General features: G+C 39.9%; 2 protein-coding genes across 2 annotated transcripts in view; one reads left to right on the top strand and one right to left on the bottom strand.

The window, feature by feature from the left end:
• The first annotated feature begins 26363 nt into the window (after window positions 1-26363).
• Window positions 26364-29288, top strand: LOC148591456 (T-cell activation Rho GTPase-activating protein-like). The gene is made up of 7 exons (XM_088537544.1): window positions 26364-26382; window positions 26662-26828; window positions 26951-27112; window positions 27281-27390; window positions 27857-28052; window positions 28289-28406; window positions 28750-29288. Exons 1-7 carry the CDS (start codon window positions 26364-26366, stop codon window positions 29286-29288), a joined length of 1311 nt encoding a protein of 436 aa, XP_088393670.1.
• A 36456-nt stretch (window positions 29289-65744) lies between these two features.
• CD109 (CD109 molecule) overlaps window positions 65745-72089 on the bottom strand; it is a gene marked incomplete at its 5' end in the record, with an annotated part of 20853 nt that continues 14508 nt past the window's right edge. Inside the window, 4 exons of the mRNA XM_088537545.1 lie at window positions 65745-66063; window positions 67326-67428; window positions 67823-67979; window positions 71449-71585. Of these exons, the coding sequence (XP_088393671.1) occupies window positions 65873-66063; window positions 67326-67428; window positions 67823-67979; window positions 71449-71585 (588 nt within the window). The remainder of the gene's footprint in view (window positions 66064-67325; window positions 67429-67822; window positions 67980-71448; window positions 71586-72089) is intronic.

A 72089-nucleotide genomic window follows, 5' to 3' on the forward strand; every position in this document is an offset into this window, starting at 1 on the left:
CAGCCTGGATTTCAAAATACCCAACACATTCATTTGGTAGCAAGAAAAGTGCTGAGAGCCATCCTTACAGTCTGGTAACTCACCCACTCGCCTTTCCCAGACATCAGCCTGTGTTTTGCCACCTAATCAGTGACCTCCTCCTAATCAGCCTCAGCTGGAGGCCAGCACTGAGCCAATGCTGCCCACCCTGCCGTCCCTTCTCTGTATTGCAAGACTTTGACCAGGCCTCTGAAGTCACCATAATGCTGGGATGTTTGTCTAGTGTTCACAGGAGAACTGCTGTGAATGTCTCTAGTAGAGGCTTCAGATAAGCCTCAGAAGAGCCTAATTCAGTCTGACATATCATCTGAACTGGGTGGTCAATTATTTTGTTTTGGATGACCCATCACTTTCCCACCCTTTGCTAATGAGATCAGATCAGCTTGAGAGCTGCCAAGTCTGTGATGGGCCAGAATTACAGGGTCCCAAGCAAGCAATTAGTTTCCTTAATGGAGGAGAGTTCTGGTCTATCTTTATTTGGCATCAGGTCAGTGATTCACAGTAAAACCATTCATAGCCTTTCTTTATGGTCGTTGTAGCAGGCTGGGAGGAAATGCTGAAAAATAGAAGGTGCTGCTTGCTGTCCCTGCAAGCTGTCAACTTTATGAGTTGACCAAAACTGCAGAAATGGTGCCAGTTTGCGAAGTTACAACCGGCCGTTCTTCAATGTATTCTCTTAAGAAGTAGGAAATTCCTTACAAGAGACTACTTTCACTACCCAGTCCTCCATCAGTCGTGGCCTATAAATAAGTCATGCAAGGAAGTGCTTTAGCAATTGCAGATAATGAACCCATTGAGATCTGCTGCGTCATCTTTGCCAGGCAGTGTGCGATGCTCCGGGGGCTTAAGGGAAGCTCTGCTTGTGCTGGTTGGAGGCAGCCCTGAGCTGGGCTCAGAGTTATGGGCCTGAGCATCACACTGAAACAGAGCTAAGCTGCAGAACTAACAGTATATCTGCAGAGCAAAATCAGCACAGTGGCTGCTGCAGAGGCAAGCAACAACCACAAGACTTTTTGTTCCACTGAGGAAAGGAAATTAAAACAGACAGACTTCGGTAGTGCCCTGTTGCATGAGTCCAAGACACTCTCAAGAAGAAATGTAAGATTGTAAACATCACTTTGCCAGGTGCTTTATTACACAGTTTATGCCCTATCACTAATATATTTTAGAATCCTTCCAAGTAAACCCAGGTAATCTCCTCCTCTCCTGGCTGCCATGTATGCCTACATTGCTCACACTCCCCCGCACAGGAACTTAGTGTAGGCAGTTTTAATGTACAGGATGAAACTTAGTGCATTTTAATGGTATTGGAATTACCATTAAATTCACTGAGAAAAATTGGGAACAAGAAGTCTGTTTTTCAAAAGCAAAGTTAGCAACCACTTAAAACTTATACATTAATGGTATTTAAAGATATTTAAAAATCATTTGATAGCAGACATTTTACAGTTCTTCTGTGGAAACGTAACATGAACTTATAATTTGAAATCTGTGTTCATCAGGCACAAGATATCAACTTCTTTTTGAAATTGCAGTTTCAAAGTGTCTGGATGATTATTAACTACTGATTCCTCCATAAACACCATTTAGAATCCAGTCTTCTGTAGTTTATGATAATCAAAGTAATTGCACTGACTCATTTTTTATATGTGGCCATTTATCTGGATGGTAAACTGAACAGTTTATCAAAGAAATTGAGTAGGCAAAGGCTAATAAATGTTAAGATTCTTTTATGTTCATTTTTACTGATATGTGGGAGCCAAAATGCTATATTCAGAAAATAATGAATTTTCAAAAGTCAAAAAGGAAGGTAATAGTTAAGAATGCATGTATTTAATGGCTGGAGGGAATAGAAAAGATACCAAAGATGTACAATACATTATAAATAAAAAATGATGGCCCTGACAGTATTCGTTGATCTTCACAGAAATGCTTTTTTTAAAACATGCTATTGTTTGCATTTGTTACACCTACAAGTATTTGTAATGCATAATATTCCCAGATCAAGATCTCATTTCCTGCAGCACAGTGGAGTACAGCTCCAGATTTGAACACGTAAATTCAGATGGAGTTATCCACATGTGAGCCATGTGTCTAGGCTTCTCACAGACAACAGCACTCTGGTCAGCACAGTCCTTGGAGCCTGGGCCTCTGTTCATCTCAGGCCAACCTACATATCAAGAGCTTGATTCATTTGCCTAGGCGTAGGTATCTACTGTCATATGGATAATATCAAGTAGGCTATCCTGCTTCACCCGAATCTGCCACTCCAGAAGAATCCAGGTCTTCCGTAGGTCTGTTATCCTGTGGTGGTCCTGTGTGGATGTCTCGCATATCATGAGGCACCTCAGAGAGAGCAGGCACCCTATGCTTAGGCAGCCAAATTGAGCCGGTCTTTCAGCTCCATTGACTTACTTGCCAATGACCATAATGGGAAATCTCAGTACACATGGAGACACCTACATTTACATAGCTAAATTTAGGTGTGCAAATATCAAATGAATCCTGTCTTGAGGACTTGATCAGTCTCTTTACCTTTTGCTAACATCCTTAACCTTTTCTACTACATGCTAATACTGTAATTCAATAAATTATTATACACTCCTGGTAGAATAGATACATCAATATCATAACAGTGTATTTTATGTAGTTGAAGAGTAGAAGGAGGTGCTGCATTTTGCAAAGAAATTCCATAGTTATTTTGTAATAATAGTATTATAATATCCGAATTACGCTATTTCAGAATATCAGGTCAGAACGTGTCCAGATCATCAGACTATAATTATGTTGTGGTTCTACAAATGGGAGCAGATGATGAATACATCATGTGGGAGCAAGCAGGATGTGACTGTGACAGAGAGAAACTTCTTTAATAATTCTATCAGTAACTATGTTTTTAAGAATGCTGCTAACTAGAGTCCATGTGAAAGCAAAAGGTTCAGTCATAAGGGAATTTATAAAGAGATTATAGTGGCTTTTCAATTTCCATTAAAATTCACAAGCATACTCACATTCCTGCCAGAAATAAACATGAAATACATGGAATTTCTAAATCCATGAAAGACTAGTTAATATATCTAATCCAAGAAAAAAAAATCATATTAGTTAAATTAAAAGCTCTAAAAAGTTAATGCATTTAGGCAACTGGGTAGAGATCAGCATGCAATACCCACTGGAACTGATATAATGGAACAGTAATCACTGAATCTCCCGACTGTCCAAAACATGCAGTAAAGGCCTTGAAAGAGCAGCTTTATTACATCAAAGCTCTCAGTCCAAGCACTTAGCCAACATTCCCTCTGCCAATTCCATTACCAAATTAGTCACTCATATCGTTCCCAAAAAAGAAAGTTTGGATAACACTCTCTCAAATTATTCAGCACAGGTTCTAACGAATGATTAAGTGATCTTCTATATGCTTTGCCATGTGTGCCTGTATAAGCCATTCTTTCCTATCTAAGTTAAACAGTCTCACTACTGGTAAAGGCAAAAAAAAAGGGTCACTGTGGCTTGTGAACAGAACAATCTTTATGCTTTTGCCACAACTCATGCCACTTTTTCTCTAATGCCTCTCACAAATGTATTTAGCAACTAACAAAATACCAATTTTCTTTTGGGATCATAGGCCTGTGAATGCCTTCCTGCCCTATTCCACAACAGAATATTGGAATGTATTATAAATTGTGTCTCCTTTCAAGGTATTACCTGAAGACCTTTCAAGGAACAGTTGCCTGATGAGTGGAAGGAAAAAGCCTATGACAACATTGAGATGTTCAAGGGAATAACACTATTACTGCTAGTGAGGAGAAAGGAAGAATCCAGTCTAGGACAGGGACATAACAGATGAAAGAACTCATAAAAAATAAGCATTTTCAGATTCCCTTGATTTGACGAAATTCACTGTGACACCATTTCAAAGCCATCACCTTGGCAGCTTAGGGAGGGCCAGTGAGGTTTAGGAAGGCAGATAGAAGCAAAGCCAGGGCCTGCCTGTAGAAAACAAAGGGAATGAGACTCAGAGGATTATAGTCCAGTCAGCCTAACCTCAGTTCAGCACTAGAAAAAAAAAACATGCTATCTATAAACATTTAGAAAATATCAAGAAGATGAGTATCTTTCAATACAGTTCTGCCAAAGCCATCTGTGGAAGGGAACATCTCCACAATAAGGCAGCCACATGTAAGGTAGCCTGTTGATTGTCATGAGAGATGCCCATGTTGCTCCACTCAAGCTCTGGTTGAGAAAGTGTTAACTGGCTTGAACAAAAAAAAAAAAAAAGGTAACTCTTTGCATAGTTTATAAATGCTACAAATGATGGCTTCCCAGATCCCCAGCCCATTTCATGGAACTACTTCAACCATTGACAAATATGTGCATTGAAAATAATTGTCAGTTGTTTATTGCCAAACTGGAAATCTCAAAAGGAGTTCCAGAGGAATCTCTTCTAAATCCAGAGCTAGTTCCCTTATGATCTGAGTGTCTATGTAGGGAACACTCCCACTGGAAGAAACTGAAGATGATGTTGGAGTGGGGAAGAGTTGACAAGGCATAAGAATGTTTGCAAAGGGGTTGTAATGGGTAGAAGGGAAATTCTGAATAATCTGCACAAAATGAAGAAATAACCTTAAAAATAGAATGAGACTCAGTAAGAACACTGTTCTGCTCCTACCGAGGCATAATCAACTGCACAGGAACTAGGTTAGGCAGCATTTATACAGAAAAGAAACTGAGGGCTAAAATGACTCAGTAATTGTCTAGTTTTGCACTCCTTGTCTGTCAACTGGGTCAGGATTTTTGAGGATGATATCTGATTCTCCAAAAGGAGGCAGTGATAACCCAGAAGTTGTTAAAATTATTCTACAAATAATATTTCTATAGTAGAAATTTGCAGGAATTTCCCTGTTATTTGTTAGTAACCACTCAAATTTAGCAAAATTCAACATAAAAAAATGTCATTCAATCACCTTTCAGCAAGCTTCACCCCCAACAGGATGCCTCAGTTAGGCATCCTAAAAATTATACTGAGACATCTCATAGGTCCATGCTGTGTTTTATAAAGCAGTAAAAGGATTTTCGAACATGAAAAAATGTAAGATCTATGAATAACCTTATATTCTGAAGTCCATTCATCCTTTTCATCAAGTCATTTACCACATAAGCCATGGAGTAATCCTATGAATAAACGAACTAACTATTGCAAGAATAACCGTCTAAATTTTAATGATACCTGTTCTACTTGAAATGGCCCTGATTATATATTCAGTTAGTGAAAAAAACTCCGCTTATGTTTAATTGCCTATCAAGACTTCTATTAATATTCCCTTACTTGCAAAGTGTCGCTTCCCATGGAAAGAACTAACAGGTGGAAGAAAGCATGGAAAATATCATCAGTGACTGGCATGGACTGTAGCAATATCCTTTGAAACTCTTTTGGATTAAAATTGTTTCTGTTTTATGGAATTTGATGTTTTCTGTCTCTTTTTAAGATGGGACTGTATTTTACATCAAATCAGAAACATATGTTCTCGGTTTTATAAAAAGAATATTTTTCTTATGACTACTAATAATCCATATTCATGTAATTCATACAATTTCTAGTAAACATACAGCTTTTAAATATCTTCAGCTTCAATCATGGTCATTCAGAAAAAGCAGCACAATATTTTACAGGTATCTTGGAGATGTCTACTAAGAATATTTCTACTCTTTGGAAAATAAATAGCCAGGAAAAAAAAAAGAAAAAAAAAATAGATTCAGACAAAATAGGAATTAGCATTTGTTCAACTCTTTGATGCAGATGTCTCATCCAGCATATCAGATGCTTTTATAGTGCTTGAGAAATCTGTTGGAGAGGAATTCACTGATTCAGTTAATTATTTCTTTCCATAGATGGAGTTCACAGACTGAGGGCTCTGACCCATGTACATTTTGATTTTGAAAGCCTAGGAACATTTCTAGCTAGATTCATCTTTTTGCTTTTTATTGCTAGAAAAAGGGATAAAATTGCCACAGCCCTTTTGCAATAGCAGCAGGACAGTCTGTTCTGAGCAAGACAGGAGGTCTCCAGGTACTAGGAATGGAAAATGCCTCAACAGCAGATCTGCCAGCAATATTGATCAATACCTCGCAGAATTAAAAAAAAAAAAAAAAAAAAAAAAAAAAAAAAAAGAAGTCTAGAGTCTGAACATCCTTTAGGATATGAAGGACTTTCAGCAGTGTAAAAATCAGCTTTTATATTAATTGACTTTTCTGCTTGATATTTCCACTGCTCGCAGTGGGTAATAAAACTTTCCAATGATCTACTTGAGAATCTAAAACCAATGTAAATGCAGTGCTCAGGGTCTGCTGCATCACATTCAATTTGCTTTTGAACAAAGTCTGAAAAATCATGCCTAGATATGAACATACCCAGAATTTAAAGAAAACTGGTGCTGATTCAACTTCTGCAAATTCTGCAGTTGTCTGCAGAAGTTCTGCAGTTCTGCAAATTCTCAGGTTGTCTCATTAGTCAGATGATTACATGTAAGAAGCAAGTAATATCTAAATTATGACTTTCAAGAAGGCTTTTTACAAAGACAGTACAATATAGAACACTACCAGTAAAAAGACTCCCCATACCTGAGCCCTTTTAAAAGTGGGTATCCTTTGTGACACACCATTAAAACTCATAGCATAAAGCACAAGTATTTATCCTTTACAAATATATGTTTAATCCATGGAGTCAACATGCAAAGATAATACCCATCTGAGGAAAAAAAAGTGCTGCAATATATATATATATATATATATATATATATATGCTGAAAAATAAAATGCGACTGAATTTTTTGGTCTTGCATGCAAAACTTGACAGTAAGCACTAATTAGATCACTTAATCTCTGTAAGAGTCCTTTTAAGTGGTTCAAATCAGCAACACCATAGTCACGGAGTCAGATCTGTAGCAGCTAAAATTTCAGAGGACTGGCTGTGTAATGCCTCCACCAAAAACTGGTGCAAATAGGAGTTTTAGAAACACTGTGGTGGAGCTGACAGCAATTTTTAGCTTTATTTCAAAATGTGGTTTAGTCCCCTTAGATTCCTGTTACAGTTGTGTACACAGTTACACTGAACAAATCTCTGTACCTGGCTTTGGATTATGGATGGCTCAGATGAAGTAACCACTGGAAGGGCCTCACTCTCCAGCAACAATAAAAAGAGTCTGAGCAACTAATTTTGAGGGGATAATTTTTAGATGACTGGAAATAGTGAGATGAATCCCACCTCTTGGATATTTCTGGCACTGAAGAACTCACAGTAAGGCTAATCTTACTCATCAAGGCTATGCAGGAGAGGTCTAGGAGAAAGAGCTCAGGAGTGTCAAGGGGATCATGTCCCAAATTCAGGATTAAAATGAAAGTGATGTGGAAAGGGCAATGGCATACATGAAAGAGAGGTGAAACTGGAAGAACAATTAAGAAATTCATTCCCTTCTCCCAATTACTTGTTCCAAAGCTGAAATACAACTCAAGAGCATCACCAAGTGACTGCAGAATAAAAGTATATTTTAAAAATAGCTGCAGTGTATACTCAAAGATTTCCCTTTACTTACTTTCAGACATCTCTACCCATTCTCACTGTCTTCCTGATGCTTTGTGTTCATACCACTAGTCACTGGTTTCCAGATGACCTTTTGCTGGCTTCATTCCTCAAGTAATGTTTACGGTCTAGACTTAAGACAAAAGCATAGAAAATTGGAAGAGTTCTACTACACATCAAAAGATAAATTTCCTTCATAATGCAAGACATTTTGTGTACAACACTAGAGCAGATCTCAGTTTGTCTGGTTTAGCTGAAAAATTTTTAAAAAAGAAAAAAAAAACAAGGAGAAATTCATTAGGTTTGGCTGCCTAAAACATATAAACTTCAGCAAATCTACAGAATATTTAATGGAAAATCTGTGAAAAACTTCCTTATGCTTGTGAGCAGTTCAGTTTCCTCTCTGCTAATGCTGCCTGTGAGAATTAGCTAACTGTTTATTATACTTCAACCTCACTGAATTCTCATGTATTAATGTGGTAAAAGCCTAAAAATTTTAATTGTTTTCTTAATGGGAGTGGTTTGCACTACATGTTTCTTATGAATATGCAAAAGCTAATGTTATCAGAGAACTATATTACTTCAATATATATCTAGTGGCAAAACCAACAAATTTCAGTTTTGCAAAGTTGTTTTTGAATCTTACTATCTCAGCTAATTCAGTCTAATGCATTCTTCATTGCTTCATCATTTCATTTTGATACAATAAGATTCACTAAATAAAGTCACTGAAAATGTTAGCACCTGACAGGAAAAAAAAGTATTAATTCTGATTGTGTTTCCAATTTGCCACAACACACACTTTTTCAAAAACCCAGATTAAATTTAAGTTTTTTATATTCAAACTCTATTATCCTGGTACAAAACAAACAGCTCAGCCTTTCTCGGTTTTGTAAATAGCCTGTGTGAAACATATCATCTTTCAACAATTCCTAGAGGGAAAAATGATTTTAGTAAAAAAAAAAAAAAAAAAAAAAAAAAAAGTCGCATGGTTATTTTCAGAATGAACTAGAAGCAGAAAAGAGGACTGCATGAAAGTAAAAACTGGATTATCCTCTTCTCTGTGCAAAAAAAAAAAAATTAAAAAATCCACCACCAACAATAAAATAAACACACTTTGAAGCATCCTGTTGAGGAAACTAGAGCTAGCTATTTTGTCCTTCACATCTCTATCATATTTATATAGCCCTCGTGCAAACTCTCATTGTATTTCTATTGTAAATCTCTCAGGAAAGTAAATATAAAAGATATCTCTTAATTTTGGTTTGTTTCATTTCTCTTTCTTAGCCTGCAATGAAAGAGGTTTAAGCTATATTGCAGTAAATTAATGGCTGCCACATGCTTAAAACACACATGCAGAGTTTCTGCGGCCCAGCTGACATGCAAGAGCTTGTTAAGCTCCACCAACCTGGTTATTTGTCTGAACCTGAGGGCTACTTTCCTCTGAACTCTCAAGTCAGGCACAAGCCTATAGGGAGCCGCCACACCTCTCCTGACAAAGATGGCACAGCTGGAAGTACAGTACTCATCATGCATACTAAAAAGGAGAGAATGAACAAAAGCATTTTCATTTTTTCTCTAGGCTCCAAACAGAGCATACTGAGAAAATATACTGCTTAAAATACACACTTGACATGCTCTATGAAATCACTTGACATACTGCTCAGTTCTGATTTAATTAATTCAGTGGACTTTGCCATCTAAATAAGAAAAATGTTGACTTTAATGCATTGGAAAGTGAGGAAGGAGTAGTGTCGATGAAAATTCAGCAGCAAGCAGACATTGTCCACACTTTCCTCCACTGTCCCAGCAACCCTGACTTGTAACAATTTGCCCTGAGGCTGCCAATAATGTTGAATTTTGGCGAGTCTCTGTTTTTTTTGTATGAGCAAAGCAATCCCATTCATTTCTTTTTGTGACCTTCTTAAGAGTTTGTATCACAATCTCCCATTATGAAAAAATCCCATAAGGAATAATTGTTTCCGGAGCATTGTTTGTAAAAGATAACAGCAGAAAATATTATTGTGACACTGGAGAACTCATCCTCAAGCTCTTTATTACCCTGGCTACTGCCTGCTGAATGATAATATATTCTTACTGAATGTAATTAATATGGAGAATCATAAGATTATACATCACATTCCATGCCATTTCTCTGAACAAAATATCAATTCAAATTTACAGCTTGAAGTACAATCATATAGTTTGTCATTCATTGCTTAGGGCGAGAATAAGTTTTGAAAAATCTCCCTACTTTGTATCAACTCTTACAAATCTTTCATATCCAGACCTGAAATTCTTCCTTATCAGCCTGACTTCAGCAGAAGTGTTCTCCTAGTTAGCCCCTTTCATGTTTCTCTGCAGCCGTTAAAAGGCAGATCATCATGGTAGATAAACTTGTTTTATTCTTAAACATGTATCCAGATATTTCTACCTCCTTTCTTCAGTAAATTGTTTAAAGACCTTTGAAATTAATATCTTAGCAGTATATTAAAGTTTCTGCATAAAATGTTCTCCCATTTTTGCATTCACAGCCTGTATGTGCTTGAGATGTGGAAAATGTAATACACAAAGTGAAGACTATGTGTTCAGGATGGGACCCAGTCTTCTGACGCATGTTCTTCAGAGATAGCTCAGCCTTGGGCTTGCTTTGCCTCATAAAGAAGATCTGTCTCTTTCTCCTCTGGGAGCTCTCCCTTCTTGACTCCTCCTTGTCCCCTGTTTTTATTTCCTCCATCAGTTTACCACAACAATTCAAAATGGAGCAGCGAAGGGTAGTGGACTTCTTCCTCGCTGTCTTCCCTTGGGAAGCAGACACGACCACTTCTGGGCTTTAGTAAATCAGCACTTTAAGTGTTGATCTGGTGTCTTCATTTATACTGTCTGACTGATATTTTCAAGTACTGATGGATAATTTAGAGGCAATTGGCTATGAGGCTTTCTGTAGAAGTGATATTGCTGTTACAGAAGATAATATTAACGTTCCTCTTTAGGAATTCTTCCCTAGATTGATTGAAATTTCTCCTTTCACTTTTTACTACTTTTTAACCATCCACATTTTCTCAATGCAAGTCCAGTAAAATATCTAGTTATCCATTTCTGGACAACTGTCATTGCAGGCATTAGATTAACATTTTGGAGATCTATTCATATCATCTGCAGCAATTTGCTTTGTCTTAGATTTTTCGATCTTTTCTCTGCTTCCAGGTGACTATCCCAAAGACTCCTTCAAGAACAGAGTCCCTTTAAATAAATTGCTACCTGGAAAGACTATGTCCCTAGCCTGGAAAATGAGCTGGGTTTTTGTTCAAGAATAGGAGGCTGGTCAATCTTGCTTTTTGCAGTTTGAAGTACCCTAAACTGCTTTTCATCTATTCTTTCTTCTTTCAAACTACCCATGTTTGGATGACCTGAGTATGAGGCAAACCCTCACACATTGTTTCTAGGGCTGTAGGAATAAATAAGCCTTCCCATCTTTTAAAAGACACTCCTCAAGTTAAGGGGCATCAGAATAAATCATAAAGATGGCTTATATAGAGGGATTATTAACAACACATTTGCTAGCAGATTCTTTCCGTGTGAATGATGAAGGAAAAAAAAATACTCTTTTATTTTTTATCATTACTGTTGCTGCTATTAGGGGGCATTTTCATTGCCAAGTAAACGTTTGTACTTCTTAGACTCAGGGCCAAATCTAAGAGAAAATTATTTAGAAGGAAGCAACGCAGTTTTGTCCAAAGAAAGAGCCCAGCCTACTTGGGCTGAGCAAGTCTGTTCCCAGGTGATTTTGCACGCAGAGCTTTACCTTGTTGGCTCGCTAAGGAGGAAATGTGGCTTTGTAGTTTGTTATACAAACTTTAAAGCCAAAAGCACTATAATTTCTCATGAGCTAGAGAGACCTGAACTGTAACATAGAAGGAAGTAAAGCTTTCTGGTGACCCCTTAAGTTATTGCTCTTGCAACAGCATAATAGCAGAGGGTTAGAGTATAGTTGAGTTGTCTTCAATGTTGTTTTAACCGCTTGATTAGTGTGTATTCCCAAAGACCAGGGAAACAAAAGTGTCCCCAAGTGCCAGCCAGTCAAATGATCCTAGACCAGCTGAAAAACAAAGCATCCCTACCTGAAAAATTTCAGCTCATATAAACTGCTGCACTTACAAGAAAAAGATTCCGATAGTTTGAAGGCACATTAGGCTAGAACAAATTAAACAACAATTTTCCAGTGAACCTCTTTGAACACAACTATATTCCAGCTTACAAATAGCTAGGGAAGACCAAAGGTGTTGTATCATATCTTCCAGTATACATCATTCATTAAGTCTCGATAGACAGCTTTATCCAATTTTGTTTGATCTCTGCTGCCTGGAACACACTACACCTGTGAGACAGATCTCATGTGCAAAGTAAGACTCATAAATGAAAGCCAAATGTGCCTGGAAACAGCGCATGCAAGTTATAACATGTGTTTAGCTAGAGTGTTCTTCCAAGCTTTTGCTGTTGATTTCTTTAAGCTCCCTCTGAGTGGGCTGTGCATTTATGGTTTCTTAGGTCTTTTTACTAACAATTTCCTTGGCACCAAACTCCAGTTAACACCAAGGAATTCAAATCATTAACTACCTATTTGCACCTCTCCCTCATGCAAGGCACTTCTCTGGGCAATAAGAAGCTTAATTTGTACAGCTCAGTCACAGCAGGGTGACTGAGGGAAGCTGAGACTTCAATGTTCATAATCAATGTGTCCTTATTACCAGCTAAGGCTGGTGGTCAGGGGAAATAGTGCCTTGATCTCGCCTGAGACCATTCACATGAAGCACAGCACGGTGCCCACCACTGACGAGGATGGGAAGGTATCTAATGTGATTGCACTCCTGTGGAAGGAAGACTTTGAAGTTTTATGACTGTCTTTTTTTTTTTTTTCCTTTTCTATTTTGTCCAATCTGCAGACACAAATCTGAATCACACATTTTTACTTTTGTGCACTCAAAGGTGAGACTTTGCCCAGCAATAAAAGGGGTAACATTTAGGTAAACCTGTGAAATTCAGCTGAAAACACTGAGTTCAAGATAACTGTACAAAAAGAAAAGCCTTCTTCAACCACCTTTTATGATATCTATCAAGAGGGAATGTGAGTATCAGAGTATGATGGAGCATTTCTTCGGAGTGTGGGAGAACCTCAGCCAACCATGAGGGAAAGGCTTGAGTCAGGATGTCCAAACAAATTTTATAATTAAAATATTGCCCCGTTTCCTCTGTGTACTACTCTGTGGGTTGCCACACACAAAATCCTGCAAAAATCTGAGCTACGATTGCTGTCATTGATATGTGTACATAAGGAAGGGAGTTTTGGCCTTCCAAAAATATGGTTCTGAGTCACTAAGGGTAGTGTGTGAACAAGCCACTTAAAATCATCAATCTGATGTTAGGGAAGTTAAAAAGTACCATTCACAACTGAATTCTAAATAATTTTTTCTGTTGTATTCAGCACAAGGTAAATAGTGCCTATTTTTTTTGAACGCAAGCAATATCGAAGGAGATGCAATTAACGCTGAAGCAGACACACGCAGTAGAATATATTGAAACAACCTGCCACCCAGACCACAACATCTAGAAATTGATGGCCACATTTTCTCATGATATACGTGCCAGAAATTCCGTAGACATGAACTCAGGCATGAAAATCAATGCAAGCAATCTACAGCACCAGATCATCTGCCATAAATGTGGTGGGAAGAAGACTGTGTGTAGGCATTCTCACCAGGGAATTTTTTTTGCATTTATTTGGAACACCTGCAAATCAAAAATTAATCCAGAGAGCAAGAGAATCACTTTTTTTTTTTTCCTTTTTTTTAGTGTCACGCTTCATGGAGTACATCCCATTTGTCTTCATCTGCTGTTTTTGCAGAAAAATACACTTATTCCAGCTGTGTAAAATATTGCAGAAATAAGTTTTTTTTCTTTCTGGGTACGTTTACCTCAGCTAAATAAGATCCTTGTGTCTCTGTCATTTGAAAATCAGCAATACATTAAACTGAAGGGTGCAAGGGGAAGAGGGGGCTTTTAAACTCTTCTTGTCTGCTTTTCAGACATTGTTTAAAGGTTTTTAAAGATCTGGTGAACCAAAGGTCAGTGGAGGGTTAGATGCAGTAGTGGAAAAATAACTGGCTGGCATATTATGTGGAATGTGTTGCAATCACTTTGAAAAACTCTGGAAATCTAAAACTGAGGAATTTTATAGAAATTAAGGAGTTATTGGCAATGGCCTTGACAGAAGACAGCTCAGTGGAAATATCCTCATCCTAAAAAAACTCCTGATGACATTTCTGGCTCGTTTGTTTTTACTGAATGGCAATAGACTGACATCTAGTGGTTTTTGTCCTCTCAGGACTATATAGACCCAAGCAGGTCTGTTTAGAAATTATCTGGTCTAATCTTTTTTATTTTCTAAAGGAAAGTATATTTTTGACTAGGAAGGAAAAAAAAAACTTTTTTTTTTCCAGAAGGATCCACAAGTTTTTATTCATTTTCACCTTTCAACACTTCTGAGCCAATGGGACCCCAGCTCCACCATTGCCCCTCCCCAGGATTCCCCAAGGGGAGAGGGGCCGAAGGCTTTCCTTTGCTCTTCAGTGACCACGTGTGGTCCTTGGGGGTTTGGGCCTGAGAAAAGCATATGAAAATTAAAACCCCTGTTGCTCTGCTTCCCACAGCTGTGTTTGCCTCTCCCAGGTGCCAGGTTTCCCTCTGAGTGATGACTTTTTGAACTCTCCTCTAATCAAAGCCACTCTCTCCTCTCTTTGCTCTGGGCTTCTGCTCCACCATTCACACTCTGAGGTGCGACAGACACCACTTTTCCAGACGAGGCTCCCTCAGAGCCTCCCATTCCCCACCGGAGCTGGGTGAATCCAGATTCTTCCTGACACCCACCCTGGGGAGCAGACGACCTCCGCAAACAGCAGACATGAACGCTCGGTCACTGCTCGTGAGATCCTGGCCCGGTTTCCCCGGCATCTGTGAACAGGAATGGTTTGGGGAGGATGGGAAGAGAAAGGCAGCATCACAGCTAGGGTCATGGGGTGCAAGGCTGCTGGACCTGCAGCAACACCACCACCGAAGCACCAACCATGAACGAGGGACCAGCTAGACCTAAGGGTTGGACTCCTCATTGGGAACTTTCGAAAACGTGCAGCACAGCTCTGATTTGCCACTTTATTTTTCCTCCGCTCCCTGCCTTGCATACTCCAGTAATCCAGTATTTGATTGCCTTTACTTCATTAGAATGTCCAATTTGAAGAAATAATATAATTAATGCTGGGGTTGTAAAATATGTTCACTATGGGCTCGCTCATTAACAGACCAGAGGAACAGCGCTTTCTTCAGATGGGAGACTGTGATATATTCATTAGATGTTTCCTTGGATTTTCTTCATTCTTCATGTTTATTAAAGCAGTATTTTTATTCAGCAGACTGATTTGACTGTTTGATTTATTGTTTAAGAACAGCTGGGGCAATAAATCACGCTATGTGTCACAGTTACTGTTCCCTGGTTTAGTAGAGAGTACAGACAAAACTTTTTTTTTAAGAAAAAAAAGCACATAAGCATTACCCCATTTACTAGCTGGTACTTCATCTGTTATAGAAAAGAGAATCTGGAAGAAATACATACGTCACCAACCAACTTTGATTTGATTTGAGTACATATTCCCAGAAATTGCTGTGGTTTTTGAGACTGCTTGTCTCCTGCTTTCGGCATTACAGCAAATATTTTTCCAGGCTTATTTTGATGCCTTTGTTACATTTGTTATTTTACTGCTAGACTTAAGGGGAAAATACTGAATGAGAAACAAATCCCCAGCACCGTTGCAGCTAGGCTGTCAAGGCTGCGAGAGCGAAGCTTGGACTGCATCAGGCAGGACATCTGACAGGTGCTCAGACACTGCATTTGAAAACATCTTTTCATTCAAAAATATCTTTTCATAGTCCTGAGAGAGAAACAGAATCTGTCCTGATTGTGTTTCAAAGCACAAGCAAATGTGACAATGCTGAAATACTGCTGTTTCCCCATTATTTGCTGGTTCTGATAATTCACAGGTTAAGTGAGGTTCTTCTGTGTGTGCTGTTTTCCTTCCTCATCCAGGGGAACAGGGAACTTCCATGGATTCATCCTCTCCGAAAGCTCCCTTTTACTGGTGGCAAATTCCTTGACACACCAACAGCATCAACATGATCATCAGAAGCAAGCAGAAAAAGAGCTTTCTGGGTTCAGGAAAAAGTAAAGACCAACCCCCCTCAAATGTTGTGCTTAGATTTTCCTCCTAAATCTTCATGGTAAAAGGATGAGAAACTAAGGGAACATAATACTGGGTTTTGGACTGTTGCTCCATCCTTTAATAAAATGAGAGCCCATAAACAGGATTTACTTTACATTTTTTTTTATACAATGGATTTAATTACTAATTTAATCAATTGGTTTAAGCTGGGTTAAAATCAAACACCTATTTCCAGCAACTCGAAGTTTGGCATCTCCTTTGCCAATAGACATCAGTCCTCAACACTAAAAATAATCCCCTGCTGATAATAAATCCAGGCCAAGCTACCATGTCTCATCAGTTTAAAAGCAGTTCTTTAGATTACCATTTCAGCAGGATCAAGCCCAAAACAGTAATGCCACCATCCAGGAAGAGCAATAGCCACCGATGCTTGACTGATCTATGTCCCCTTACCAGATATGGACTGAATACGCATTAAGATCAGGTTCAGAAGAGGTCTTGGGTGTTCTGAGCCTCACAGAAGGTGAGTTTTAGGCACCTGGCTTCTGTTTTCCCAGAGGGAAACCATCTCATCTCACAAGTGCTTTCAGGATGCTTTCAGGTTCACTTTCTTTCTCTCCTTTCATTCTGATACTGCAGAATCAGTACCTGTTTTTTAGAATTTACTTTCAGCCAGAGCCCAGATTCCTCCCTTGAAGACCCAGATGTTGCACTTTCAGCCTTATTTTCCTGCATGTGGAGCATCCACAGCTCTGGATGCCTTCTGGCAGCATGGATCATAAATCATGGGAGGATCTGAGGTCAATAGTCTGCCAACAGACTCACCGTGTTATAATCTCAAACTCGGCTGTCCCAGAGCTGTCAATTGCATTATGGAGCATTTTGGGACACTACAAAGCTGGCTCTGGGTAGGTGATGTTGGCTTTTTGTGCCTCACAATCGGAAGAGAAGGCAATTGCTGCTCATTTCACGACAGGTGTGTTCCTGACTTTTGTTGTTTGCTTTTGTAATCTGGGTGTCTGGTTTTCAACCTGGCTGCCAGAACAGGATTAGCAACCACTAAAGTTTGCTTTTTTCCACTTACCAGATGGCTAAAGGATTATGCCCGTTTCTTTTGGATATTGCACTTTGCAACTGCCTTTTGAACCTGTGTCAGCTGGAGATTCAATGACTGTGTTATGCTCTGCACAGGGCAATGTTTCAAGTCTGTTTGGAGGCTGCTGCTAATGCTCAGTTCAGCCTCCCACTTCTTATGAGGCATTTTCCTTCATGGATATCTCAAACGTGGGCTCTCCACAGGTTGCCTGCCAGATCAGATTTTTTAAATCAGTCTTAGGAAGCCTGACCCTTTCTAAAAGATGACTTTTTCTTCCCTGTGACAGACAAACAGAGCTGCCTTAGCAATATGCTATTTCTGAGCCCCATCAGCATAAGAGCAGGGGCACGGCAGGAAATTCTCTATTAATGTTCAAAGTCTTGGAAATTAGTTTTCCCCTGAGCCACATGTAGTCATTAGTCTCCGAGAGAGAATCATATTCCTTGCCTGCAAGGGGGTGGGTGTGGAAAAGTAGGATATAAAACTCTGAGGATGGCAGAAGGGGGAACTCATTTCCTTCCTTCTGCTCTAGCTAGGTACTGAGGCTGAGCTCAAGGAAACATAAAGTGATCGGTTTAATATACTTAAGTCTAGTAAAAGTGCGAGAGCATTGGAAGAGCTTTCCTTTAAGAGCATCTATATAAGTCAAAAAATATACCCAAAAAGAAAGGAGAAGGTGAGTCTCAAGACTTTTGAAAAATCATTTTTTGACTGTTGCTTCTGGAATAGATAAAGATAATGTTCTTGATGCCCAAGCAAGAATGTGCAGCTCTTGTTTCTGCCAAAATGATTTCTGGAATGTAAATTTAAGGAGACATACTTACCAGGAAGAGTACAATATACCCCTAGTTTGAACTTTCATCCCTCCACTGATTTTAAGAGAGCCATGGGATAGGAATTCTTAGAAATAAAAATTATAGTTAGAGAACATTAATTGTAGGGGTTGGTTATTTAAGTACAGTGTTGGTTAAGTCACGCTAAGGAAGCACAGCAGCGGATGTAAAACTTTTAAGAACAGACAAGACAAATATCTGTCAGACATGGCAAATCGTGTTTCCATACAGCAAAGCAATGAAGGAATTCCCTTTCCAGCCTATTATCTGTGTTTTTGGAGGTTCACTGTGAGTCTCAAGAACACAGCAAGTTTCTTTTTAATTGTGTGACTGCGCCAAATAGATGCATAACAAAAAAAAAATATTACAATTACAACACTGGAGCTATTTGTTCAGTAATTAGCTAGAAAAGGACAGGAGATACATGTTTATAAGGGAAATATGTGATATGCTGGGTGGTCTTTACTCATCCTCAAAAAATGCCTTATGTTCCTAATTTGCTGACTATCTGTATCAATTATATTTATCTGAAATGGATTTTAAAGCATGAAGCATTATGTTGATGGAAAAAGCTATCAGAGGTCTGTTGGAATCTTCAGTTTATGTCTCATCTATAAAAATTACATAAGACTTAGCAAAAGGAAAATGAAACTGAAATTCAAACTGTAAAACACGTTCAACAGGTGAAGAACAGACAGAGCAGCACAATATAGACACTGTCTTGATGTCCCAGGACTCTGCAGTGTGCCCCGCAGACCAGTCCCTGTTCATCTTGGACCATGGAGAGGAACAGACATGACAAAAGGTCCTGGAAAATGTCCTTCCTTTTTATCTCCACAGGGCTCCTATCCATGTCTTCATTGCTTGTGCCTCCAACCATATGGCAACAAATGGGGCAATGATCTTTCCACTAGGATCATCAGATCACTTCAAGCTACCTAAAATGTTCTGGAGCTCATTTATCAAACTACCATTATAGCTGAAGCTTAAAGGCAATTGAGGGAGCATCTACGTGTTATAAAGGTGTCTCTCTGAGGTGCTTTAACTAACAGACAGCCATGGATGCTCTCCCACTCTGTGATGGTGCTGAGCTGAAAATACAAAGCAGAGTAGCATCTATAGAGGAGACCTATTTCTGGATGGAAATCAAGGGGTGGAAAAAAAGCAATCAAGACAGACAGCATTGTTTAATTGTTCTGAAAAAACATATTCAAGACATAGAAGCAAGGGCAGTGAAACATGTAGTTGATGAATTGTTGTAGATAAAAAGAGAAGGATTTAGGAGAATAATTACAGAGTTCTACTGCAAAATGCTAAGGTTTACACCATTTTCATTGCAGATGAAAAAAAATGAAGAAGACAAAAATTGCATGTGAGAGGACCTAGAGAAAATAAGAAGAATGAGCATCAAAGTACTGGTTAAATATTTTTCAGAGTTCTTAATATTTCCAGAATAGCAACATGATTTACTGAGGAAAAGTGCAGTGAAAGAGATAAACAAAGCTATGCTTTACAATTATGTTTTAACAAGAGTCGAAAATCTGCACAATGGAACTGAAAGGGAAGAGAGAGGAGAATATGAGCCCCCTAGGAGAATGCCAGGGCATTAGTCATCTCTTCAGTCTACCACAAAAGGTTAGTGGTATTTTTAAGAACACATTCCTTTAAGGAAAATAATTTCCTAGCAGTGCTAATTTCAGGATGGTCATAAACTCTCTCAAGGGAAGTAGAAGCCCCAGTGTTGAAGTCAAAAACGTTAAACAGAGGAAGAGTAGGAGGAAAGCTGCCAAGGACTCCTCAGAGGGGACAACCCCCAAGAAGAAACTGCAACTGAAAGGGAAGTGAGACAGGAAAACCTGGTAGAGAACAGGTGATATAGGTGAAGATTTGGATGGAAAAAACCTGCAAGGAAAGATTGTACAATATAGATAAGTGCTTCCTGGAGATTACTCTAGATTGATTCCAATAGTTTCCTTGACATGATGACATCTTGGCCTTGAAAAGGCCAACTTGCTGTCATTTAATTTAGACTTGCTTAAATTGAACAGTATGAGATGTTTTTATGGAGGTGAAGGAGGCAGGCCAAAATACTGTCACCTGTCCTGTAGCCTACAATACAGCATTCTTGAATTTTCAGTTTTACAAGTAGTAGCTAATAAATTTATCAAAATATATGAAATAAGCCCATAGACTCCAGCACACCAAAATTTTGCCTTTTGCCTATTCTCTTTGTATTCTCTGCTTGTACATGTGTCTCACAAAATCTTACCCTTTCCTTGACCAGAAGATGATTTTACTGCAGTCTACTATGTTAATTTCTTCCTGCAGGGAAATTCAATATACATTTTAAATGCACTAAGCATGCAGAAAGGAAGGTAAAACAGTCACATTTCCAACAACTAGAAATACCTGCCCCAAGAGATGGCCTTGTAATTTTTTTTACACAAGGAAGGTTTAAAGGTTGCTCCAGAAGCACTGAATCAATTAAGGGCAGTTACAGAGACAAAAGCATCATCATCTTTGGACACATACCAGACTACCTACCCAGTATTTACTCCACAAAGCTCCAAGTTGCTCTGAAACCTGACCAGGTCAGCAGAGGAAGCATCACTGACTTTGCAAGCTGAGAAAAAGCTTGCATGAATGAATAGGTAAAAAGAAAGGTTATCTGTTCTGCTTTTATGCCTTTCCAACTGTAAAAATAGTCCTTATAATTTTAATTATTTAAATTGCAGTTCAAAGTTGAAATAAATTGAAAGAAAATTAAATATGCTTTAAAAACATTGTTAAACATTGCTAAAATATTATTCTGAATTACCAGATCGATTTGGTTTATGTTTCTAATTTGTGAAATTTGATTTTCACATGTCAAATGTCAATTTGTTTAAAACTTCTGTATAGTAGATGTCATTTGTATCAGAGTTGTGATGATCAGAGCTTGGTTAGAGAGGAAAAAAACATGATCTTTCTCTTTCCTTTTGCATTCATATTTTTTTTTTCTGAGAAACATTTAAAGATCAAGCAGTCTTACTTTTATATTCCAGGTGAAAACCAGCTGCTGCCACACTAATATCAGAATGAAAATGCAGATAAAGCTGATTGGAGGTGCTATTCAATAATGCTGGCACAGTTGTACCTGGAAAAAATAAAAGAGCATACATATGCAAAGTTTTATTTTGAATACACATAACCAAGACTGAATCAGAAAGTCTCATTTTCTTCTTATTATGTGCACGGAAATCTCAAACCTTTTGCTATGTTTTCTCTTGAAGTTCAAAAAAAAATTGGTTACAAGTCACACTACTAAGTGGCTAAGTAAGTATAATCAAACTAGATACCATCATGTTGAGATGAAACCCTGTTGTATTCAAAAGAAAAAAAATACATTAATAAAGGCTTTGATTATGAAATCAAGCTCTACTGTCATTTTACTTTTTCATCAGCACAGAATGAAATAGTCTAGACTAAGTTCTCTGTGTCCTTTTTATGCCTTCTTCCTATGATAACATTTCAACCACATATTCTAACTTTGACAATATGCAGAAATAGGAAATGAAGATGTCAGTGCAACACATTTCAAAACAAAAACAAAAACAAGAAAAAAAAAACAAGAATTATCTACCTAAATTGCAGCATTGCTGACTTCAGCATGTGCTACACAACAAGTTTTTCACTAACTTGGCAAATTTTTGATCGCTAGCTCGGTCTGATGCTGTATTTCCTTTGTCCGTACATAGCTACTAACTATGTAACTTGTGTTCTACAATCTAAAGCTGGTACACCTATTCAAGCTAAAAAGCCCATAACTTTCTATGTATACCCTGAAAGACTGTATCAAATGGCTCATGAACTTCAACAGTGGTTGTGTAACAAATGCTTTCATTTCTAGTGAGGCATTTGTTTTTTTACATACCAACTATGAGCACGATGAAACGATGAAACACCAGAAAAAAAAAAAAACACAGCTCTACAATCCAATAGGGAAAACATAAAAGCTCATTAAGCTCAAAAGGTATTAAACAAATTTGTGAGGAGCTAAAAAGACTTAGTACACTGTAGTCCTTCACAGAAGGCTTGACTGTTTGAGATGGAATCTCCAATTATGGAAATTCAGAGATAACACACAACTTTCATGTTGCACAACATTCACAGAGAAATGGAAAAAAATAGTAAAACAACTAGGAGACAGGAAGTTTCACAATACCCATACAGAATTTGGAGTACATATAAGGGTAATTAAGGTGCTGCCTCAGTGCAACTTATCTTGAGTCAGAATGAATATCCTATTCCTTTTACATAATTGCTTTTCTGAAACTTCTGTACACTTTGTCTATATGCACTTCTTGTTTCTTTGTAGGATGTACTTATATTTAACACATACCCTATTGTACCATGAGCAAACCTGAGGTTAGGATTTTTCATTCTCAGAATTGTCACATTCAATGACATAGCTAAAAGAAATATCATCGATAAACTGCCAACCTCTATTTCTTCTGTAATCAGGCATATTGAGCAGGGGAGATAAGTTTCAGTGCATCAGATGCAATGGCAGCGTTCTAGTTGCCCGTACTCCCCTTATCATCAATGGAGAGAAACAGGAGGAGATTTTATGAGTAACAGCTTAGTATCTAAGCTGATATCTTCAGGGAAAACATCTAACTTTCAGAAGGATAGCAAGGTTTCACTTCTCAATTCACCTCTCAATCTCTGTTATGGTGGAAAATTATGCTCACTACCACTTTCAAGCTTTAGTAATGACAACGGAAAGCAATGTGCCTCATTCATGTACAAAAAAAAATCTAGGTATTTAACAAACTTCTAGGCTGGAAAGAGAGACTAATGGTCATTTTTAGGTATTTCTTGGGTTAGTACAAACACGGAGTATGGATCATTCCCTTTAAGGATAATGCTTAAATTCTTCTGCTTAAATTCTAAATTTCCCTGTCATCATGACAGTAGATTCTGCAGATAACTTTAATGACTGCTCCATTAGTATGTTTTCTGCATAAAACATGTGTAAATGCGTAAAATAATATGAGATACGAGCTGCTTTTTAAAATTTGAATAGAGCTGTAGTTACCTTTGGTCACAAATTTTCAGATTTTCAAATTTTATATATGAGTCAGATGAAGCAGCAGTCCTAAACTAGAAATGCAAAATATTGCAGCTTTTTTTTTTTGCTTGTTTCCATATTTTTATTTGTTTCTTTTTATTATTTAATACAGAGACTTAGCTTCAAACTTGCATAATCAGGAGGTTCATCCAATACTCTCAGGGCAAGGGCAGTATGTTTCTCAAGAATATCCTCTCAGTCAGCTACTAGGTCTACAAGCTTTATTAAGGAATCCACAACAGACTTACAGACTTAACTTTGGCATATTAATGAATGACTTCGGCCATCAGCCCAAGTAATTTCCCCTGTGTCTCAATGCCATACTGGCACTGGCAACACAGTGTATTGACAAACATTCTTGGCAGGCCTGACAGTTATAAATATTTTTCAGTTTCTGACTCAATAAGCAGGCATTCTGTAGGAACTGCAATTACTGAGCTATAAGCTAAATATTGTATTAGTTATACTTGTGATGAGTTATGAGCTTTAAGCTATATCATTATCACAGTTAGCAAACTTGTAGACTTGTAATAAATTCAGGTATTAGAACAGATAAAAAATATTACTGTATGGAACATTCCTATACTGGACTGAAGAACTGGAAAACTGAGAGACTACAAATTTTAAGGACAAAAATAAGAAATTGAACACCTGTAAATGTACATCTGTAAATGTACATCTTCCTTGAAAGCAGGATGCTTACTGAAAACAAAGAAATCTACGCTGCACCTCGAACACTGTGTTCAGTTTTGGGCCCATCACTACAGGAAGGACATTGAGGTGCTGGAGCATGTCCAAAGGAGGGCAGTGAAGCTGGTGAAGGGGCTGGAGCATGGACCTTATGAGGAGCGGCTGAGGCAGCTATGATTATTTAGTTTGGAGAAGACTCAGGGGAGACCTTATTGCTCTCTACAACTACCTGAAAGGAGGTTGTAGTGAGGCAGGAGTCAATTTCTTCTCCAGAATAACTGCAAATAAAACAAGAGGAAATGGCCTCAAGTTGCACCAGGGGAGGTTCAGGTTAGACATCAGGAAGAATTTCTGTGTGGAAAGAGTAGTCAGGCATTGGAACAGGCTGCCCAGGGAAGTGGTGGAGTCCTTGCCCCTGGCAGTTTTCAAGAAATGTGTAGATGAGGCACTTAGGGCTGTGGTCTAGCAGGTAGGTTGTTGAAGGGTTTAACGCTTGAACTCACTGATCTTGAAGGTCTTTTCCAACCGTGATGATTCTATGATTCTCATTCTACCACATCACAAGTGGATAGCGGTCCTGCTGTTTAGACAGGAGAATTGTTCCCTAAGCACCTTGCCTGAGCGTGCTTGGAGATGGGGTAGCCCGATCCCATGTTCCCAACAAATTTAGGCACTTAGAGTGGAGGTAGATCTCTAGGTTGATGGGGCACAGAGGAAGTGTGAAACTTGGCATTTTGGGGGCACCATGTGGGCCTTGGTGCTACTTGACAACAACACTTGTCCAGCTGTGCCAGCACATACTAGTCATTGTTGCAGTCATGCAGGCAGGCTGCCCTGTGCCCCCACAGCCTCGGCCCCTGCCCACCAGCGCATCACAGCATGGCTGTGGCATCACAATGTGCGTCAGTGGCACGGAGGTGGCCTTGGCCGCCAGCGCCTGCCCGTGCCCCAGTGCGCAGCTGTACCAGTGCGAGGTAGCAGGGAGACGTGGGCTCCCAGCTAACTGGTACAGCAGAGCACGGGGGACAGCGGTCCCAGCTTTCCCAGGCCTGCTCTGCTCCTGGCGCTGCTTGGCATTGTCATCTGGCCCTCGGCAGCGCCATGGGGCAGACGTGCTGCGGTGTGCGGGGCTCTGCTGACCCCACTCCCAGCTCGCAGGCCTGGCCCGGGGCCCCTGGCTCCTCTGGCAGGAGCTCCCAGCTCCTGCTGCTTGAGCGTGTGCAGGTGACGCGGCACCAGCGCACGCAGGGAAGGCACCTCCTGCTCTTCCCCGATGTCGTCGCCTTCGCCAAATTCAAGTAAGCACAAGGACCTCTGCCCTCCTGGCCCAGATCGCTGGCCCTGCCAGCAGCCCCAGGCCCTGCTCCTGCCCGCTCCTGCTTCCACTGGAACCTCGAGGGGCCCAAAGGCCCTTGGAGGGCCCCAGCATGAGCCCTTCCTCCTGGCCTCACAGCCTGTGCTATGTGTGGATGCCCGGGCTCCTGATGAGCTCTCGCAGTCCAAATACCTGCAGACCCCCTGCACACGCATGCTGATGCTGCAAGGAGGGATGCGCTTGCCCTTGAATGCAGGATGGTGCAAGAGGAAAGGGGCAGGCTCCTGCATCTGCCATCCTCATGCACAGCCCCTGAGCACCCTTCTGCTCCTGAGGCTTGGGGTGGCCACCCTAAGGCTCTGCCAGGGGAAATGGCTCTGCCGTGGGGGGCAGCTGGGGCTGCCCCCATGACACCACCTCCACGGGGCTCCCTGCTCTTCCTCCCACAGACTTGGCGGCTCCTTCCTGCTGAAGCACCGAGTGCCCCTGAGCGAGCTCTGGGTGCTCTGCGGGAAGGAGGAGGCGGCTCACGGAGGGGAAGAGGAGGAGGAGGCTTTTGGCCTGAAATGCGCCAACAGCCTCCTCCTCGTGTGGCCGAGCAAGAGCTGTGCGGTCACATTTCGGTGAGTGTGGGGCCTGGGGAGCTGTGGCTCTGCAGAGCAGCGGGAGGAGGAGGAGGATGGGCCCTGAGCCTTCTCCCTCCCGTGGGCTGCAGGTCACAGGAGGTGAAGGAGTCGTGGCTCAGCGCCATGCTCAGGTGAGGCCTGCGGGCAGTGATGCCGCTGGCGGCACTGGGTGTCCAGGCTGCCGGTGCTGCAGAGCTGCCGGGGAGCTGTGGTGGGGCGCAGGGAGCTCCTGGGCAGAGCTGCCCTGGGCCCTGCACACGCGGAGGGGGCGCAGGCAGCAGCGCCGGGGCCGTGCAGAGCGGTGCTGCCCACGGACCAGCGCTGCGGGCAGGTCTGCAGGGGAGGGTGGCTGGAGGGGCTGCGCTGCTGCGCGCGCAGTGAGCAGAGAGCCAGGCAGTGACCCAGCTCTGCCCTGGGGGCTGCCCTGTGCCCAGCAGGAGCCGGGGAGACCAGGGGGCCCGCGTCACCCGCCTGGCCTCATTTGAACGGCTCCTCAGGGAGGTCATCAGCGCCCACGGTCCTGTAAGTCTCCCCGAGCTTCCCGCTGCTCCCCGAGCTCTCAGGCCTTCGGGGAAGAGCCCCTGCGCCCAGCGGCTCCTGCTGACCCTCTGCTCTCTTGCGCAGTCGGCGTCGCTGAGCGCCCAGACCGTCGAGGCGCTGATTTCGGCAGCGGTGAGCAGCTGCTCCCGCTGCCCCGGCCCTTGCGGGTGCTGCCAGCAGGTATCTGTGTTTGTGGAGGGGAGGTGGCAGGGGCTGCAGGGTGGACCACGGTTGGGCATCCTGTGCCCAGGGGCTGCACCCTCTTGGCATGCAGCAGCACCTCCAAGGTGCCTGGGGGCTGTGGGCTGCAGGGCTGGCTCAGCCTGGCCCCTGCAGCCCTGGCTGCTGCTGCGGGCAAATCCGTGACCTGGGGCCGTTTCTTGCAGGCTGGTCCCACACAAGGAGCTGCCGAGGTCCTCGCAGCTCCTCAGGAGGGACCCTGCCCAGCGCCCGGTGAGTGAGCTGGGCAGAGCAGCCGGGCAGCTGCCCTCTCCCTCAGCGCCCTGCACGCACACAGCGCTGCTCCTGCTGCTGGAGCCTGACGCTCGCTTTCCTCTCACCGACAGCTCATGGACCTCCCCAGAAGAGGAGGTCAATCCCCTGGCCGTTTGCGCGGCACCGCAGCTCGGCCAGCGGGAAGTGTCCGGAGGTGCCGGTTGCCCGGAGCCATCTGTTTGGGCAGCCTCTGGACAGGCTCTGTGGGGAAGAGGGGAGCCTTCCCCAGCCAGTCCAGGTAGGGCAGCCGGGCCCCTGGGGACTTGGCCTGCGCACGTGCTGCTCTGCGGCAAGGCCCAGCTCCCATCACTAGCGGCCTTTGTGCACTCCAGGTTCCCTTGTGTTTGCTTCTGCCGGCAGGACCTCCTGGACATCTTGTACAGGGAGGGACCTGCCGCCGAGGGCATTTTCCGGATCGCTGCCAGCGAACGGGATCGTCGGCAGCTCAGGGAAGCCCTCGATACAGGAGGCAGCGTGGAGCTGGAGAGCAAGCCCGTGTACCTCCTGGCTGCTCTCTTAAAGGTGAACTCCTTCCCCTCCTCCTTCTCCTCCTCCTCTTCTTCCTCCTTGCTCCCCTTGGAGAGCAGGAAGCTCAAAGCCACTGCCTGCTGGGGAGCCAAGTGTCAGGGATGCTCCCTCTGGGCTCAGGGCTCATGTCCAGAGCCTCATATCCATACCCTGATCTTGCAGGATTTCCTTCGTAACATCCCCTCCACGCTGCTCTCGGCCTCCCTGTATGAGAGATGGATGCAGGCTCTGGCTAAGGCAAGCAAGGAGGAGCAGATGCAAGAGCTGAAAGCGTAAGTGTTGTGGGCAGTGCCAGTGTTCAGGGGTGCCCAGGAGAGCTCGGGGCCTTCTCTGGCAATGGGCAGGCTCCTGCAAAGGCCCATCATTTCTGTGAGCTAGTGCAGATATCGCACAAGAGAGCCCCAGGCTTTCATGGGCCTTTGCAAAGCCTGCCAGCCCACCATGTGCTGACAAGATCCCCTTTCCTCATGCTGCCCATGTCCTGAAAGGTAGGCACCTTGCTGAGAACCCTGCCTTTTAGTCAAGGTCTTGGCCTTGCCACTCTTGCACTTAAGTGGCTGCTAAGCTGCCGTTGGAGGTTTCCTCCCAGGACATGTGTAAAGCAGGGAGAGAAAGCAGGGGCCTTGCTCTCATGGAGGATGCACCGTTTGTGGGAGTTTCCTTGAGACTCCTTGCTCGAGGGAGAAGCAGCGGGCACTGCCTCCTCACATCAGGGCCCTTGTGTTTGTGTTCACACAGGGTGGCTGAGCAACTGCCGCCAGCAAATCAGCTCTTGCTGAAGAACTTGCTTGCCATGCTCAAGCACATCAGCCAGAGCTCTGCAGAGAACAAGATGACCTCCAAGAACCTGGCCATCTGCATTGGGCCCAGCATGCTGGGCCCAGGCCAGGAGAGCACCTTGCCTCTCCAGCTGCAAGTGGAGATGAACAGCAAGGTATGTGGAAGCCACAGAGCTTCCTGCATTGGCCACAGCTGAGCCAGGCCCTCACATCCCCCGGCCTTTGCAAAAGCCACCTCTGCTCGGCAATGCGCAAGCCGACAGGCAGAGCTCTTCCTGCAGCTGAAGTCATAGAGCTACAGCCCTGGGGACAGAGCCATCAGTGGGGACAGAGCAAACACTGCTGATGCCTTTGGGGCCCTTTGCCTGACGCCCATGATTTCTGTGTGCAGGTGGCGGTTCTGGTGGAGGTCCTCATTGAGAACCACGCTGCAATATTTGGGGAGGACATGGCCTTTCCTGGCAGCCCCTCTGCAGAGCAGCCCTTGGAGGACACCGGCGGCTCCGCAGGTCTGTGTGCAGAGGGGTCAATGGCTCCTGGCTAAGTTCTTTAGCTGGCAGCACTTGCCAGGAGCTGGCAAGGACAGCGCTCACTCCACACAAGGCTTCCTGATGTTATACCCTGGTAGAGCTCAGCTCTTTGCAGCATTGCTCACTATGGGCTGGAACTGCCCTCTGCCCGTGCGGGATATTGGTCCTGGAGGCTCTTGTGTGTCCTGAACTGCTCCTCCCCTCCATAAGGGCTGAGGTTGCAGCTTGCCATCCTCCGAGGTCTGTGTAGTCCCACAGGCAAAGCCCCCTTTTCCTGCAGAGAGCCGCTCAGAAGTAGCTAAGAGGCTCTTTCTGCCCACAGGACATCCAGGGGCTGCTCAGGAAGATTCTTTGGCCAGCCTCAGCCCCATGCCTGAGGCATCCTGCATCCTCCCATCCTCTGAGGGGCAGCAGCAGCAGGAACAGCAGCTGCAGGAACAGCAGCAGCAGGAGCAGCAGCCGCATGGGAGAAGCGCCAGGGACAGCAGGGCTTATGTAGCATGTACCTCTGCCCCTCCTCTGCTGCCTTGCAGGGAGATCGATCATGGCACGATGGACAGGAGCTACTCAGAGCCAGTCCTGTCCATCCCGGAGTGCTCAGGGGGTAGCAGAAGCTACCAGAAGTGGAGCAGCAGGGCAGACAACGATGCTGTAGGACAGCAAGAGCCCTGCCTGGAGCACGAGGCCCTGCAGAGACACCCTGCAATGCTGCCTGCCCCATTCTCCCACGTTGCTCCTCTCCAGGCCTCCTCCAGGCGCTCCCTGGACAGCGCCTTGTCCTTCCAGCAGCGCCCCTCCACCATGTCCCTGCGGCCTGCCTCCATGCCCCCCTGCTGCTGGTGGGACACCCAGAACATGTAAATAGCTCCTGGCAAAGCTCTTGCAGGCCGTGCTGGGGCCAGGAACAATCAGAGCCCAGGAGTCCGTGGGCATGTGAGGAAGCCAAGAGCGTCGCCAGGGGCTGGGATTAGACACCTCGGGGCAGGCTGAGGGGAAAGGGGGAGGAGGAGGAAGAGGAGCTTCAGGGGTGTCCTCAGAAACAAGAAAACATCAAGGCTGTGACCCCTGTAACTGTAACCAAAAAAGTAACCAAAAACCAAACTGTAACCAAAAAAGTGGTCTGCTGCTGGAAACATCTCAGCATGGAGATATATTGGACTCTTATATTGGAGTCCAAGAGGAGAGAAAAAAATCAGGAAAGAAAAGCGAAGGAGAGGAAAAAGGAAATAAAAGAAAGAGACTTAATGGGAAGAAATAAAAGGAAGGAAAGGAAATGGAGAAAAAATGAGGAAGAAGCAGGAGGAAAAAGAAATGTGAATAAAAAAAGGAAATAAAGTCAAGGGATATGAATGCCAAGGGAAGCACTGAGCATGCAAACAGGAGGAAAGACATCAGGAAACCAAAAGAGGAGAGAAGAAAGAATGACAAACAGAAAACAAAGTGACAAAGAGAAAAAGAAGACAGAATGAAAGAAACAAGGAGGGAAAGGCAAAAGGAAATATTCTGTGTAAAAAAAGCAGGGAAAGAATAAAAAAGAAAAGCAATAAAAAAGGAGAGAAAAATGGAGAAGAAAGAGACAACAAGAAAAAAGTCAAGAGACAGAAAAGAAACAGGAGAAGAAGAAAAGAAGTGAACGGGAAACCTGGAAAGTAGAAGAAAAGAAGGTGGTAAAAATGGACACATAAAGGAAAGAAAACACAAAGTTAAGGAAAACCAACTGCAAGGGAAAGCAAAGCAAAGCAAGCAACAAGATAGCCACAAGAGGAAGGCAATCAGGAAATAGGATACCAAGATAATGGGAATGATAAAAATCAACATGTGTGGGGAAAAAAAAAGAAAGAAAAAATGGAAAGAATAAAGAAAATAGAGAAAATGAAGGAAAGAAAGAAGACATAAGGAAAGAAAAACGTAACAAAGAAAAGCAAAGAGAAACATCTGAGAAAGAAAAGCAGGGAAAGGAAAGAAAACAAAAAAAAAAGATAGAGAAAGGCAAGAAAAAGGAGAGAAAATGGAGAAGGCAGACGCAACTGAAACAGCAACAACAAAAAGCAAAGATAAAGAGACAGAAAAGAAAGAGGAATGGCAAAGTATGGAAAGAAAATCATGGAAAGTGGAAGAAAAGAGGAAGAAAGTAAAAATGGAGACATAGAGGGAAGAAAACAAGGAGACAAAGGCAAGGGAAACCAAATGAAGGAGCAAAAAAGGAAGCAAGCAAGCAAGCCAGGAGGTAGACAAGAGGAAAGCAATCAGGAAATAGGATAACAAGACATAGGAAATGATAATGGAAATCAATGTGGATGCGAAATCAATATGGATGGGAAAAAAAAAAAGAAAGAAAAAGATGGCAAGCAAAAAGGAAAGTAAAAAAAAAGAGAAAAGGAAAGAAAGAAGGAAGACAGGAGGAAAAAAAGTAAGAAAGAAAAAACAGAAACATCTGGGAAAGAAAAGCAGTAAAAGGAAAGGAAATAAAGAAAAAAAGAGAAAAGCAAGAAGAAGAAAAGGAGAGAAAAAAGGGAAAACAGAAGCAACCAAAGGAAAATATAAAGGGAGAGAAAAGAAACGGGAATGGAGAACTAAGGAAAGGGAAACCTGGAAAGTTGAAGAAAAGGAGAAGAAAGTTAAAATGGAGAGTTCAAAGGAAGAAAAAAGCGAACTAAGGCAAGGCAATCCAACCCAAATGGAAAGCAAATGAGCAACGAAGCAAGCAAGCAAGATGAAAGCAATCAGGAAATGGGATGGCAAGTAAAAGGAAATGATAATGAAAATCAACATTGATTGAAAGAGGAAAGAGGAAAAAAAAATGGCGAGTGAAAAGGAAAGTAAAAAAAAAACAGAAAATGAAGGAAGACAGGAGGAAAGAAGAAAGGAAGCAAAAGCAAAGAGAAACATCTGAGAAAGAAAAGCAGGGAAAGGAAAGAAAACAAAAAAAAAGATAGAGAAAGGCAAGAAAAAGGAGAGAAAATGGAGAAGGCAGACGCAACTGAAACAACAACAACAAAAAGCAAAGATAAAGAGACAGAAAAGAAAGAGGAATGGCAAAGTATGGAAAGAAAATCATGGAAAGCGGAAGAAAAGAGGAAGAAAGTAAAAATGGAGACATAGAGGGAAGAAAACAAGGAGACAAAGGCAAGGGAAACCAAATGAAGGAGCAAAAAAGGAAGCAAGCAAGCAAGCCAGGAGGTAGACAAGAGGAAAGCAATCAGGAAATAGGATAACAAGACATAGGAAATGATAATGGAAATCAATGTGGATGCGAAATCAATATGGATGGGAAAAAAAGAAAAAGAAAAAGATGGCAAGCAAAAAGGAAAGTAAAAAAAAAATAGAGAAAAGGAAAGAAAGAAGGAAGAGAGGAGGAAAAAAAGTAAGAAAATAAAAATAGAAACATCTGGGAAAGAAAAGCAGGGAAAGGAAAGGAAATAAAGAAAAAAAGAGAAAAGCAAGAAGAAGAAAAGGAGAGAAAAAGGGGAAGACAGAACCAACCAAAGGAAAATATAAAGGGAGAGAAAAGAAACGGGAATGGAGAACTAAGGAAAGGGAAACCTGGAAAGTTGAAGAAAAGGAGAAGAAAGTTAAAATGGAGAGTTCAAAGGAAGAAAAAAGCGAACTAAGGCAAGGCAATCCAACCCAAATGGAAAGCAAATGAGCAACGAAGCAAGCAAGCAAGATGAAAGCAATCAGGAAATGGGATGGCAAGTAAAAGGAAATGATAATGAAAATCAACATTGATTGAAAGAGGAAAGAGGAAAGAGGAGAAAAAAAAAAAGGCAAGTGAAAAGGAAAGTAAATAAAAACCAGAAAATAAAGGAAGGAAGACAGGAGGAAAGAAGAAAGGAAGCAAAAGCAAAGAGAAACATCTGAGAAAGAAAAGCAAGAAAAGAAAACAAAAAGAGGGGAAAAAGAGAAGAAACTTCTACCTCTAAAGAAGCAAACAAAAGAAAAAAAGAAAAAAAAAAGAGGTTAAGAGACAGAATGGAAAAGTAAGGAAAAAGTAAGGAAAGGAAAACCTAGAACAGATGGCAAGGAAGAAAAAAAAAATCGAAGAGGAAAAGAGAAAAGGGAAAAATAAAAGGAAGAAGAAATTGTTGAGGAATGACAAATCCCCCTCATACATGTAGATTCCCCTCCCTGAGACTGTGGTGCCTTCAGTCGGAAAAGCACAGTTCCAACCTGTGGGTAACACGTGCTCACAGAGAGCTTAACATTCAGGACAAAGAGAAAGACACAAAAGAAATGGGAATGCAAGATGGAGACACAAAATAAATGGGAATGCAAAAGTAAGGAAAGGAAACCTGGAAAGGATGACAACGATAAAGAAAAAAGGGAAGAAAGAAGAGCAGAGGAAAAAGAAAAGAGAAAAGGAAAAACAAGGTTGCCATGGGCAAGCAAATTGTAAAACTAATAATTGTAAAAATAATAATGGTAAAAATAAAGAAGATGCATAGTGCCTTTTCTTGGCAAATGTGATTCTATGATTTTCCTTAGTATTTCCTGATCACCTCCCCAGGAAAGGATCATGCAAATACCTGTGAAGGAGTGCTGCCAGGTCTGCAAATCTCATGGACTTAAAAACAAGAATACACTCAACACTTTTTTCTTTTATTCCCAGCACAGGGTTTTTTTCATCCTGATAGGCCAGATCTCAGCTTTCAGGATGTGGCCTTAACTACTTTTTCTTAGGAAATGAATAAGTTTCATCTCATTCTTGTGGTCCTAGGTTAGACCCCAGTTGAAGTCCTACGCAGAGAAATAATCATATCACCTATGCAGAGAAACCATTGTTTACTTTCTGCAGAGATGAAGGAGCACTCGAGAATGTGGCCATTTCTTTTAGTGCAAAGCAAAGCAAGGTTGCCCTGTGCCACATGCTTTTGGTGTCCCTGCTTGAGCAGGGAGGTTGGACCAGATGATCTCTAGAGGTCCTTTCCAACCTCAACCATTCTGTGATTCTGTAGAGTTGATGCTTCTTCAGTACTCAGCCATTCGAATGGTGATAAATGAGAAGGAACTGCAGAAACTAGGAGCCTTCCTTTTCCCTACCAGTAGTTTTCCAGTTTTTAGAGCATCAGGTTGATTCTTGAAAAAGGATTTGAACACGATGTGCAGGGAAATGTAATCTAAAAATGAGGGGACCAGATTACGTGCCCAAATCCTCAAGTTGTGTGGTTACGTTGAGGTACAGCACCTGGGTTGTGCAGTCTATAACAGTCCCCTAGTCCTCTTTTGGTTACACGTCTTTAGAGAAAGCCTTCTTGTTGTGCTTGACATCCTTGTCCAGATTCAACTCCAGGAAGGTTTAGACCTTCCTAGCCCCATGCCTCCAATCTCCACCAGTGTCCCAGCTTCCTCCCAGGTGCCCTGTGTCTGCTCCCATGCTCCATCTACTTCCTTCTTAGATCTGAGCTTTGCCAGGAATTGCTTGTTCATCCATGCAGGTTTTCTGCCACCTTTTGCTCTGCTTCCTTCTCATTGTGGTAGCCCATTCTTGGTCTTGGTGGTGGGGATCCTTGAATATCAACCAGCTTCCTAGGACGCCTCTTCCCTCTTCTTTTGCCACATGTATTTCTCAACCCCTTGATTTCGGAGAGTAAATTGCACCAAAAGGACTTGGGCATCTCCTCAAGAAGCATCAGCGAAGAGTGAGGTAAAAAAACATCCCTGCAAATTTTAAGGCATTTGCGTCAGGGCTGACGTGTAACCTGCACACACGGCTACTTCTGTTTCAGTGTCTGCATGCAGGCCTCTATTCCCATGAGCCTCTCTGCATTTGAATCTTTCTGCAGAGTCCTGGCATGGACTCAAGTCGAGGTGGGATGGTGCTGCCTGCAGGGTGGTGTCTGCAGGCTCTGCAGGCCCTGCTCCCAGCTCGCAGGCCTGGCCCGGGGCCCCTGGATGCATGCTTCCTGCATTTTCATGATGGCATGAAATGGGAAGCACCTGGCTTCCCATTTATTTTGGCATGCAAAGTATCCATCTTAGGAAAAACTTGATTATATAAACAGTGCCTTGAACAACTTTTCACTCTAAAATAAGCATGCAATTAACATTTCTCAGTTATTCAGCTTGGTGATAGTATTTAGCAAATCTCATATATGAACAATAAGGTTCAGAGGAAAGTCAAACCACACTGTAGGAGCCCCAGAATTTTAGCTTCTAGACTGCTCTTTGCATGAAAAATCCCGCTGAAGTTTTGTGGGCTCAGTGATTGCTTTATGGAATTATTTATGTTAACTGAAAGTGGCATAAAACTACTTTCTGACTTGAGAGATGTCTGCAGTCGCTGGTGGCTAGTCATTAGGAACAATTAAGGATAAGAAGGGATCCAAAGCCCTCTAGAGTGTCTTGGCAACTGACTGAAGGTTTCTGAGAAAATTACTTTTCGTTCTGGGTCATTTTTCTGATTGCTGCGCTTATGACATTGCTGTAATCGTGTACTCATATGGGACTGAGAGAATTCTGCTCCCAGAGCTACTGTGGACTTTAATATGAAACAAAAATTAAGAAAATACATAGCAATATATATACATATATGAAAAGCATTAGAAAATAAACAGCCATGTGAGTGAAGACTGAATTTCATGACTGTCTTTTCACTTCCAGTTAAGCTCCATGGCTACTTAGCTATTGCATCAGGCCTTTTTTTTCTTTTTTTTTAATACCTGATCTCTGAGCCCCTCCACGGGTGTAAGGTGGGGAATATGCAGTTTCTGATTACCAGGTAGCTTAAGGATAAGGATGTGCCAAATGCCTAGTTGTTCATCCCAAACAAATCAGAGTTCAGGGAAATTCAAAGTAAAAGAAAATAAAAGTGGTAAAGGTTTTGGAGCTCAGACATCTAAAAATTTCTGTGTCTATACTTCAGTTTAGAGTTTTCACCTCTCCACTCTATTTCAGGCATCTTGGATCTTCTGGATTTAAAGCCTTATTATTTGAATTCCCATTGCACTCAAACATCTTTGCTGAAGATCTGAGATACTGCAGTCAAATTATTTTAAGGAGTTATATAACTGTATCTCATTGCTAACTGTACTAAGCAGTTTTGCTAAATAACTTGTGCAGTTTGCTGTGAGTCAGATTCAGATGCCCTTTCTCGTGTGGAATATTTCCATTTAATTAGAAGTGCCTAGACTAACAGATTGTTCAGTTTTGTTCAGTATCCTTAGTTTGAAAAGATAAAGAAGGTGCTGACACATTATGTTCAAATATTTTCCAATGCACAGAGGATGACAATCTTCTTAGTATCCTATGTGTGACATCAAATTTGCAATTTCTTTACATCACTACTCCTAAACACTCCATACGGAACCACTGACTCTTTAAATCCAGGCCTTCGTGTTTTGGTATTTCACTGGTTTCTAATAATAATAAAATGTAGGATAACAGATACATGGAATTTTTATCTGCATCACAAATCATTCAGAAAAAAAAAAATTGGTCAGAAACCTCAGTCTGCCACTACAGCTCCTTTTTTATTTTTAATTACCTGGAGTTTAAGGCGTTAATACATCTGTCATTTTCTCAATTAGAAATAGAATTAGAATAGAAGAGAAATAGAATAGAAATGTTAATGAGCCTTGTGGCCTTATTTTGTTACTGTAATGCCATCATATGTTTTTCAAAGTCCCTTTCCCTTTAATCTGTTTTTCAAACAACTAAGAGTGAGTATCATTTGGATATTTCAGAAGCCTTTAACATTAAGAAGACAACTATATTGAATTGAGTAAAAGAAAAAAAAAAGAGCTTCTTAACTTCTTTTACCACGTGATAATAGAATTTTAGTCTCACTTTGCACTTCTGTACGTAATCATGAAAGATCCAGGTTTTCACTAAGTAAGGATCTAAACCACCCACGCTACCAGCTTCTCTTTGGTCCATGCAGCCAGGATCATGGTGTGCCATCTTATTGTGTCATTTCTGGCCCTGACAGCTGGTGGTACTACTGATACTGTGCTCAGTTCAGGCAATTTTCTTGCACTCTTGAAATGGTACAAAATTGACATGTGCGAGAAGATGATGAAACAAGAGCTGGCCTTTTAGCCTTAGAAGGCTCAGTCATATTCTTCCCAAGGTCTTCCCAAGTGCAGGAAACCAACTACAACAGCAATACTTTATTTAGTTGGTTTCGGCTGGAATATTGTAAAGTAGAACTGCTGATTCTGCAAAAGCCCAGGACGCCTGGACTTCTGAGCTAAGGTTTGAGCTATAGGGAGCCTGAAACTACTGTCTTGCAGTCAAACAAGATATTGCCATTTTGACACTGCTGGAAACCAATGAGGTATATCAAACCTCTGTGTGAAACAGATGCTGTGACTGAGTTTCCATGGATGCCTGTCTATGCAATTCTTTCATTAATAAATGTTAGGATGGTTGATCTTAAAAAAAAAATATATATATATGTTGTATTATGTTTTTGCTGCATATTCTTCCTCTTTAAGTACTAAAAATAATTTTCCATGAAAGCATGTGCAATCCTTGATATAATGAAGATTGTGGAAGGAACACTACAAGATTGCTGTTTCCCATCTACAGACACAGTGAGTGTAATGAAATCTAGTATGAACCTACACTTTCCATTTCTAAGGTACTACAGTGTTATCAGTCCCATTTCAGAAAGCTTGATAGGGTCTGAAATGGGTTTAGCTAACTGACAGGCAAGTGTCTCTCAACTCTTCTCCCAGCTGTTGATAATTAGATACAAGATTAATCCCTAAAAGGTCTGTGTTTATATTAGATCATCAGTAAGCTACTTTATTTCTTCCTCTACTGCCCACAGGATACTGGTGAGGTGTTTTTTTAACATGTTATGTATAGGATTTGGAAAATTCTGCCTAGACATTTCTTTCCTAGTGATATTCCTGAGGAAGTAGTATACTGGATGAAGGAAATACTCTTCACCATATGCATTACCTAGTAGTGGCTGAAAGCAGGTCTCAGGAGGGATGATTTTATAGGCTAAGGAAGGGTCTGAAATATCTGCAGGTACTGCTGGGCATCTTGGTGGGTCACAGAGTTTAGGCTACTGGAGTAGGAAGATGGGATGGAATAGATTTGATATGGGGAAGCAAAGAGTTTGGAAAAGGTACAAGTTTCTGGAACAGCAGCCTGGGGTAGCCTAAAATAGAGTCTAGAAGATCTGTCATAGGAAAGGTTTTTGAAGAGTTTAAAATTAGTTAAGAGCCTAGAAGAATTCATTAAAGGAGCTCTTTGAGAGAAAAGAAAAGGTTGAGACAAGACACCTCATATGGCAGAAGAGATGTAGGGGTTCTGAAGGAGGACCAGAAAGATGACAGCTCTGACTAACGGAATCTCAATTTGGACAGCCTGTGGTCAGAAAAGTCTGGGAACCAGGGGAGGTCTGAGTTTCTGGCAATCACTACGTGGTAAGCAACCTACCAATTTAAAAGTGTGGACATATTCATCAAACGAAGCGGGAAGGCAAGGTGCTGGAGTTACTCTTTATGTTAGAGAGCGACTGGAATGCATAGAGCTCAACCTGGGGGTGGATGATGAGTAGGAGCTTCAGGAGTGCTAGTAAGAGGCGAGAAGACATCAAAACTGTAACCACTGTAACTAATCAAAAAAGTAACCATTGTGGTGTGCTGCTGGAAACATCTCAGCATGAAAACATGTTGGACTCCAACACTGCAGTCCAAAAGGAAAGAAAAAAGCAGCAATGAAGAGCAAAGGAGAAGAAGGAGGAAAGAAGAGAAAGCTTAATGGAAAGAAAGGAAAAAAGAAAAGGAAATGGAGAGAAAAAAAATAAAGAAAAAGAGTAAAGAGACATGGATGAGGGAAAAGTCCTATGCAAGGAGAAAGTGAAAGCAAAGCAGCTGAAAGAAGGAATGCTAAAAAAAAGTAAGGCAAGAAAACTATTAGGAAACCACTAGGAAAGGAAAAGGAAAGAAAAATGTAAATAAAATGCAAATGAAGTGGAAAAATAAGGAAAAAGAAAGAATAAGGAGAAAATTAAAAAATCCAGCAAAAATAAAAGTAAAAAAAAAGAGAGAAAATAAAGGAGGGAAAGAAGACAGTTGAAAAGAAACAAGAAAGAGCAGAAAGAAGTATCCATGAATGGAAATCATGGAAAGGCAAGAAAACACAATCAAGAGAAAAAAATAAAAGAAAAGCACAAAAAATGAGGAAGAGAAAAGCAATAAAAAAAAGAAAAGAGACACCAAAGAAATAAGAATGGAAAAATAAATAAAGGACAACCTGGAAAACATGATAAGGAAGAAAAAGTAAAAAGAAATTTGGAAAGGGAAGAAGAAAGTAAAAAAAAAAAATAGAGACATAAAGGAAAGAAAAATGAAAACAAAGGCAAGGGAAACCAACCCAAATGGAAAGCCAATAATCAAGTAAACAAGAAATAAAGTAAGAAAGCAAGCAAGTAAGAGGGAAGCAATCAAGAAACAGGATAGCAAAAATAAAGAAACAATAATGGAAATCAAAACGAGTGGGGAAAAAAAGGAGAAAATAAAAAATTCCAGCAAAAATAAAAGTAAAAAAAAAAAAAGAGAGAGAGAGAAAATAAAGGAAGGAATGAAGACACTTGAAAAGAAACAAGAAAGAGCAGAAAGAAGTATCCATGAATGAAAATCAGGGAAAGACAAGAAAACACAATCAAGAGAAAAAAAGAAAAAGAAAAGCAAAAGCACAGAAAATGAGGAAGAGAGAAGCAATAAAAAAAAAAAGAAAAGAGACACCAAAGAAATAAGAATGGAAAAGTAAAGAAAGGACAACCTGGAAAACATGAAAAGGAAGAAAAAAGAAGAAATAAGCAGAGAGAAAAAGAAAGAAAACAGGAAAAAGAAAGAAAACAAAAGGAAGTAAAAATGGTGAAGAAAGACAAATCCCCTTCACACATGCAGATCTCCCTCCCCGAGAACGTAGTGCCGCTCTGTTGCAGAGCGCAGTCCCAACCTATGGGTAGCGTCTGCTTGCAGAGAGATGAAGCCTCAGGGAAAAGAAAAAGCACAGGCTGCTGCCTCCATGCCCAGAAGTTAGCATGGCCTCAACGGAAGCAACATGGGCTGCATACCCTGAACAGTCCCACTTTTTTTGCAGTCACCACTCCAGTTAAGCCAACACAATTTCCTCTGAGGTTCTGTGGGAACAGAGGTGGCATGCTCTGTGAAAAGCCAGCATCAAGCCTGTCTTGCACATGCACTTTGATTATCTCTTTGCATATAACCATGCATTTAGAGGTCTTGGCCTATGTTTTTATTTCTGCAAAAGGTGATGTCTAACTGCAGTCACTGCAACATTATCTGTAGATGTCCTCCATGAGAAGTCACTGATGTTGACTGAAAAGAAAAGGAAAGACTCTAGGAGGCAAGAAGACACCAAAGCTGCAAGGAAAGCAACCATTGCATGTTGCTGTTGAAAACATCTCAGCGTGGACCTCATTGGAGTCCAAAAAGAAAGAAAAAGAAAAAGGAATGAAGAGCAAAGAAGAGGAATAAGAAAGCAAAGAAAGAGGAAAAGGAATGCTTAGAGAGAAGAAAAAGGAAAGGGAAAGGAAAAGAAAAGGAAGAAAGAGACAAGGATGGAGGAAAAGTCCAGTGTAAGGAGAAAGTGACAGCAAAGCAGCTGAAAGACCAAGGAATGCCAAAGAAAAGCAAGGGAAGAAAACCACTAGGAAAGGAGAAGGGAAAGAGAAATGTAAATAAAATGCAAAAGAAGTGCGCAAAGAAGGAAGAAGAAAGAAGAAGGAAGAGAAAAAGTAAAAGAAAGATAAAGGAAATGTGGAAGGGAAGACATAAAAAAAAATGAAGACATAAAGCAAAGAACAAAGGCAACAAAGGCAAGGGAAACCAATCCAAGGGCATACAATCAAGTAAGCAAAAAAGCGAGCAAGCGAGAGGATCAAAATGGATGGAAAAAAATTAAGGAAAGAAAAAAGTAAGAAAAGGCAAAAAAAATCACAGAATTAAAAGCAAGGAAAGAAAAGAAAGCAAAAACAAGAGAGGAAAGCAAGCTAAAGAAAAGAAGAGAAAATGGGGAAGAAAGAAGCAACACCAAAGGTGAGAGGCAGAAAAGGAACAGGAGTGGAAAAGGAAAAAAAGGAAAATCTGGAAAGGATGGCAAGGAAAATGAAGAAAGAAGCAGAGAGGAAAAGAAAAAGAGAGAGAGAAAAAAAAAAGGAAAAAGCAAGAAGGAAAAAGAAAATGGTGAAGATACGCAAATCTCCCCTACAAATGTAAATCCCCCTCCCTGACACTGTGGTGCCATTCAGTTGCAGAAGTGCAGTCCCTACCAGTGAGTAGCATATGCTTGCAGAGAGCTGAAGGCTCAGGGCAAAGAAGAAATAGGAAAGATACAGAAAAGAAACAAGAATAGAAAAGTAAGAAAAGGAAAACTTGGAAATGATGTCAAGGAAGAAAAAAAAGGATCATCAGGAGTGGAAAAGGAAAAAAGGAAAATCTGTAAAGGATAGCAAGGAAAATAAAGGAAGAAAGAAGCAGAAAGGAAAGGAAAAAGAAAAGAAGGTGGCCGTGGACATGCATCAAGAAAGCTGAGTGCATTGCCATGGGAAAAATTCATATGTAACTACTCTAACATCGGATGTAGCACTCTAACATTGGATTGGATGGACCTCTTACAAGTTTGTCTTTGTGACTGTAAAAATAAAGGCAATGAGTAGCGCCTTTTCTTGACAAATGTGATTCTATTATTTTCTGATCACTTCTTCAGGAAAGGATCATGCAAATGCCAGTGAAGGAGTGCTCCCAGGTCTTCAAAAAAAACAACACAACAACAACAACAACAACAACAAACACTCAGCACTTCTTTCTTTTATTCCCACTACAGTTTTTTTCATTCTGATAGGCCAGATCTCAACTTTCAGGATGTGGCCTTAATTATCTTTTCTTAGGAAATGCATTTATTTCCATCTCATTTTTATGGTCCCAGGCTAGACCCCACTAATGTACTAAGTCATGCTTTATTTTTTGCAGAGAGGACCACTCAAGAATGTGGCCATTTATTTTTAGTTCAAAGAAAAGCAACTGTTTTTAGAGGTACACGCTTCCTCCTTTTTCAGGATCTTTACTACTGAGCAATTCACAGTGGTGATAAATGAGAAAGAACAGTCGTTGCTGAGGCAGGCATATTTTGGGGAAGACACACTCAGTTTCTTGTGCCAGGAACAGAGCTCTCACTTTTCAAACTAGTACATCAGCCTTTTATGATATATTTACATTGCAAGTATGAGCAGAGATAGAAGTGGAGTGTGAGGCTCCATGTTAGTAGTTTCCTAACTATAGTCAAGGCTCCCAGACTGAAGACCTGTCAGAAGTTCTCTGCCTTTCCTCCCAACATACACACACACACACACTTCTGGTAGCCTCCCTCCTCTCAACCGAGCAGGGGAACAGCCTTTGAAGCAGTAGGCTGAGTGACTTGAAAAGAGTACGAGACTCCTCCAAACCATGTCAGGTTTACCGTGCATCTAATGGACTGGAGGGATTGTTAACACTGATTGAATTTGGCAGGATTTAAGCATCCAGGGACTTACACACATAAGAAGCACTGAGGCTTGTGTGCACCATGCTGGACTGTTCAGTTCCATGCTATATGTTTTGCTATCCTTTCTTAAAAAGGTCGTCTTTCTTTGAAACTTAAAATGAAGTTTGCTTCCTAGAAAAGGAAATTCATTGAATTTAAATATGATCATCATTTGTACTGAACGGAAGCTTCTGCTTTCCAGGTTGTGAAGATCTCTCCTTTGGCGGCACATTTAGTCTGAGATGGAGATTCCTGCAGACTACGCACCTGCGAGCAAGTGGTTAGATCCACAGCTTTTACGTCACTCTACAGGGCGGGCCATAAAATAGTTCTACACTGGCAGTTCAGTTTGCCAGTGAAGGGCAGGGGTGTGAACTACAACTGTTGCCAGTTGTTGTTCAACCTGGCTGCCAGAACAGGATTAGCAACCACTAAAGTTTGCTTTTTTCCACTTACCAGATGGCTAAAGGATTATGCCCTTTTCTTTTGGATATTGCACTTTGCAACTGCCTTTTGAACCTGTGTCAGCTGGAGATTCAATGACTGTGTTATGCTCTGCACAGGGCAATGTTTCAAGTCTGTTTGGAGGCTGCTGCTAATGCTCAGTTCAGCCTCCCACTTCTTATGAGGCATTTTCCTTCATGGATATCTCAAATGTGGACTCTCCGCAGGTTGCCTGCCTGATCAGATTTTTAAAATCAGTCTTAGGAAGCCTGACCCTTTCTAAAAGATGGCTTTTCTTCCCTGAGAGAGCCAAGCAGAGCTGCCTTAGCAATATGCTATTTCTGAGCCCCATCAGCATAAGAGCAGGGGCACAGCAGGAAATTCTCTATTAATGTTCAAAGTCTTGGAAATTAGTTTTCCCCTGAGCCACATGTAGTCATTAGTCTCCGAGAGAGAATCATATTCCTCGCCTGCAAGGGGGTGGGTGTGGAAAAGTAGGACATAAAACTCTGAGGATGGCAGAAGGGTGAACTCATTTCCTCCCTTCTGCTCTAGCTAGGTACTGAGGCTGAGCTCAAGGAAACATAAAGTGATCGGTTTAATATACTTAAGTCTAGTAAAAGTGCGAGAGCATTGGAAGAGCTTTCCTTTAAGAGCATCTATATAAGTCAAAAAATATACCCAAACAGAAAGGAGAAGGTGAGTCTCAAGACTTTTGAAAGATCATTTTTTTACTGTTGCTTCTGGAATAGATAAAGACAATGTTCTTGATGCCCAAGCAAGAATGTGCAGCTCCTGTTTGTACCAAAATGATTTCTGGAATGTAAATTTAAGGAGACATACTTACCAGGAAGAGTACAATATACCCCTAGTTTGAACTTTCACTCCACTGATTTTGAGAGAGCCATGGGATAGGAATTCTTGGAAATAAAAATTATAGTTAGAGAACATTAATTGTAGGGGTTGGTTATTTAAGTACAGTGTTGGTTAAGTCACGCTAAGGAAGCACAGCAGCGGATGTAAAACTTTTAAGAACAGATAAGACAAATATCTGTCAGACATGGCAAATCGTGTTTCCATACCGCAAAGCAATGAAGGAATTCCCTTTCCAGCCTATAATCTGTGTTTTTGGAGGTTCATTGTGAGTTTCAAGAATACAGCAAGTTTCTTTTTAATTGTGACTGCGCCAAATAGATGCATAACAAAAAAAAAATATTACAATTACAACACTGGAGCTATTTGTTCAGTAATTAGCTAGAAAAAGACAGGAGATACATGTGTATAAGGGAAATACTTGATATGCTGGGTGGTCTTTACTCATCCTCAAAAAATGCCTTATGTTCCTAATTTGCTGACTATCTGTATCAATTATATTTATCTGAAATGGATTTTAAAGCATGAAGCATTATGTTGATGGAAAAAGCTATCAGAGGTCTGTTGGAATCTTCAGTTTATGTCTCATCTATAAAAATTACATAAGACTTAGCAAAAGGAAAATGAAACTGAAATTCAAACTGTAAAACATGTTCAACAGGTGAAGAACAGACAGAGCAGCCCAATATAGACACTGTCTTGATGTCCCAGGACTCTGCAGTGTGCCCCGCAGACCAGTCCCTGTTCATCTTGGACCATGGAGAGGAACAGACATGACAAAAGGTCCTGGAAAATGTCCTTCCTTTTTATCTCCACAGGGCTCCTATCCATGTCTTCATTGCTTGTGCCTCCAACCATATGGCAACAAACGGGGCAATGATCTTTCCACTAGGATCATCAGATCACTTCAACTAAGATGTTCTGGAGCTCATTTATCAAACCACCATTATAGCTGAAGCTTAAAGGCAATTGATGGAGCATCTACGTGTTATAAAGGTGTCTCTCTGAGGTGCTTTAACTAACAGACAGCCATGGATGCTCTCCCACTCTGTGATGGTGCTGAGCTGAAAATACAAAGCAGAGTAGCATCTATAGAGGAGACCTATTTCTGGATGGAAACCAAGGGGTGGAAAAAAAGCAATCAGGACAGACAGCATTGTTTAATTGTTCTGAAAAACATATTCAAGACATAGAAGCAAGGGCAGTGAAACATGTAGTTGGTGAATTGTTGTAGATAAAAGGGAAGGATTTGTTAGAATAATTACAGAGGTCTACTGCAAAATGCTAAGGTTTACACCATTTTCATTGCAGATGAAAAAAAATGAAGAAGACAAAAATTGCATGCGAGAGGACCTAGAGAAATTAAGAAGAATGATCATCAAAGCACTGGTTACCTATTTTTCAGAGCCCTTAATATTTCCAGAATAGCAACATGATTTACTGAGGAAAAGTGCAGTGAAAGAGATAAACAAAGCTATGCTTTACAATTATGTTTCAACAAGAGTCGAAAATCTGCACAATGGAACTGAAAGGGAAGAGAGAGGAGAATATGAGCCCCCTAGGAGAATGCCAGGGCATTAGTCATCTCTTGAGTCTACCACAAAAGGTTAGTGGTATTTTTAAGAAATAATTTCCTAGCAGTGCTAATTTCAGGATGGTCATAAACTCTCTCAAGAGAAGTGGAAGCCCCAGTGTTGAAGTCAAAAAAAGTTAAACAGAGGAAGAGTAGGAGGAAAGCTGCCAAGGACTCCTCAGAGGGGAGAACCCCCAAGAAGAAACTACAACTGAAAGGGAAGTGAGACAGGAAAACCTGGTAGAGAACAGGTGATATAGGTGAAGATTTGGATGGAAAAAAACTGCAAGGAAAGATTGTACAATATAGATAAGTGCTTCCTGGAGATTACTCTAGATTGATGGCAATGGTTTCTTTGATATGATGACATCTTGGCCTTGAAAAGGCCAACTTGCTGTCATTTAATTTAGGCTTGCTTAAATTGAACAGTATGAGATGTTTTTATGGAGGTGAAGGAGACAGGCCAAAATACTGTCACCTGTCCTGTAGCCTACAATACAGCATTCTTGAATTTTCAGTTTTACAAGTAATAGCTAATAAATTTGTCAAAATATATGAAATAAGCCCATAGACTCCAGCATACCAAAATTTTGCCTTTTGCCTATTCTCTTTCATCATGCTTGTACGTGTGTCTCACAAAATCTTACCCTTTCCTTGACCAGAAGATGATTTTACTGCAGTCTACTATGTTAATTTCTTCCTGCAGGGAAATTCAATATACATTTTAAATGCACTAAGCATGCAGAAAGGAAGGTAAAACAGTCACATTTCCAACAACTAGAAATACCTGCCACAAGAGATGGCCTTGTAATTTTTTTTACACAAGGAAGGTTTAAAGGTTGCTCCAGAAGCACCGAATCAATTAAGGGCAGTTACAGAGACAAAAGCATCATCATCTTTGGACACATACCAGACTACCTACCCAGTATTTACTCCACAAAGCTCCAAGTTGCTCTGAAACCTGACCAGGTCAGCGGAGAAAGCATCACTGACTTTGCAAGCTGAGAAAAAGCTTAAGTTTCTTTTATTTTATTAAAAGACTATGTATTTCATCATTCTGGAATTATACATGGCAGTGTGTTGCCAAGGAGACAAAGGAAAGTCATGGCTCATGAACTAGATTGCAGGTCTTCTCTGCCTCTGTGAGGAAATGAGTCCATGAATGGGACTCATCAGTCCAAACAAGCCCATGATGCCAGATGCTCACCTAGAAGCATGCAAAGTTGTTGGATTCTGCATGCTTCCAAATCTCATTGACATACTTGGGAGTTAAGGCTGCCTAGCATCACTCTGGATAAATCTTTGAGTACCACAGCAATTTGATCCATTGTCGGCTGGAGAAAACATCACTATTCTCACTGAATGGCAAAGGCAGAATATCTGATACTTGGCTTTAATACTTTAAGCAAGTTTTATTGGTAAGCATTTTTTTACATTGGAAAAAAATAATAGGCTTGTTCATTTGATATGTGATGAGGTAAAGACACTATTTTTAAGGTAAGTGATGACATATCAGATGAGCTCAGGAAGGAAGGAGGAAAAGCTGTAACATGAATCAATAAATTCAATATATTGATTCAAAGTGATAAACCGTGGTTATAACCAATAGATACAAAGACTCCTTAAAACAGTGTAGTTGTCATTTACTGCAAATCTTTCTATTGCTTTTTTAATGTGCTTGATTTTCTTTTTCTGGCTGCCTTCTCTGGGTTGGTCTATAGGCAATTGAGGAAAGGAGAGTGTGTAGCACATTTTCAGCGTGTTTTAATTATATTCAGGCTGTGGGAACTGGCAAGGGAATCTCCTTGTCCAAGAAAGTAGACTTTGGTGCTCCATTTCTTCAGCTTAATCCACAGGATCTGTCCTGAAATGTGATCTATAGTATTTTTAGCATGGGTGGAAACATTTTGTAGAACAGGGACTGACAGCTAGCATTGACTAGGAGCTTTAATTTAAGCATCTTACACATGCTCTTGGGAAGAGTGATCATGACATTATATGACATTGTTAGAACATGGGGATTGAAACCTATTTCTAACATACAGCTCACCAATAGTCTTACTGGAGTTGCTTGTAGATTCATTTACTAATATTAATTCTTCATTTTTTCCATTAGTTCAAAGGTATGAAATTGAAGTTTTAAGAACTGATAGCCCATACTATTTAGGCCAAAACTAGTTCTTCCTGATTGGGCAGGGTTTTTTGTTTGTTTGTTTCTTTGTTTTTTGTTTCTGCTGAAGCAACTATCTCAAGCAATATTGTGTATCACTACAATCCAAAACTTTGTTTGAATTTGCATACCTCCTCTCCCAGCCCTCTTACAATATTTGTGCAGTCTTGAACTTAATGTCTTTGAGGTTTTTAAAGACAAAAGCAAAAAAAAAAAAAAGTTGATAGTCACATGACATGATGTCTGGCTTAGTTTTGTACCCAGAGCTCAAAAATTCAGCTCTTTCAGGGGAGGAATTTCTTTAATCCTTATTTGGAATTCCTGTTCCAAGAACAATTAGTCTATTGGCAGATAGCAACAGCCCAACATTTAGGTAATTACTTGGAGATCCAAGCTGCATATTTTGCAGGCCTTGAAATTCAAGCCTTCTTCCTAACAAGTGTGGCTAGGGCTCCACACTGAATGTCTGTGAATTAGACACTGTATAATCCAAAACAAGAGCAACAGACATTGCCATAACTGGAGTCTTCTAGACAATGCTGTGACAAAAAAAAATCAATTGCTAATCTTTTCCAATATTATGGAAAGGTTCAAAAACATGCAAATGCTCACTACTACTAATCTATGAAACAATGTTTCAAAACATGAACTGTCTTGGATTTAAGATCATTTTATTAAGTCAGGAAGATCATCTAGGAATAATTATCAGAGCTAAGTAAATCTGGAATATTCACATTAAATCTGAGCCAGAACTTAATGAAATATCCAAGCTTCTGCTAGGTGAGTTAGACTTAGCAATTGGTCTGCAATTCCAGCAATATTTTATGGCATTTTCCCTAACTTTACTGTGAATTACGAGTTTTACCGAATTAAATCATTGCTATAAAGTCCTGCATGATGGCACTGCGAAGATATGTAATGCACACATGATGACGCATTCTCAAAATAGAAAGCTCTCAATAATATCTTGTTTTGAAAGTTCACTTCCAGCATCAAAACTGAAAAGAAGAACACAGAGAGAGAACAAGTTAGGAAATTTTCATAAAATTTTCAGGAATCTTCTGGAATTGTACTGATACATTAAATTCTTCTTCCTTTAATGCACTGGCAGCAATAAAACAGGATCAATTGAGTCAATCTTGAAGCCTTGAGACTAGAGTCTCAGAGTGCCCCTGGCTCTTGTACCTTAATTTTGCAGGTAAAACACTTTCCAGATCTGTATGACAAGAAAATTTCACCCACTTGTTCATTTTCCTGTTGCTTCAAAATTCTATCCTTTCAAACAAATGTTCAGCTTTTATAAGATTTTCTATAAGACCTCTTGGCTTGTGGAAAAGTAAAAAATGATCGAAGAACCAAATGTTTATTGAAAATACTATCTGTTAGTTCCAGATGTTCATGCACAGTACATAGCAGATACAGAACAGTACATAGGCTATTTTGAAGTACAGCCAGATTCACTTACCTATACAAGAGCATACATTAGCCTTCACTCAAATGCAAACATTTCCCAGTACAGTTGGCAGACATAAAGATTTTCCCAGTCCTAAACACTTTGCTTCTTAAGCCTCTGCAATGAGGTCAAGCTCTTAGAGGCATAAAACTATTGGCTTTCTTACAGTACTCGGCAGCATGTGCGCCTGCAATGCAGGAGCTCTTTGGAGCTGACTCTGAACTGAGCTGCTCTATCATCTCTCCCCACGCTGCAAAAAGTCAAGTATTAAACCACTGGAGAAACTGTTCAGCACTGATATTTCCAAATTTCAGGATAGAAACTCAGAAACTTTAATGAAGTTCAGGTTTGATTCAAATTTTCCAATGTTTTTGAATCTGGAATTCTCTCCCTCTCCTCATGACCCCCATCGTTTTTCTGGCCCTCCTGTTTCTGAACTACATTCTGCCCAGCAAGGCAGAATCCAGTGGTAATCCATTCTATTTATGAACACAGTATTTGCTGAACAGGAAACAGAGCCAGCAGTTTTAGGGTATTTCTTTCATTTCTTGGTTTCTTATGTGATTTTTTCCACTCAGCGGTTCTGCACACAGAGGTGGAGCAGCAGTCATCCAAAAGGGAGAAGGGCTAATCAGGGGAGTGTCACTTCTATTTAGCTTTTTTTTTTTTTTTTTTTTTTTTTTAAAGGCACAACAATTACATATATAGAGCTTTGCCATTCAATTATACTAAAATACTAAAAGCCTACTATTTTCCACAGAGAAAATTAAATACAATGAGAAAACTTCTCTTATGGGTAACATTTCTTTATAATCTATTTTAATGACATTTCCAGAACAACAATTTAGTTACATAGGGGATAATAAAATCAAATGAAGGCAAGTTTTTAATATTTAAACCAAGAGACAATCTGTCATCTCTAAAGTTGCCTTCACTTCAGAAGTTTGAAGCTGACAGAAGTGCAAGCATGGTTCTTCCTCTGACCCTTCAAATTGATCATGACACCATCAAAGGTTGTATTTGAAGCAAATTGAATGATCTTTTCATGTGGGAAAACAGAAAGAGGAGCAGCCAACAACCTAAAGGCCCCACCACCTCTTCTCCATCCAGGATTTCTCTCCCTTCTTTTTCTAGGGGGGCTTCCCAGGTGATCCTTGTATTCTCACCTCTCTACCTTTACCACAACCTACCCAGGTGCTGCTTATATCTCACCAAGTGTTCTTTGTTAACCTCTAATGGTTGGCCTCAGAAAATCCTTTTATCCATCAAGCAATGAGCATTATTATTTTCATCCCTGGCTAACCTTTCCTCCTATTCCTTATTCCTACATTTCCCCCTTTTTTGTTTACTAATGATTAAATTCCTTATTCCTACATTTCCCTCTTTTTTGTTTACTAATAATTAAATTCCTATATTCCTACATTTTTATTCCTTTAACATACAAATCGGACTCACTGTAGTTGTTTTCCTCACTTTAGCCATGCAAAGCAACGTAAACTAAATTTAGTCACACAGTTAAAGCAAGTTTATGGATGTTGCTGCTTTGTAGCTTTAAAGGGATTCAAAGAAAAGATGAGAGGATCTGGTCCAGTACTGCATATGATCATAGAAGATGCATATTACAAGGTAAAACTTGTGTACCTGCTGCTGTGCAGTTGAATTACTATTTCTTCATGCTCCATCATGTCCCTGCATCCCTCTGTGTCCTCTGTATTTCAGGGAAGTTTTCAGAAGGAGACACTGTATCTGTATTTTTGCCCTGTGTTTATATGATGCCTGGCACAGGGGAGGTCTTGGCCATTGAGCAAGGCTCCTTAGCTGTCCCAATTAACTATAAATAAATACATGATCAGTCACGACAGCGTGTGCGCCAAGCCCTGATGGCCCTCAGCATGTTGAAATGACAAGTGCTCTTCCGCCACATCTGTGCATGGGTTCCTGACACTTTACATAGCTGAAGAAAATGAATGAGAAGCATTTGTTTAATGAATTTACAAGAACATTTTCTGTTGACAAGTTTTCAGTTACACCAAAAACATTCAGCTGAGTCTGGACATCATAATCAATTAACTGCAACTCCAGAAAGTGTGCTGCAAAGCAAAAAGGTCTGACTACATGAAAGACCATCCAGAAGATTGATTTGGAGTGAAATCTGGTTTCAGAAAATCTCTTTAGAAAATCAGTGTATGTTTTAATCAACTACACAAGATTTTTCAAAATGGAAATTTGCTGCTTGTGACAGCTAGCGACTGAACTGCTTCTTGAACCTTTGAAAATTCTTCTTCAGTGAATTAAAGTATTCTTTACCTGATATTCTTCTATAAAATCAGCTACAAAGTCTTTCTATGTCTAAAAGTTTTCATTTAAAAGAAGATCCAGTTAAAAAGATCTAAAAAGATGGGTACTGAAATTCCCATTTTTTTCTTTAATTTCTTTTAATTTTCTTTAATTCAGGGATCTGATTTTGTATTAGGAGTCTATGCAAGGCTTACTAAAATACTTGTGAATTATCTAGAATCTTGAAGAGAAAGTTTTTTAGTTCCTGTGGTTGTAGGACTTTGTAATATGATGGTTTGGTTTTAGGATCCAATAAAATTGAATTATGAATGAATATGCATTTCCCATGAAAGTTAAAGAAGTGGTGTCTTAGCCTCTTCTATTCGAGCATCTGCCTTCTTCATAAAACATGATAGTACATAACTTTGTATACTCTGCTGTAAGTTTTATATATGTATATATACATAAACTAACAGCACAGTCATTTATTACTTAATCCTTTTACCTGATTTAATTTTTCTGCTTAATTTCATGTATGGTAAGATTCAAATAAAAACTGACCATTCGAATAAAACCAGATGAAATCCAGTACAGCATGCAGAGGAGTAGAACTCGAATGACATTGTGCTTTTTGTTAGTAACAGGAGAAAGATAATTTAAAAATATATTTTGGTCTGGTTCTCAGATGGTGACAGTCTCACTGAAGGTTAATCAAGTTAGGCCAAGACTGCATGTGCAGATTTCCAGTATGAACAGACCAGTAAGCTCATACATCCACAGTTAGGTGGTCCTAACAACCAGGACCATTTGAGCAGCAGGGAGTTTATTTCCAAAGGAAGAGACCTTTGGGACCTGGGGATTTTCAATAATGAAGAACTGAACTTCACTTCCATTTCTGATTCTGAAAATTTTAACATAAGTGTTTGAATATGGCCCAGCAAACCCAAACATGTGCTGTTTGGTGGCTGAGCTTTGGCAAGGTGCCTCAGCCAAAAGCTGTTGGTGGCCCCCAAAGAAAATTCTATGCTGAGGTCTGTGCTCTAAGTTATGCAAGGCATGTGCCAGTTTGTGCTAATGTTTAAATTACTGTTTTCACCAGGAATATGAGGCAAAATTTAATAACACAGCACCTGATTTTTCAAATGGATTCAATCAATTGTTTCCCAGATGTTAACAGCTAAAATGCTCAAGGGCAGCAGTTCTAGTATTTACTCAGACCCAAACTTGTGGCTTCTTTCATAGGCATCTGCACCCCAGAAAACTGGAAGCACACAGAGTAACTGATGAGTCTGCATACCTCATCAACAGTCACTGGGAGATGCTGAGCTGAACTGCAGCCAGGACACATGACCTACATCATTGGGGATTTTATGTCACCCGCACAGATTTGGGAAAATTTCAAATTTTAAGTGTTTATACATGCAGCTGCAATCAAGTAGAACACAAAATAACAAACTGCTGTGCTTCTATTCAAGCCACACAGACTTGGATATGCAAAACTAATATCTTGCAGAGCTCAAAAATCTTACCCTACATTTATCACTGTTCCCATGTAATCTTGCAGGTGTGATTTGTTATACATGAATCATCATTTATGAAGCCTTAAAATGGCAACTAGCAGCCTTAGCAAGCAGTGTTGCTAAACATCCAGAAGAGACTTTCTTTTGTAGACATTAATGTGATGTTTGAAGAGATGTAGAGCAGTGCCAAAGAATTTCCCAGAGCTAAAGGGTTAAATATGCCAGGACATCTCTAAATTCTTGCTCTTTCTCTGTCTTGAATTGCCTTTATGGAGGCAGTGAGTATTCTCACTAGGAACATAGCAATTCCTGTTGTTTTATTACCCATATTGTCGATCTGCTTCTTGCACGCAATTAATTCAGTGATAAATAATTCATTTGTACCACATCAGTTTGAACAAATAAAAATGTGCTCTGTTGTCTGGAAAAAAATGTAATCCTGGAACAAGAAGAGGTATTTTGGTTATCTTGGTTATAAAACTTGCTTTCTGTTTGTATTGTTATGCGTGCACAGTGCATACAGTATCATATTTCTGGTTTTATATCCTCTAGTATTCTGATTTTATCCATCGTGAAAGAGAAGTAAAGTTCAACAGAAATATGATATGGAGGACAAAGTCTGGCACAGAGCTATAGCAACTGAGGAAAACTCTCCCTGGGTAGCTTGCTAATATGCTGAATCTGTACACTGTAGTCTAGCAATACATTTTTAACAGACACAGTCAAAAATAAGCCATTTAAACCTGTGTGCAAACATCTGATGAGGAACTGATCTTTGAAACCTATAAAGCTCTCAGCTTAGGAATCTCCTGGGAAAGTGGCACACAGTACATATTTATGTGACTCAGACCTGTATTCACGTTTACTAGGAATCTATCCTTAAAAGACTCAGTTCAGATCCTTGTGTTTTATACCCACTCCTATATTTCCAGGATGCTATGCTGTCCAATGAAGCATTTTCAAGAAAATTATATCATTCTCCAGATATTGTGAAGTCTTTTGTAAGTCAGAAGTCTGTTGTCCACGTTTGACTCATGGTAGGAATTACCAGCTGTAGTCTCATTTATACCACATAAGTCTAGTGTAATTCCAGTAGTTTCAAAGCAGAAGGAAACTTAAGCTTTGTACATCACAGTAGGGCTCTTATCAAACCAAACACTGAAAAGGACATCAAGACCTTGTTTAGTCCATCCACACCACTGAGACAGACTCATAAAGATTCCTGGATCATTTGTAGATATTTGTCTAACTTGGGCTTCGGCAGCACTTGCTGAAGACGCAGACTGTCGTCCTCAACAGCTGATCACATGCTGTGTCTATCGTATTAGGAAAGTCCTCTCTAATATTTAAGCTAAAACTTTGTGTCTGCATTTTAACCACCAGCCATAGTAAGAGCAGACAAATTATTTCCCTCACCTTTTCAAAAATGTTGATATAGTTAGATATGGTTGATACAGAAACTTCTAGAATCTTACAGCCTTTGTCCTTGTGGTTGAAGCTGCTCTAGTTCGCTTAACTTGCCCTTGGCAGCTCTGCTTTCCAGACTTCTGACCATCCTCTTCTGACCATCCGCTATGCAATCAGGCCACAGATTCCCTCCTCCAGCGCTAAACAAAATAAGGCTGCGGGCATTTGCAGTACCTACGGCGTGGAAGGACGTCATGGCTCTTCCAAGTTGTACTCTTGTTTATACATTTGAGTCTGTTGTTTGCCTTTTTCCACTGCAGCTTGATATTGTTGACTCGTGTTTGACTTGTTTGTGCCGGAATGTCCTGTTCCTTGACATCCTTCACATCCCACGTACAGTGTATGTGATATAGAGCAATAGGTTCATGTTCAGACCAATAAAATGCATTTTGAAAAAGTGTAGGAATATGTTTTGCAACCTGCAAAATAGCTCAAGTAATCTCAACCTCAAGACCCATTTTTGCTGCAGTTAGCATAGCATTAAGTACTGATTCACAAACTGATAGTCCAGCATAGACTGTTTTAAGTTTTGCTCTGTCACCTTTCCTTTCCTTCCTCCAGATGAGCAGCTTTCCATATTTCTTCCCTCACTGCCAGACTTATGTCCTACTGCAAAGAGATTTAGTGGCTGGCAGGGGAAGCAGGGGTTGGCTGCTGCCCCAAGCGGGTGCCGCAGCTGGATGGTGCAAGGCCATGAGCCCTCCTGCCAGGTCACTGTTGTTCAGAGCAGCTACTCAGACCCTCTTCCACTCTCCGGGCCACCCTGTGCGATGTTTTGCTGGCCAGGCAAGACCCAGGGAAGTTTGCCTTTGCTTGTAGTTCCCACAAACTGTTCTCTGTTGCCTCCAGAGAAAAGGCAGTGTCCAGCTATGACCTTCCTGCAAGGTAGATCTGCCCCCAAAAGTTGCCAGGTCTGTCTACTAATTTAGGGACATTGGGGTTTGATTGCAGACTAAATTTTCATTTTTAGTTTGAGAAAGTTCCTATATTTGACCCTATAAAAATCATTTAACTTCCTCATTCTTCATTTCTATCCAAGTTCATATTCCTTGTTCTTATACATGGTACAATTTGGTATATGATATAGGAGCAACTTGGAATTCTGCTCTTCCTTACCTACATCTAGGTAAGGAAAATGCATGCCATCCTGCTTCCATCATCTTTACATGGAGGAGATGGATTTGGTACAAGCCCCGCTAGACTTCCTCTTCCAAGGGTATATGGTACCCATCTTAGAACTGAGACTGGAAAGTGTGAGACTTCAGCCACCAACAGCCTGTCTGTCTGTCACGTGGCTATTTATATGATGAACTTAGCCCATATCAAGGCCCAAATAAAGCATCAAGCAGCTGCAGAAAATAAATTTTATTTAAGAAATTATCACCACGAGGGAAGTAGACAATAGCAGGTTGTACTTCCATAAGTAGAAAGAAGAACAATTCTGAAATGGATTCAAGGGGAAGAGATTTCTTCCAGGAAGATAAGCATACTATGAAGCTGATCATTGAATGTCAAGTTGACATTCACAGATTTCTTGATTTCACATCTTCAACTGATATCTATCAAAAATATCCATAGAAAATAACACATACAAACTCTTTTAATAGTGAATCTCGTTCATCAGTGTTCCTGGAAAATTGGGACCTGCTGACTCATATGAATTCAAGAGTATTAAAACAGGCTGGGAAATAGGGGTAAGAGATTAGTGGGGGGTAGAGTAATCCTACTTCTTGCATATGTACAGGATTAAAGTCATTATGAAGAAATGAAAAAAAAAGTACAAAACTAGAGAAATTGCTGAGGCACAGCTAGATAGGTAACATTAGTACTTGTTTTCTATATTCTGGACAGTTAAATGTCTCACTCCTCTGACTTCTAACTTCTTCTCACTAATACTACACACTGCTTTCTTCTGAAGAATTCACACTGGATTTTTCCCTTTGCTTCTGCATATAATAAATGTATCCCAGAGTGTGGATGGTCTCTGTGTATTTGAAATTAGGCAGATGAAGGGGCAAGAAAACATGAAAAATATAGCATCCCGTTTTAAATGAGCAAGCAGAACATGTAACACTGGCAAATTCACTCCACACAAACATCTTTAAAAAATAACTGGCATGTTCAGTCTATTTTTAATGTCAAGTTAAAGATAAATAATGTTCACTTGTTTTTTTTTCCCCCCCCTGAAATTGAACTAAAACCAAGCAGGAAGACTGCAACAACCCTAAGCTGCATGTGACCAACTGATCAAGGGAAAGGATCACACACAGGAACAAGACATATTAATCATACTGGCTGTTATCCAGTACTGAATCAATCCATTAATTTTTAAATAATCACTATGGTGATGATATGTAAGTCATACCCAAAATGAAAATCTATGAAGGAAAAAATCACTTGGTGCCTCACTGATACATGTTCTCATGCTAAACTTGGAATACAATGTACAGAGAAGTCTGTGACTTAACTGCTTGCTTACTGAGCTTGAATTGGCTACCTTTCTTCTCCATATGTAACCACAGAGCTTCCTCAGAACATTATTTCCACATATGCACGTATTACTATGCCTGCCCCTTGATCCAACATTTTAATAAGCATTCACCTGAAAAAAAAAAGTCTATACACTTGCCTAAAATGTCAGTCAGCCCAGTCCTCCCTTTCCATCCCATGTAGGTGGCTGCTGTGAATTTGATTGAGTCCCTTTTTATATATATATATATATCATTTTGTTCCTCTTTACTAAGGATATGATTTCTTGTTCCTTGTTCCAGTCATGTTAATATCCTTTCATGACTAAATTTGCAGCTCCTAAGGCCTGGGTTGGCGTCAAGGTATGAACACCCTTCTAGTGTCAGATGGATGTGTTTCCACAGCCGAGGAACCGGATGCTCCTGTCTGATGGTGAGCATTACCAAGAGGTGTTTCCCCTCCATATGGCAATAGATATTTTAAAAGGAGTCCATCAGGAAAAGAAAAAAAAAAAAAGGAACCAACACTAGCCAACACTTCTCTACCACTTACACCTGCATCTGCCTGACACTTCCAGGGCTCCTTATATAGGAAAACAGATTACATTTACACCAATACTTACAAATAGACACAGGTTTCTCCAGAGTTAGACCAGTCTGCTCAGGTTGCTTCTAGGTTTTATCTTGGAGCCTGCATCAAAGCCTCACATCTAGGAAAGGCCCAGAGGCTACTAGTCTCATTATGACCCCTGGTCTTTAGTTTGGTGTGATGTCAATACTGAAATCAAAATTTTTAAATATAATGCTTTGATATAATGATTTAAATATTATGATTGACAGCCAAAGGTCAAAGCCACTGCGAGTCTCTTTTTACGTCTCAGTTACCCATCGGCTGCACAGTCACACTTGTTACACAACGATGCACTGACACAGCCAGTCCCTGGGACATGAGTGGGACACAGCAACTTCCTGGAGAGCTGGCACAGAGCTCCCCAGTTACTTCATAAGATGTAAATTTACAGCACTCCTAACAAACACATTCAATATGAAAATCACTTTCCCTTTAAAAAACAAACAAAACAAAACAAAAAAAAAAACAGGGCAAAAAACTCCAGTACAGGGAAATACCTAAGAACATGGTTACCTTTAGCAGAAAAGGACCAAAGAAATGCAGCTGGTGCATACAGAAAAGTGAAGAAGGAAATTTCCTCATCAAAATGTCTACTCTGACAGGAATCCCATCCTTCTGCTACTTTTCTGATTTGGAAAGTACATTAAGAGAAGAGGAAACAAAGAGCACACTGAGATGGATTAAAACTGAAAATTCACTGAAGAATTTAAGATAAAACTATGAAGCAATGCTTGTAGTCAGCTTGGAAGGAATTGGTGGTATGGATTTCATAAAACACTTAAATTGAAGGCAAATGAAGAAAATAAAATGGGATTCCAGCTGCAACAAACAGTACATAAAATACAAGACACAATCACTAAACATAAATTGCCAGTAGGAACATAAACACAGAGCAAGTTTTGTATCTAAATAAGTCCATTTTTCTCTGCAACTGTTTATTCAAGCGCTTGCTACGGCCTTGCAGAACCGTCACCGGTGATACGTTTCTAGAACTACATAAATAAGCATGACAAGGACACCCAGAAATCATTTCCATGCCCCAGGCAGAATTTTCAACAGCTCCTCCAAAACTCCCACAGTGTCTCAGTATAGGCCTTTGTTAGACACCTGGTGCAGGATGGGCATTTTCCATCTCATTTTCATATAACTGGTTAAAAGTCTATTTATCGGGCTTTGCAGTCTTTCAGTTGTAAAACTACGTAAGTTAGATTTCATATTTTAGGCTTCTATGGTATTATTTTAACCTAAAAACTATTTTCAAAAAACTCAGTATTCAATTCATTCTCGCTGATTTTTCCATTTAGTGGAAAATGAAGTGCTGTGCCCAAATATGAGCTACTCTGGCTGGGACTATAGCAGCCATCGCTGGAGAAAACATTGCTCTACATACATCACTCTTGTTTATACAACCTAGTATGTTTGTTGCCTTTATTTATTTATTTATTTGCTTACTTTCTTTGTGTCAATAGTCTGACAAATGGCAAATGCAATAGCTTGGCATACATTCACTTGCATCCCAGATTTTCAATTGAAGAATTTCTAACTTGTTAGTCATTCCCCAATATGCATTTGTGCAGCTGAGTACTCTTTCCTAAGCACACAGCTTTGCTCTTGTCCATGTTCAAGTGGAACCAATTCCTTTAAAGCATTTCTGCGTTTTGCCAAAGTCAGCTTGAATTCTACCCTTGAATTCTGGAGTACTGAAAGTTGCTCTTAATTTATTGCTGCTTGCAAATTTGGTAAGTCACCTTTCTAGCTTACTGAATAGGATCCCAATGTACCCCATAGAATTTGACTAAATGAAGCCTTTCCGTCTCTTCAAAAGATCTGCCAAGCCCGTGCAATCCTTCCTCCACTGCAACTGCCCATTGTCTCAAGAATTACAAAACCCGGGAGAACATGCCAAGCAGGTAATAATTCCACACAGATATCTCTGAATCAGAAAGATGTAGGGATCGATTTCTGACGGAAAACACCAGAAATGTGTCCAGTCCAGCAGCCTCCTTCCAACAGTGGAACCAGCAGCAGGAACTTCCAAAAAAGGTATGAAAATCTATCCATATAATAATCTATTTCACGACAGATTTCTTCATCTCTCACAGTTGAAGTTTAGCTCAAACTCTGATATCTCCCTTCTAACCAGTTAACTACAGCTGTAATTAGCCCCAGCAGATTCAGTGGTAACATCAGCCCTCCAAGTCCTTGCTGTGCTTGAGCGCTCTTTTCATACAAGGTGGTTGCTGTTTCAAGCAGCTCCATGTCTCATGGGTCACTCCGAAGCCTGATTGCCCCTGACAGATTTCCACGCATTTTTAAACCATGCCCAGGGCTTTGGTTATCTCCCACGAGAAGCCAAAATGTACCGTGGTTGTTTGTACATAATCCTTTCTTTCTCTTACAGGTAGGTCTCATCTTCCTCCCTAACTTACTGAGTTTGATGGAGATTATGATACCTTCTCCAGGATGCCACTATTCTTAGGGCCCCTCTACAGCAGAGGCAAAAATAATTAAATAAATAAACAAACAAATAAGATTCATACAGGACACTAGATCAGATACCCTCACCCTTTCGAGAAGCCCATCTCCATCAACTATTTAGACAGTATAGGAAGATTGACCTCCAGTTTTTCTTCTAAGGTTACAGTCCCTTCACAATTACTTTGGGTTTGCTGGAGCAGTAGCAGTGTGCTGTAAAAATGAGCTAACTAAGAATTAAGGAACAAAAGGGAAAATGGGGAAAAAAAAGACGATTTGCAGAGCATACAAAGCCTACAAACAGCATCCGCCCCTTCATTCCGCATGTCCTACAGCCACTGCCTGCTGCACTTCTCATTGCCACTAAACTCCTCAGCCCCTAATGTGCTAATAATGAAAGGAAAGGAGGCAGAAAGGGAGCAAGAGCAAATGGTACACATTCAGCATTGCAGTTCTAGAAAAATAAAGTAAGGACAAATGCTCTTTTGAATATATCTTTAGAAACCAGAAAAAAAAAGAAAGAAAGAAAAAAAAGAAACCATCTTCCACTCTGGTTTTTCTTTTCTGTTACAAGAAATATAGGCATAACTTATATGTTAAGGCTAAGAACACACAACTAAAACATATGGCAGTAAGACTGAGTATGTTTATTGCTTTATTATCTTCTCATACTGAACAAAAATCACAAACCCACAAACCTACCACTAGTAGAACAGTAAGGCATAAGGAAGAAAAAAGAAAAGAAACACGCCAGAAAGACAGAAGGAGACTCTGTCTCTTTTATTTTCTGCTGCCATCTGGAAATTGGTGTATTTTATGCAAGGTCTGGGATTCCAGGAAGAGCTCTAGGTGAAGAAACACATAACAGAACTGTTCTTTTTTTCAGCGCTAACTAATACCATAATTTTATTTCAGCAGATTCTTGGTCTGTACAACTGAGATATTTTAAATTCCATCAAAATAAAACACTACTTCCAAATGTATACTCCTAGATTGTATGGTATTTCCCCACAAAAGGATATTTTTTGAACCAGCAATAGACGCTATTGCAATCAACTTGGCCATACACCGGCAAAGACAGACTTTACCTAGATCTCCACAAGACATTTGCAAACTTACCAAAAGGCACAAAATAACAGTAGATTCGTACAAGTAGAAGAACACAAGGAATCAGGGAGAAATGGTAGTCATCAGAAACAGCTCTCGGGGAGCATGCTGCTTGTCAATGCCCACACACTCCACTGTGTGAAAATCCCAGCGAAGGAGAGATTTCAGAGGGGTTTGCAGAAGAGCAGTTACACGGCCTCATGGACACGTGTGTGGAAGCATGCAGAGCATCAAGCTTGAAAAAGTGGAAGGAATCAAAGGCCAGTCAAAAGCACAGGTCATTCTACAAATAGGACTTGACTGACTCTTCCAATCTTCTTGGATTGGAATAATCTGTAAGGTGCCTGTCAGCGGTCAGAAGCCTGACCATAGGAAATATGGTGCCACGTTTCAAACTAAGTTTTAAAACAGAGGTGAGACAGATGGACAGTAGTCTGTAGACTACAGAAAATGAGGTCTACTGTGTGTGACTGTATCAGTAAACAAGCAAAGACTTGACAAATGTTATTATTAAAAGACATCTTTAATAGGTTTTTTTTTTTAAATAGCTACTGGAAACTTTATTTGAAGAAAAATAAATCAATATCATTTTTTTCAAAATCCTGTGAAACAGTCTAGTTCCTCAATTTTACTGTGTAATTTGAAAAGACAGAAGCAGTTTGCACAGCTGGTATGTTAATTTAGCTCCATTTGCTCAAAACAGCTTATAAAACATTATTTCTTTACCATTTCTGATTTCATCAAAAATGAAAATATATTTGATGATCCTAATCTAGGTCACAGTGGATATCGGATTACATCTCAAGGCAACCAAGACTTTTAGTTCAAATTGCTTAAGGCCAGAATGGAAAAATAAGAGATGCAACAGCCACTCAGTAGGACAGCTAACACATGCTATCTCCCTTGAGCCAGCATTTTTATATTTTCTACCTAATATTAAAATGCTACCCAACCTATCAATATTAAAAAGAAAAAATCAATTAATATTACAAGATCTGAGCAAGGTTGATGACATTTTTGGATAAACATTAAGAAATCCAGAAATAAAAGGCATGATGCAAAATTAAAGAGAAATTTTAACACTGGAGCTCCAGTGACTCAAATTTTGTACAATATGAATTATGTGTATGTTCGTACATACCTGAAAAGGTACCACTGAGGAAATAATGGATTGATCTACAACACACTGTCAAACTTTATTGCATAGGAAAGCATTAGTGCAATGATATTTCCAACTGACACAAAAAATGCAATAAACCAACCAAGAAACAATAGTGAAGTCAAACATTTTGGCGCAAGGCAAAAGAAAACCTAATAATAACTCAAAAAAAATCACATAACTGCTGTTATATTTTAACTGTAAATTACCAGTGATAAAATTTAATTTCAAATTTCAAAATCACCAATGTATTTAGGATGCATTTCGCAGTGTGAAGATTTATGTTAGAAGAGGGCTGTAATAGAAGAATGTTGGCCATTACAACTGAAATGTGGGGGGTTTTTTTGCCCTCTGCTTAGTGTTTCAGATAGATAGAAAAATATGTAATTAGGAAGCAGTTGCCTTCCAACTATAGTCTTTCATAAAAACCTGACCACACAACTGCAAAACAGAGCCTAACGTATCGTTGTTGGTTTGTCCTTTTCGAAGATCTTTTATGTTGCACATAAATTGCATAAAACAGGAGCTTCGGTAATGTACATGCATCTACCCTGGCTTTCTACAGGAACCTATTTAAACCAAGTATTGTCAAGATTGGTACCAATTTGAACAATACCTCTAAGGAAATACCACTAGGATAATATTTTGAAAACTGACTAAAATGAATGTCAGAATCTCATGTGCTATTTTCAAAAGGGATTGTAAAGCCAAAAGAGAATGAAATAAAGTCGGACTCTGGCTCTACCAATTCCCACATACCATTTGGTGATATTGCTTGTACCATGTACAACTGTGCAACTCAGCAAACTCCTCTTGCTTGTACATTAAATGTGCTTTGATTGTTTTCCCCACCACTTTGGGAACTAAACTGTTGAACTGAACCAGCCTGCAAAATCTGCTGTGCTGTAAAGCACAGAGAACTCTCATCCCAGGACAACCATTCCTTCTTACATACAACAGTGCTCAATATAGAAGGTCCTTAAATGAAAAACTAAGAGAAATATGTAGAGAGGAGCCAAATTCTACCCCTGGGTACAATCATACAAATACAGCACTTTCTGATAGACTGCATGGATGACAACACAGGTACAATTTTGGGTGCTCTGCATAGACTATGCATTGCTAATACCAGGACACTGGAAGTACTAGAGGATATTGAGTCCTCAAACAAACAGCGATCCCTCAAAAATGTTCAGGCAATGCACAGGAAGACTCTGTCATTTAAAAAAAAGGGGGGGGGGGGCACAAAAACAACAAAAAGTCTTCTCCTCCTCTAACTTCAATAACAGATTCTACAGAATGGAAGAATACATAGACTTAACATCTGTGCACAGGTTCCTATATGACACACAGGAAACAAAATAGGAAAACAAAACAGGCACTGGGCCACATTAAATTCCCTTTTCTCTGTTCTCTTCACTGCCACCATGCAATGTAAAATTTATCCTCTGCAACTCACTAAAAGCACTAGCTATAACTGCAGAGTGACTAAAGGCATCTTTGAAGGCAACGGTGAAGTTAAAGGCCACCTGGTGTCAACATTTGTTACAAGTTAGACATTGCACAAGGTTCCTTCAGAATAACTTCTGAAGTAGTTAGTTAGTAGTAGTTACTCTGATAGTAAGGAGGCAGATTTGGATTTTGATAAATGATGCTCCTACTGTATAGAAAAAATAAAATTAAAATGGATATTTGTTCACTGACTGTGACAATTTCCATGACAGCGTACATTGTTATTAATGCTTCTTAGTAGAGAATGCAAGGCAGCCAAGAGTCATTTAAAAACATGTGTTGTTTCTCTCTGAAAAATAAAAGGAAGGGAACAGTAAGAAAAGCTGTACTTCCTGAAATTAGGCTGAGCAGTTTGAATCCGTGTGTCGCGAAGCATATTTGTGAAGCTGGGAAATAAAACCAAGCCTGCAAAATAAAACTAAAAATTTATTCTTACTACCTACTGCAAAATTGCTTACCTCTAGTACATTTCCACTGGAAAATAAGCTTCTTTATCATAATATTCATCAAACATTAATGTCCCTCTTAGAAGTTCTATACGGAGTGCAAACTCAAAGTGTGGAGGCGAATGGGACATCGCGGTTGTTGTTCCCAAAGGCAAAAAAAAAAGACTCGCTTTTATAATTCACCAAGAAATTAAACCCACAGCAAAGCACGTCCCAGTACTGACTGAGAATGTCTTCCACGTCTTACACCTGGCACAATTCAATGTATGCTCCCACGTAAGAAATAAAGGAATTGAGGCACAAAGATATATTTTATTTTTGAATCTTGGTTTCTACTAGCTTTGGAGCCATTTAGTAAACGGCAAGATTGACAGATCTGCACCCTATTGACTAACTAGTGCTTTGGAGTTCGATACATAAAGGTATTACTTCACAAGGGTAGCAGAGGCATGTTAAGGCAGTAATCAGCTATTCAAGAGGCTAGATCTAATGTGCATCAAAAACAAGCCAAAAGCATGAACCGAGAACAAAAGTCTCAGGCCTAAGCTCTGCTAATAAGGCAAAACAGGATCCCAAGTTTGTGAAAAATACTCCAAATTTTAAATACAGGTAAAAAAACCCAAATATCCAGCTTTAACTAGTTTTGTAGTTAAAAACACCATATCTTATTAAAATTAGTAGTAGTAGTAGTAGTTTTAAAAAGTTCTTTCCTCTTTTAAAGTTACCATGAGCTAAATTTCTTTTGAACAAAAAGTATAGGTAAGCATAAAATACAAAAATATACATTTTAAGCAGTAACAAAATTTGAATAAAAATTGTAAATTGCTCAAGGAAATAATTACATGTGCACATGCACACACTCAAAAAGGTGTGAATGGAAAAGGAAACAATAGCTTTAAAATTTCTAACAGTGTTAGCTGGCAAGACTGCAATAGCTTCATTTTAGCAACTAGGAGTGTTGTTATCAATCTGGCTTCCTTGCCAAAAAGTAAATATTAAATATCACACACACTCTTCAAGAAGGACAAAAAAACACTGCCAGATAGCAAACATGTTTGCATGTTCACTCAAGAGGGAAGAGTATTTTCTGTATTCATCGGGTCTTTACTTCTTCTCATGAACATAGAGCAGGTTTGGTTCCAAAACCCTACAAGCCTAAGGAGATCTCACCATCCCTCTCCTCTATCTCAGCCCAGTCCTTCATCCAGGAAAGCACTTGAGCCTCCTAGAATATGGTTTAAGTTTGAGCAAACATTTTAACTGTTTTACTGGACCGAATGCATGTGCAGCTCCTAAAAGCCTCCTCTGCCAACCAGTAACTGGAACTACGCATGTAGAAGCACACACTCAGCACCAGACCAGTTGACACGGTAGCAGAGCATAGCAATAGCTGTTGGGGCATTGTACCATTTAAATCATTAACATGAGGATACTGCAAACTCAAAATGTAAGTGATCCCCTAGAATGACATTTCTATAGAAGACTTCCAAACAACAGAAAAGGATCATGGCAATCCTCCTGGCACTAAATGTGCCAGTGAAAACCAGTATTCTCACATGGAAAGAGAATTAGGTTTGTTTCTGAACAACTCTGTAAGAATGAAATCTCAGATATAGGCTCCAGGGCTGATACAGTTACAGCAAAAGCCTGTTATAGTAAAATGCATGAAATCATCCTGAGGCATTATTTTTCAAACACGATTAACTTAAAAACTGGAGAAAAATCCATGTGGTTTCTCTGCAATTATATATATATACATATAAAAAAAAGGAGTGTCAATTTTCTGAAATGTTAAGTTTGTGAATGCAGTGCTTATTGGCTCTTGGATCTGCTCTGAAGCCAGCTCCTTTTGTTTTTATTATCATATTATTTCTCATGAGAGCATACAGGGAAACTCTATTAATGTGAAGTGTCATGTTTGCAGAAGAGAACAAAGTGAATTTGGATACAAGCTCTCAGTACCCTGCTTACTAACATCCCAGTAAAGGAGTAGATAATTTTTCAGAATCATTTTTATCAACTAACACCCTTTCTTAAAAATAAGCAAAAAAAGATAAGGTAGAAAAGGAGGTGGGAATGTGGAGCTAGACTTACACTTTATCAAATTGTTTCCTCAGCAACTCTTTCTCTGTGCTTCTTCAGAAAATAATTTCAATACGGAACCAACATTCAGAAGGTTTTTCCAGCAAACACTTGAAGTTTTCTGGCACAGCCAGAAACTTACCATATGGGCCACTCCTGCTCGCCCTGAGCACAGCAGGAGTCTGGTCTCTGTAATCACTGAAGACGAGCTGGTATATGAACATAAAATTTTCTTTGGATAATTTATGGAAACCTTAAATGTGAAACATAAGCAGTTTCCTCCTACAGCACCCAACCGAGCAGCAAGCTTACGTGAACAGCAAATAACATGAAGAACAAGGAAGCTAATGAAGAGTGCTGAAGCAAGGCTGGAGGACTATCCCCACTGCAAAGGTTGCAGTCATTTTTACAGAAATCACAAGTGGTTACACTTCGCATTACTTCTGAATTGTAGCTTCTCACCGCTCTTCTCCCTGTTCAGAAAAGTTAGTTAACATTTCAGTTAATGAACTTCTGAGAATTGTCCAAAATTTAGAAACTTGTAACATACTTTAAATGGAGTTTGATACAGATTGTTCGTCTTACATTCTAGAAATACATACATCTAATGAATCAAACTTCTGATTATTTCTACTGGTATCCAATAAATCTTTAAAAAAATATATTTAACTGTATTTATGCATGCTCATTTATATGTGTATTTTTTAGTATATATATGTATATACATATATTAGCTTATCGGACAGCTTTCTTTAAAAATGCGAGGTCCTGAATTCTCCCTGCCACTGAAATATGTGGAATTAATTTTTGGCCATTGGTTCTTTGTTATGAGTCTGTCTCAAATAAAAACTGTTTCAATTGTCCAACCCCTAGGACTTAAAATGCCTTTTATGTCAATGGACAGTTTAGTTACATCTACTAATTTACTATTTTAGTTTTATTTCTATGATTCAATAAACGTTTCAGCCTACAAAGAATAGATGTGATTTCCATCTGTAGCTGTAGTAGGTATCATAGTGTATTTGGTTGTCTTCCATCTTACACTGAAACAAAGCAACATGAAGAAAAACACCTAAGCATCGTTTTTATGCTTTATCTCAAACCAAGCCGTAATTCTTATCGTTTCAGATGGCTGGTGCAATGAAAACCTCTCTCCTATCTTCTTCAGCAGCTTGCAGTCCTGCATTGTTTCTCATTGTGCCCAAGAGCCTATGTACACTACTGCCTTTCTCTAAAACACACTCCACACCAAAGAACTTTGAAATTGTTTTTGCTATGTACATCTTTTCTATGTAACTGTTGAAATAAAAACACTGGCATTCTCTTCAGTGAAGGACTATTAGATCAAACAAGAAACAGATGGAAAAGCTACTTGAAAGATAATCATTAACTTGGTAAGTGAACCACAGTGAAGTTCCTGATTCATTTTGGTAGTTTTGAGAACACTTTGGACCAGACTGAAGCCGATTTATACCAGATGACATTAAGTTTTGACAATTCACACCAGCTGAGGAACCAGCCCATTAGGAATACAAAAATATAAGAGTACAAAAACTACTATTTGTTAGACCTCTTGGCACATCTAACTCCAAAAGTTGCTGTGGCAACAAAAAATGTGAACTCCAGTGCAATGAGGCTTTCTCTTCACTAAAATTTGTCCGGTTTACACTTATGAGAAGAAACTTTTTTTCAGTTTCTGAATCACCAAGATCCATTTGGAATGACTGACACTTACTAGGTTCATAGTAATCCACTATAGTCACTGAGGCGCCTTGGGTATTCGCCACTTTGAAGTCTCTCACAGCTGGGATATCCACACAAACCTGTGTTTCATTTAGCTAGAAAAATAGAAGAGAAACAGACTGAGAACCCTGGTGATGGTGGTTTCATGGAACAAGGAAGGACCTGGTATTTGATGGCAGACCCAACCTCATTTCTAAAAGTTTAGAGTTTGGATAAATATGCTTTGGCCAGAATACATGCTTCTTCAAAAGTCTGCCTACTTGTACATGATTATATAAGAGGTGCAGTCGAAAAATTTCTTGCAGATACAAATGAGTTGTATATATGCAGTCAGCCTCATTAACAAAAGTGGAACTATTCACTCGATGTGAATAGCAGATGGTAAATTCCCCAAAGAACATAATGAGGATGTCTTTCAGAAATTAACTCAATGACCAAGTCAGGATGAGCATCACTGCAAATGCATTTTTTTCACCATTTTCAACTTACAGAGTCTAAGTATAGGTTGATTTTTCCATTGTCTTTTTCCATCTTCTTAATTTTATTGTCTAATGGAATGAAATCTGGTGACACAGAGAAACCATTGAGCAAGCCGACCTCCATAAGAGCCATGCCACTACTAGAAGCTGCACCAGAAGCCAGGTACCTTTTCAAAACATAGACAAGGAACTTTTAATAGAAATACGACAGTTCTCTATCCAAATAAACTCTTTCATTATCAAAACTCAACAATGAAAGGGATAATACTTAAAAACAAATGGAAAAATGCCATCAAGAAAACTGCTAACAGTAAAGATCTAATAATTTATTTCTTTATTATGCTGCCTGACAAATTCAACCACACTGAGCAGCACTGAGCAAACAGCAGTGTTGCAATTATATGGGAGCGTAACCCTGACCACACTCACACCAATAGGATCCCTTCCATTGGCATCTATAAGTGTAGGTTTACATTTTAAATATTCAAGAACTATCAAAACTGAATGCACGTTTTGAAGAAGGTAGCTCAGAAACAGTTGTAGGAAATCTTGAACTGCAACATTCATATAGATGCATTCTTTGTTTTGCTTTTATTCAGTTGTAGAGGGTGAGATAAATGTATAAACCAAAAAACCTCTCAAACCTTTTCATATTTTCCAGATATAGACTGATGGTTCCCTTAACAGAGTTATCATTACATTATTTCTCCAAGCTCTGGTTATAAAATCCATACCTATGTCATTTATCCAGTTTGGAAAAAAAAATTAATAAATTGACTTCCTTCATCTCTCCCAAATAATGTTTATTATCACGTCTCTTTCCAAATTTTTGAGAATTAAATGCAGGCCCAAAAGGCTTTGCTCTATTAAGCAAGCCTCGCATATCATGATGCACAGCAGAACTATCAAAATATGTTTATGTCTTTCTGTGCTATACGTAACACTTATATGACCTGCAAAAGATTTTATTGTTTTAAATAAAGTATATGGCAGAAGAGCTTTTCCCTCACTTGGAAACAAAAGTAAATGACTATTGTTATACTATAATAGCAGTGTCTCCAATCTGCATTTTGAATGTCTGACAGTAGTTGAAAGTAATTGAATAAAACTATTTCTTTGTAGAGTTGGATGGCTTAAAAAAGGGGAAGACTTGCTTTCAAAGCAATGCTATTAAGCTTGGCAGCATGGCTGATTGAACACAGATACGACTTTGAAAAAAATACAGCACAACTGCTGACTTCAGTTGGCTCACGAGATTAGAAACAAATGAAACCATCTGCTGGATGATGAGCTGTGCCAAAGTAGCTGCTATTGAAAACAAATAACCAAACTGGAACTGGATGTAATTATATCTGTGTAATTAGCAATGAAAGATGAGAAAAATACCAAAGCCGTCTAGTGAGCCTGAGGTACCACCAAAATACCAGCAGGTAACCCAGTCAGCATGGTATTTCCAATAATTGAATAAGATATATCCCTCAAAGTTATGAGGATCTGTCTCTGTAAATAAACAACAGAGACTGCCTAGAGGGAAGGTCCTGATATTGTCTCTTTAATTCCAGCATCTCTTAAAAAAAACATGCAAAAATGAGACTGGTTAGGAAGAGAACGAAGCAAGAGTTGAAGCTCATATCTTAACAGAATTTAAAATTTTTTGAGTTGCGTTTTATGTTTCAGCACATCAGCAGTATGAGGTCTGTATAAGACCCTCCCACTGATGGTGCAAAGGTGAGAGAAAGTCCAAAACTCCTGAATGCAGGAAGCATAAAGAAGAGAGTGAGTAAAAGCACCAATAACCAGTTTCTCATTGCTGGAAATGGTATGTAGGTGATCAAACCAACCAGAGAAGAAAAGGACACTCCTGAGTACATGATTCATAGACAGTGAGGCCACTCCTCTGGCCAAGAATCTGTTTAAATTCAATGAGTCATCATATGCTCCCATGTCAGAAATGATATGCAGTTAAGATGACCATTGCGAATCACTATCAAGCTGGTTGAAACAAAGTGGAATATTCTGCGGGTTCAAGACAGGAAAAAAAAAAAAAAAAGACCTGCAGTGCTGCATTATTCATTACCTGACTATGCATACCCACAACTAGCTAAACTTGTTGAGATTACAGCAGTGTTTCTACCTTCTTTGGCTTCTGTACCAAGCAGCTACACAATGTTGTAAGGACTAAAAGAGCAAATTTAAATTAGTTCAGTAATTTGATTATGTATTCATTACATAGGATATACCGGGGAAAAAGAAAAAAGAAAAAAAGGATGACCGGTCTGCCAGGCCAAGCAACCTGAGACCAGATCTCATCCTACAAAACAGAAACACAGAAGTTATTAGAATTTATGCTGGCCCACTTTCCAAGCTACAGTTATAGATCTTAATATTCCAAATATTTTCCTAGGGTGGTTTTATAATGCTGTTAGTTATTCCTCAATCCTTTAAACTGTCTGCAGTTAAAACATCAGCCTATAGCCTTCCAAAAGAGCAAAAAGATGGGTTCCTTCTTGTCTTTATTCCTGTATCAAAATTCTTGTCCAGAAAAAAATGATCAGGATGCTCAGCCAAACTTGTCCCAGGCCAGTCATGTAAGCTCTTTACATATCAAAAGTTAGTGCTAAACTTTAAAAACCTGTTGACACTTCATAGAAAACTTTAAAAGACAGAAAAAATCTATTTCTATTCTAGGAGCTCTTGTGTACTCTAGAGTCCCTGCCCACCATCTGTATCACTGAACTGGTTACCAGAAACACATGCATGAAAACAGGATGGCTTTGTTTCTGCTGGCTATTTCCCAAATTAAATCAATCCTCTCTGTACTGACACTGTATTCATTACAGTTGATTATTTGCACGACGGTGTCACCTAGAGGCCCCAACTCCAGTCACAGCTTCCTTGTGTTAGGCAGAGCATAAGATATACTCCTAGCAATAAGGAGTTTAAACTTTAAATAAATAACAGAAGAAGGATATGTTGGAAAAGAATGCAAGAATAAATATGGTAGACCAGGTGGTACTTTGTAAATCTTGTGTTTACCAGGAGCCTGTTACAGTGCCACAATAAGAAAACAGTGATTCAAGAAGCAGCATTAGCAAAACACAGATGTGATCATAAAATACAAATAATCTATTCACATCAATATCTTTTCAGATAGCACAAAATAAAATAGACATATTTTAGATGAAAATCTTTTCAGAAGCACCCCAGCAACCTTCATCCCATATTCATCAGAAAGTATAGAATTAGACTGACCTGAAAACTCATCACCTCTTTTCAATTCAAGAATGATATCACATTTTGTTATGTCATTATGCAGATGTGGATTTGACCCAGAGGCCTATGTGTTCTGCCAGCCTTAAAGAATGCCAATATAAAAACACGACTGACTAGTGACAACTCTGCACAAGAGATCTATTTGGAGCCATCAAACAAGGTATTTATTTACCTATGAATAGCTTCTTAGTTTAATTATTGTTGCTTTTTAAAAAGCAAGTATTTTGCTCTGATTAGTTATATGTCTATATCCAGTGCACTGGTAAATCTGTACAAACAAATGGAAAATCTAGCTCATCTTTATACATATACAAGCTCTGTAGACAAAGAGATACATGAGATATCCTCAGTTGAATTACCTACCTTGTGCATACATTCACGGTCAAATGGTTGATATCATCTTTGTTATCCTTTACATCAACATTCAAGTCAAAGGCTTCTTGGTTTCGGACAGATTTGAGCCTCTGATCAGTGTGTTTTGTGTTGTAAATAACATTGAGCTGCAGATTACAAATAAAAACATTAGGTGAGTCTCCAGCAAGGCAAAAGTATGTGGCCAAGAAGATTAATTTTGTAACAGTAGAACTCCAGAGAAATGACTGATCACAAGAGAAGGATATAATGCCCTTCCTAACAGCTCGACACATGAGACTCGTACGATGTCTCAGGGAAAAAAGAAAAAAAAAAAAAGGCAAACAAAAAAACCACCATACTTTCTGAGCACTTCGTAATGCAGCAGTACAAATACAATTAGCAGGGCGCAGATAAGGGAAACATGAGAGAGTTCTAAGAGATGCAGTAATTTTTCTCCTAGTTGCTTTCCACTGGTTTACAATATATGCAGCTACTTCCTCTCAGCATGAAACAGGATGAAGGAAGGAAGTCTTCAGAGAGTGACACCTACTGGGTTAAAAAGAAAGACTGAATATGAAAGAAATGCAAGAGCAAATAAATGGCGTATGTAGGAAATTTGTCTTCAATCATCATGTCACAGCACTCATACA

Source organism: Tinamus guttatus, unplaced genomic scaffold (genome assembly GCF_059628265.1).
Source record: "Tinamus guttatus ecotype Peru unplaced genomic scaffold, ASM5962826v1 Tinamus_guttatus_pri_ptg000806l, whole genome shotgun sequence".
NCBI classification, from domain to species: Eukaryota; Metazoa; Chordata; class Aves; order Tinamiformes; family Tinamidae; genus Tinamus; species Tinamus guttatus.

What these genes read in the sequence shown, in the direction of transcription:
- LOC148591456 (XM_088537544.1), top strand. An exon ending in GCCTTCCCCAGCCAGTCCAG is followed by an intron (nt 26,829 to 26,950) that starts GTAGGGCAGCCG and finishes TTCTGCCGGCAG; the next exon opens with GACCTCCTGGACATCTTGTA. An exon ending in TCCTGGCTGCTCTCTTAAAG is followed by an intron (nt 27,113 to 27,280) that starts GTGAACTCCTTC and finishes CTGATCTTGCAG; the next exon opens with GATTTCCTTCGTAACATCCC.